Source organism: Pygocentrus nattereri, chromosome 24 (assembly GCF_015220715.1).
Source record: "Pygocentrus nattereri isolate fPygNat1 chromosome 24, fPygNat1.pri, whole genome shotgun sequence".
Classification (NCBI taxonomy): Eukaryota; Metazoa; Chordata; class Actinopteri; order Characiformes; family Serrasalmidae; genus Pygocentrus; species Pygocentrus nattereri.
The window spans coordinates 9,159,118-9,231,160 of NC_051234.1; the positions used below are offsets into that span (position 1 = coordinate 9,159,118).

Consider the following 72,043-nt stretch of genomic DNA (forward strand, 5'->3'; position numbering starts at 1 on the left):
GCTGTGAAAGGTATCATCATCATATAGGTCCCTAAAGGTAGTAATTCCCAATCTATTCCAGGTGCCAAATGTGTGAACTAGTCTAGAGGGAGTAAATAGATGGTTGTTATCTATCGGGCTTAAGGTTGAAGCTGAAAGGAAACTAAACTCTGGGCGGAACTGTATCCAAATCTTAAGCGTGGCTTTAACTAAAAGGGAAGAGAATATTAGTGCTTTCAGAGATGAAGAGTGGCATGATAGCGATTCCAGTACACACCAGTTAACACCTGATGCATTAACCCAGAAACCAATCTTGTGTATGTTGGCTGCGAAGTAGTAAAATAAAAAGTTTGGTAGGGCTAGACCCCCCTGGTCTTTGGGCCTCTGTAGAGTTGGCTTACCAACTCGAGGAATTTTACCACCCCAAACAAAATTTATAATTGCTTTATCAAGGGTCCTAAAAAAAGATTTAGGTAAAAATACCAGAAGACACTGAAACAGGAGCAGGAATTTGGGAAGAATGTTCATTTTGACACTTTGAATTCTACCGGCAAGTCATAGGGGAAGAGGACTCCACCTCTGAAAGTCCTCTTTCATGGATGACATAAGAGGGGAATAATTAGATTCTTGAATGGAGGCCAATGTACGGGCTATATGAATACCAAGGTACCTAAAACCAAAGAAATGCAATATTAACTGTAAGGTGAAAGCTTGTGAACAAACTTGTCAGTTGGTTAGTAGGCTGTTGCTATGGTATCCCAGGTACAATAGTCTCTTAGGTGTTAATAGGCTGTTGCTATGGTATCCCAGGTTTTTGCTTAGGTGCTAGTAGACTGTTGCCATGGTATCCCAGTTGTTTGCTCAGGTGTTAATAGGCTGTCGCCATGGTATCCCAGGTGGCTGCTCAGGTGTTAATAAGCTGTTGCCATGGTATCTGAAATGGTTGCTCAGGTGTTAATAGGCTGTCACCACGGTATCCCAGTTGGTTGCTAAGGCATTACATATTAGCACACTACATTAAAAAAATACACATGCTGGTCTTCTTGGAGAAAAAGGGCCTGTAGAAAATAATCATATTCATATTCAATGCAATCACAATAAAAATTGCCATTTGACATCTTCTCTAAATTGTTCAGCCCTGCTACAGTGTTGGAAAGCTGGGTAAGGCTTCCGTAGCTTGGTAAAACCAACACTTGCACTGTTGCAGTGTAATGACACAGTTAATTCACTTTAGTTATTAAAATGTTTATTTATGGAATATGGCAACTCCCCATTGTCTTCTAATAAGACAGTTTCAAGTTGACAGGTTTCTTGTTTCTGGGAAATGCGCTGAATGTTTTGTCTTTGTTATCAATGGTACAATACAGATCAAACACTGGAGTATTTTCGCTGTTTTAGAATCTTTAGTTTGCACTATGCACTTTTTACACACAAAGAACCTCATGGACCTAGCCTGTAGCACTCACTCACTCACTCACTCACTCACTCACTCACTCACTCACTCACTCACTCATTTCAGACTGTCCACAAGGGGGGTGCTACTGGCACTCTAGTAACTTGACTAAAAACAACCTGAAATGGCTGAGTCTATTAAAGATTGTGGACATATGAGCAGTGCATGCTTCCGGGGACGTTTTTTGGGTCTACATGCTGTGTCCTTGTTTCTTCAATAACACTGGTGGAATATATTTTGGTGGAAATGTATGTGATCTACTAAACCAGTTGCAAGCTGGATTTTTGTCTTTGCAGCTGCGCAAGCAAGTCATTTAAAAAGGTGTTTAAATAGTGTTTCAGTGCATATTTTTCATTGTAGTAGTTGTGCACAATATTGTAATATGAGGAAAACTGCAGATCTGCTGTTTATTTTCACCTCAGCATAGTTGTCTTTGTCACAGTAGGGGGGTCTCACCCCTTCTCTTTTACCCCTCATTGCTTGCTAGCAGCTCAACAAAGACTGTTCACATTATCTTTTAAATCTGATCTGTACGTGACATCAGTCTGAACAGATCAGCTCCTAAACTGACCCGCATGAGCAAAAGAACAGAGCTTCACGCTACTTCACGAGGCTCATCTAGAGGTAAACAATCACAACTGCCAACGAACGACAGTCGCTCCTGGAGGATCAGCCTCATCTTTACCAGCATCACAGGGGCCATCATGAAGCTTCACTGACTGACAGCTGGGCTCATCACTCAGAATGTGTTCGCGCCGTAAAAAGGGCGTGGTTGCTTCTTTGGTTCGTGTCCTTGGATTCTTTAAACTTTGCTTTCAGTCTTTTAACTGTTCTTTGATGCTGCAGCCTCGTTCTCTTATGGCTGCGTTCAGCCATTTCTTTCTAAAGCTCTTCGGACACGGAGGTGTTTTGGAAGAGACTCTTCTAATGTTTAGTACAAAAACATCAGCCTAAAACATCAGTCTCAGCAGCATGAAATTATGATGAATGTCTCATTGCCGCAGATCGGATATGTATTAGATTTCAATGCCACATATGAAAGCGTCTCAAATCGGAATCAAAAATGTCAGATTTAATGTGTTTATCTGCTCACACTGACACACTGACACACATCTGTGTCACATATGAAGAAAAAGATCAGATTTGAGCCACTTTTACCTGCTGTGTGAACAAAGCCACAGAGTCACACGTCACAGGTAGAAAGACAACAGTGTTTTCGTTCATCTGATCACAGAATTATGATTAAAAAATTGATTTTACTTGATTATACTAATTTAAATGATCCAAGGCCGCTAGAAGACCTGCAGAAAGCGTCTGTTTTTGGAAGAGTGAATCCAACACCCCACCCCGAGGGTAATCCCTGACCCCATAATCATAGCAGTGAAGCTGTTCTGTCCAGGCTGATGATGAAACACTACAGTGGGTAGGCTCAGTCCCAGGATAAGTTCCTAGTGGCCAGACTGTACCAGTATTCATACATATGGGCCTTTATAGCCAGATTTCTGATGGATTTCTCTGGAAATCTCTTCCAGGTAGTAAAAATTAATCTCTACAGCCTTTAACAAACCCACCGATGCTTCATTACTGAGAGTGGCTCCATATTAAGTTACACTCGCAGATGGATGGGCCTCCTAAGGGAGATGGTGAATACAAGGCTACACTTTGGGCAGCCCTGCCTCTTTGCAGTGGAAGGAGGAAGATGTCGTCACCATGGACACGGATAGATGCTTTGCTTGCCTAGACATGTTACCATCATTGGTTGCATTGGCCTATCATCACTGGCAAGAACATCATGCAACATCTTGCAAACTCTTAACAAATGATTTCCAATGATTTCCAAGATATTCCAATATTTATGAAACAATTAAAGGCACCAATGTGATTTTAAATTATCGTGAATGAAAATTCATGTTTAATTAGTGATTTATTCTATTTTTACTTCAAAAGTAATCAGTCAGGCAGAACATTATGACCACCTCCTTTTGTTTCTACACTCCACTTACTATATAGGTGCACTTTGTAGTTCTACAGTTACAGACTGTAGTCCATCTGTTTCTCTGATACTTTGTTAGCCCCCTTTTATCCTGTTCTTCAGTGGGCAGGACCCCCATGGACCCTCATAGAGGCACTATTTGGGTGGTAGATCATCATCAGATCTCAGCACTGCCATAACACTGATGTGGTGGCGTTAGTGTGTGTTGCGCTGGTATGAGTGGATCAGACACAGTAGTGCTGCTGGAGCTTTTAAACTCACTGTCCACTCACTGTCCACTCTATTACTCACTCCTAGCTTCTCAGTCCACCTTGTAGATGTAAAGTCAGAGACAACAGCTCATCTGCTGCTTCACAGTTTGTGTTGGTCATCCTCTAGACCTTCATCAGTGGTCACAGGACACTGCCCACAGGACACTGGTTGGTGGACTATTCTCAGTCCAGCAGTGACACTGAGGTGTTTAAAAACTCAAGCAGCACTGCTAAGTTTGATCCACTCAGACCAGCACAACACACACTAACACACCACCACCACGTCAGTGTTACTGCAGTGCTGAGAATGATCCACCACCCAAATAGTACCTGTTTTGTGAGGGTCCATGGGGGTCCTGACCACTGAAGAACAGGGTAAAAGGGGGCTAACAAAGTATCAGTGAAACAGATGGACTACAGTCTGTAACTGTAGAACTACAAAGTGCAGCTATACAGTAAGTGGAGCTGATAAAATGCACAATGAGCATAGAAACAAGGAGGTGCTCATAATGTACTGCCTGATGGGTGTATATATACATACACACACATATATAAATATATACGCTGCTCTATCTGTCAGTCTGATGGATGAGTCTGGTTTTGGCGAATGCCAGGAGAACGTTACCTGCTCCATCTTAACCCATTCATTTTTGGACTTGCTCTTCTCTACAAGCCCTCTGGGGAGACCTCCTCACTAGCGATGCATTTCACAAGCCTATGTGGGTCAAAAGAAAGTGCAACAGGAAAGCCCGTATGATATGAATAGTATCTGTACTGCGGGAAACGTGTAATGTACCATTTTAAAATGCTCAGTATCAATACGTATCGATTTACCAATATTATTTGACAACACTGGTAAGTACTTTAATACTATCAGAGAACTAGTAGAGAGGAGCATTTCAACTTTGCAATGTCTTCAGGGTTTCTTAAGCACTAAACGGCGGTCCCCCTCCCATCGACCCACCACCAATGGGAGGGGCAGTAGTAGGGGTTCGGTGCGTTGTGGATCGGGCAGTGTCCGAAGGCGTGGGCCTTGGCGTTCTGATCCTCGGTTGCTGAAACTGGCTTTTGGAACTTGGAATGTTACCTCACTGGCGGGGAAGGAGCCTGAGTTGGTGCGCGAGGTTGAGAGATACCGGCTAGGTATAGTCGGGCTCACCTCAACACACAGCTTGGGCTCTGGGTCCAATCTCCTTGAGAGGGGCTGGACTTTATTCTTTTCTGGAGTTGCCCATGGTGAGAGGCGGCGGGCAGGTGTGGGCTTTCTCATAGCCCCTCGACTCGGTGCCTGTATGTTGGGGTTTTCTCCGGTGGACGAGAGGGTAGCTTCCCTACACCTTCAGGTTGGGGAACGGGTCCTGACTGTTGTCTGTGCTTATGCACCGAACAGCAGTTCAGAGTACCCAGCCTTCTTAGAGTCCTTGGGAAGGGTGCTTGAAAGTGCTCCTCCTGGAGACTCTATTGTCCTACTGGGGGACTTCAACGCTCACGTGGGCAATGACAGTAAGACCTGGAGGGGTGTGATTGGGAGGAATGGCCTCTCTGATCTGAACCCGAGTGGTGTTCAGTTTTTGGACTTCTGCGCAAACCACAGTTTGTCCATCACGAACACCATGTTTGAACACAAGGATGTCCATAAGTGCACATGGCACCAGGACACCCTAGGCCGCAGTTCAATGATTGACTTTGTAGTCGTGTCATCGGACTTGCGGCCATGTGTTTTGGACACTCGGGTAAAGAGAGGAGCTGAGCTGTCAACTGATCACCACCTGGTGGTGAGTTGGATCAGGTGGTGGGGGAAGATGCCGGTCAGACCAGGCAAGCCCAAACATATAGTGAGGGTTTGCTGGGAACGTCTAGCAGAAGAACCTGTCAGATTGATCTTCAACTCACACCTCCGTCAGAACTTTGACCAGATATCGGGGGAGGTGGGGGACATTGACTCAGAATGGGCCATGTTCCGTTCCTCCATTGCTGAAGCGGCTGACTGTAGCTGTGGCCGTAAGGTAGTTGGTGCCTGTCGGGGCGGTAATCCTCGAACCTGGTGGTGGACACCCCAGGTGAGAGATGCCGTCAAGCTGAAGAAGGAGTCCTACCGGGCATGGTTGGCCTGTGGGACACCAGAGGCAGCTGGCAGGTATCGGCAGGCCAAGCGATCTGCGGCTTCAGTTGTCGCCAAGGCAAAAACCCGTGTATGGGAGGAGTTTGGTGAGGCCTTGGAAAGTGACTTTAAGTCGGCTCCGAAAAGATTCTGGCAAACCGTCAGGCGACTCAGAAGGGGAAAGCAGTGTGCCACTAGCACTGTATATAGTGGAGATGGTGTGCTGCTGACTTCGACTGAAGACGTCATTGGGCGGTGGAAGGAGTACTTTGAGGACCTTCTCAATCCCACCGACACGTTCTCCAGTGAGGAGGCTGAGTCTGGGGACATGGGAATAGGCTTGTCCATTACTGAGGCCGAAGTCGCAAAGGTAGTTAAGAAGCTCCTTGGTGGCAAGGCTCCAGGGGTGGATGAGATCCGCCCTGAGTTCCTCAAGGCTCTGGATGTTGTGGGGCTGTCTTGGCTGACACGCCTTTTCAACATTGCGTGGACATCGGGGGCGGTGCCACTGGATTGGCAGACTGGGGTGGTGGTGCCTCTTTTTAAAAAAGGGGACCGGAGGGTGTGTTCCAACTACAGGGGAATCACACTCCTCAGCCTCCCTGGCAAGGTCTATGCAGGGGTACTGGAGAAGAGAGTCCGGCTTATAGTCGAACCTCGGATCCAGGAGGAACAGTGCGGGTTCCGCCCTGGTCGTGGAACACTGGACCAACTCTTCACCCTCTCCAGGATTCTGGAGGGTTCATGGGAGTTTGCCCAACCAGTCCACATGTGCTTTGTGGATCTGGAGAAGGCATTCGACTGTGTTCCCCGGGGTATTCTGTGGGAGGTGCTTCGGGAGTACGGGGTACATGGCTCTTTGCTACGAGCCATTCAGGCCCTGTACAAACAAAGCAGGAGTTTGGTTCGCATGGCCGGCAGTAAGTCAGACTCGTTCCCAGTGAGAGTTGGACTCCGTCAGGGCTGCCCTTTGTCACCGATTCTATTCATAATTTTTATGGATAGAATTTCTAGGCGCAGTCAAGGGATGGAGGGTGTCCGGTTTGGTGACCTCAGGGTCACATCGCTGCTGTTTGCAGATGATGTGGTCCTATTGGGGACATCAGGCCGCGAACTTCAGCTTTCGCTGGATCGGTTTGCAGCCGAGTGTGAAGCGGCTGGGATGAGAATCAGTACCTCTAAATCCGAGACCATGGTTCTCAGGCGGAAAAGGGTGGAGAGCCCTCTCTGGGTCAGGGATAGGCTCTTGCCTCAAGTGGAGGAGTTCAAGTATCTCGGGGTCTTGTTCACGAGTGATGGTACAAGGGAGCGGGAGATTGACAGGCTGATTGGTGCTGGGTCAGCAGTGATGCGGGCTCTTTACCGGTCTGTTGTGGTAAAGAAAGAGCTGAGCCATAAGGCAAGGCTCTCGATTTACCGGTCGATCTACGTTCCCACCCTCACCTATGGTCATGAGCTTTGGGTAATGACCGAAAGAATAAGATCGCGAATACAAGCGGCCGAAATGAGTTTCCTCCGCAGGGTGTCTGGACTCTCCCTTAGAGATAGGGTGAGAAGTTCAGTCATCCGGGAGGGACTCGGAGTAGAGCCGCTGCTTCTTCACGTCGAGAGGAGCCAGCTGAGGTGGTTCGGGCATCTGGCTAGGACGGCCCGTTCTAGCAGTGAAGCCTCCTGCTGCCCAAAACCTGTTTGCTGTAGAAAAAAAGGAAATATACAGGTCAGTTTTGTTTGCTTTTTTAAGTGAAATACATCCATCTACTTTTCAAAATGAAAGGAAAGTTCTACTAATTGTAGAACTACAATATATATAACCTATATAATAAGTGGAGCTGATAAAATGGACAGTGAGCGTAGAAACAAGGAGGTGGTCAGAATGATATGCCTGATTGGTGTATATATACATACACATGCATATATAAATATATTTCTGATATAGAGTCTATTCATTGCGGACTCGCTCGTGGGCGCCCTCTGCTGTAAGAAGAGGCCAGATTTCTCATAAACCAGCTGTTATAGTATTCTCCGTATGTGAAGTGACGTGAAGTGCCCTTGAGCAAGGCACCTAACCCCCAACTGCTCCCCGGGCACTGTGGACAGGGCTGCCCACCGCTCCTGCCAAGTGTGCTCACTGCCCCCTAGTGTGTGTGTGTCCGCTAGTGTGCATGTGGTGTATGTGGTTAAATTGTGGAGGTGAAATTTAAACTTAATATATGTTTATATTTCAATTTGCTGGTCTACAAAGGTTTGAAGGAATACATGAGTAATGGTAAACTTTTTGTCTTTGTTACATTTGCAAAGTATTGTGTTTCTCTATGCTAAAGGCTTTGATAAGCATGACATAATGAGATCCAATGCACTCACAAGGGCCCTTTTACCAAAAAGGACCTCAGTGAAAGTAGGTCAGGATTGGTCTCCACATGTTATGAAATTTCATCAGGGACCTCCATCAAAGATTGTTCACCGAGTTTTATTCAGATTGACCTTTTGACCTTGGTATAATAAGCTGTAGTCTTTGAAAAAATTCAAAATACCAGAGAAAGAGTGCAATTCATGACATAACATGTAATGACAATGTTATTCAGATCAGTGAACTGAATCAAAGGTCACCTCTAATTTATCTGTAGACTTTGCAATATCACTGTAATAACATTTTTAAAGATTTTGAGTGTTTTTCAGTGCTAAAGCGCCCCCCATGGGCCAATCAGGATCAAAATTTGCAAGCCGCATCACAGTCTCAATTTATAGAAGCCTTTACAATTTTGAGATGATCCGACCAAAGACTGATGAGCTATAGCCATTCAAGCTAGCAATGCCATGGCTGCAATGATTCAGTGCTGGATTGAGACCAAAATGAGCAAAAACTTGAAAATGTGCTGGATAATTATGTACCTAGAGAGGCTAAGGAGTATTTCTTGACCAGCTTTGAGAAGTTACCTTCAAATTCCACGGACTAGTTCGAAAAGTGCTAATTTCAAATAATTAATGACTGAAAAAAAAATGCACTTTTTTGAATACACTTATAATGACAAAATGGTTTGGGACACTGCACTGCATGAGGTCATCTACGTTATTTGACCAAGAATGAAAATCTGTACAAGATTTACTTGATTTTTCCGCAATAGCGCCCCCCAAGGGCCAAATGTTTTGAAACGTCATAGATTGTTAGAAGGCGGGGAGATAGAGATAGCTGTCAAGTATCATAATGATTGGCCAATGGTAAGCCTGTCAAACGGCTGCTGAAAGCTTATTGGCGTGATGTTGAAGTTGATATTGAAGTGTCCTGAGAGATTCAGAGTCTTACTAGTAGATGGTACTAGCAAAGTTTCAACTCGATAGGACGAACGGATGATGAGAAACAGCTATTTAGCCATATTAAGCATTTACAGCGCCCCCTAATGACCTATTCGCACAAAAATTGATAGCCTACCTCAGAGTCTCCTCCGGAATAAGCCTGTCAAGTTAAAATTTTTTTGGCAAAGGATTCTTGAGTTCTAGATTTTTCAATTAAATAAGAATTATTTAGATTTTTCCAGAAGGATTAATTTGCATATGGCAGCGATATTGTTTGTTTACAAAATTGTGTACAAAATTAAAAACGTGCTGGATAATTATTGAGGTTTAGGCTATGCTGAATTTTTTGACACTAAAAAACAAGAGGATCGGGTGAAAATTGTAGGACTAGTTCGCAAAAGTCGCTTTTGCATATTATGCAAATTAGCTCAAAATCTAAGTAGGCGGAGCTTAATGGTCCAAATCACAAAGTTGTTTTGTTGGACCGAAGGAATCAGGAAAAATCGTTGCTTGTCTGTCAAAAATCTGGGGGAGGAGTAAAAGGGCCAAACGCGTTGTCTTGCGCAATAGCGCCACCTATAGGCCGATTGGACTCATGCTCCGCTGAGTAGCGGGAGGGACTACTACCTATTGACCAAGTTTCATGTCTCTAGGACTTACGGTTTGGTCTGGGCGATTCGTTTTATTGGAGAAAAAAGAAGAATAAGAAGAAAAAGAAGAAAAACTCTAACCACAATAACAATAGGGTCCTACGCACTGCGTGCTTGGACCCTAATTACATCCCAAGCCAGTCCATAAGGATCCACCTTTCATGTAAAACAACATAAACATAAGGACCAGCGAAAAACCCCACACAGCGACACGACTGCGATGACCCCACACCACAACCCTGCACCACTCGGCTGAGGTATGCAGTATGTGGGAGAAGCCTGCAGCTGAACTCATTCACGGGATTCCCGCGTTTGCCTGCTCACACTGCCGGACCGCTGTGTATCACGCAGGTTTCACGCAGCGCATCAGCCTCTGATCACGCGTCTCCTCTCTGCCGATTGGCTGGCGGCCCCTCGCACCTTGACTTGTGATTGGTCCACGGTCACCCGTGCTGTGAAATGTCTGAATCAATCTGATAACAACAGAGCGGCTCCATCTCTCCAGTCAGATGTTGTCCAGCCTCAGAAACGTAAACTTATACGCGCTCATTTTCTTTTTTCTATAGGAAACGGCCACATAGCGCTCACTTTGTCAATATTCTGTGATGACTGGTCGTTTTGCCGGTTTGACGACATGAGTAAAGCGCATCGCGTTTCATCCCAGCCAATCGATGTAAGTAGTCTGTCAGCGTTTGCTAATATGGCACACCGTTCATTTTCACGCATTTTTACGCGGGTAATGCGTGATAATTTTCAGCTGCTTGGGCAGGTGGCTTAGTGTTCAAAAAACGTAGTTTGATGCTCGCTAAGATACGCACAGTCGTGTTTCGGCACGAATCCCAGGATGTGGTGAAGCAGCTTGCCAAATGGCAGAACCGTTGGTATTTCTCCCGCCTGTTTTCCGACAAGCGCCGCCTTCCTGCGGTACGATTGGCTAGGAGTTAAGTCCCTCAAGCAGTTCGGCCGTTTTCGAACGCTTCGGGAACCAATCAAAGTGCAGGGAGGGTGTGTCTGTCCGGAATACGGGTGGGGAAAAAAGTCGCTTGTCTGCTGTGTATAAAGTAGGTGAAGGGTCAGGCTCACTGTGAGTGGATTGAGTCAGTGAGTGAAGTTTTTATTATTGCTAGTATTATTAGCGTTAATAGTATCAGAATATACTTAATTGTGCACAGGTTTTGCGTAACGTTAAGTGGAGATTTTTGCTTATTTTTAAAACTAGAATTAATATTAAACTAATGACTTAATAAGCTTTACTTTTAAAGCACTTTTTCTTAACGCATTTGCCTCAGCCCAAAAAAGAACTAGCATTATTTCTCTCCAAAGCATCAGTTTTAGTCTTAATCCATTAGTCTGCTTTGGAGGTGCACATTCATGCAATGTTATGAATAGATGCACATTCATAAAACACAACTAGTAAGTTTCCTACTGTTTTTAATCTGTTGTATTTATTGCACCATGATGCTTATGTAACTTCTGTTGCCATGTTTTCTGACAGAATCTGCCGTGTGAGGCTGTGGAACGAAGCCCAGAACATTTGAGGGATCCATCTGAGACTTCAGGAGACCTGCAGGCTGTAGAAGCTCTTGTTTCCATGAAGAGCAAATGGAAGGATAGAAGTTTTTGGCATAAGGCTCTCCGCCCACTTACGCCATCCTCTGACTCCTGGGAAGAGTCTGTCTGCGCAGGCCCAGCTGATTTCCAGGAGTCTGCTTTGGTGAGTGCCACTGTTGTAAACTTAGAGGAGAGGAAAGCGCTGTTTCGTCTAATTATAGTGGTTCACAGCCATGGTCCTGCAGAGTTTGCCCCACTCTGTCACAATCACTTCATTTTAAACGAAAGTAACGGCATTACTGAGTCAGTAGAGGAATAAATAAACACCAAAACTTGGTGTCTTTGTGCTGCTGTGAGCCTTATAAAGCCAGAGTAGTCAGGTTGGGTTATTTATTTATTTTGTGCACAAGATAGTGACCCTGGTGTCAACCTATGCAAGTAAGAGACCTTGGACTCTTGGGCGAATAGGACTGAATTTTTTACCATTTCTACATAATTCAGCCCTAAAAATCTTTACAAACTCTAAATAGTCATTCAGAATTTATTGGTGTGAAATGGTTCACAGTGGTGGTGATAGGAACCAGGGGTCGCAATGTCTGTTGACTATCCACATCCCTGTCCAATGTCAATTTACTATCTGTTTTCATTTCTTTTATTTACTGTCCAAAACCACCAGTGAACATGTGTCTTTTGAGTGTTATTTGTAATGTTGATGATGGTAAAACACTAGTATATCCACTGTGAATGGATTTGAATAAACTTTTTAGGCCAAAAACCTCTCAAAATTATGATAAAACAATGTCTCAGATATCAGGTGGTGTACACTCAAGCATATCATGTAGTAACTTTATGTGAAGGAGCTTTTAGAGGTGGACGTCTGGTTCCTGTCATCACCTCTGTGAACAATTCTGCCTCGGTAGGTTTCTTTAGAACAGAGTGTTTCACACCAAACCACTCTGAATGACTTTGTTTGCATGTTTATGTATTAATTATCCAAAGAAAAATTGCCTGCCCATAGTCTTCGCCCAGTTGCTTGCAATTACACATTTCCACCAGAGAGGGCTCCAAATCCCCAAACGTGCATAATGCTGCTTTAATTAGCTGTCTAGTTGAAATCAGCTGTGCTAGAGCACAGATACCACCACAGTATGCAGGACAAGGGTCCCCCAGGACCAAGATCGAGAATCACTGGCCTATAACATGTGACAATGGTCAATTTAACTTTGTAATCATTATCTCTTCCCTCTCCAATAGGCACTTCAGTGCATGACCCCACCCTATAGCCCTCCAGCTACTGATCTGGTTCAGAGTGACACACTGGAGGGTTTGGATAACAGCGCTTCACTCTGCTCCCCACAGCAACAGAGTAGGACCATCAGTGTGATTCGGCACACTTCTGACCCACTGCCATGTCCTGCTGGAGAAAAAGACGAACAGGCCTGCACCCTTAACGCCGCACCAAGCCCTTTTAGCCCCACCCAGAGCCACTTGAGTGTCCAGCCTGGCACGGATACAGTGGTAAATCATGATCCTCTGAGCTCGGGTACCCCCACCCTGCCAACTCCCCCAGTAGCTCCGCCCTCTGTAACTCTAACCACCCCTGGTGTTCCTACAGCTAGCATGTCTTCAGTAGCACTATTCCAGATCCTTCCATTCACGCCCTCTGCGAACTCGATGGTCAGCGCCCCACCTGCGCCTACAGCTAATCCACCGAACGTCTGTCCAGGATCAGCAGTTTTAGTGTGCAGTCCTGTAGTGGGCACACAGACTCCCACCGGCCCCATCATGGTGCTGGTGCCTCAGACAGCTCCACTCACACAGCATGTGGTTGTAACCGCCACTGGGTCAAAGTTCACCTCCATTGCCCCTGCACCAGGCCACTTGCCTGCCATGCCAAAGACTGCACCCCAGCCTGAGCCGCCACGAGTTCGCTGTCACGTGTGCACTCACCCCAACTGCGGAAAGACCTACTTCAAAAGCTCGCATCTCAAAGCACACCTGAGGACACACACAGGTGAGAGAAGCCTGGTTTCTCATTCGTTTAATGCCACAGTAAATACGCAATGCAGAAAACTTGTAGCATGGTGCTAACTGCAGATCTACATGTTTACATACCCCCTTCAAAACAAGTAATCTCTTTCTAGACTTGCTTACATGCTTTCTGACACTGACATACGGTTACCTATGTAGATCACTGGTGAGCCATGACTATTAGAGTTAGGCCTTTATTTCTGTCTATAAACGGCAAAAAGTACCTCTGTGATGAAGCAAATTTCTGCTAGTGCACTTGGCAGGAGTGCTCAGTCCTAGTCCTGGAGATCTATTAGAACCAAGAGGCATGTTGGTGCTAAGCTAATGACAGCCGTTCTAGAGTACACATGGACATTAGAGGCTTGTAAATTGTATGGGTAACTTTCTTTATTGTATTACAGTAAAGAGTCCTGGCATAGTTTTTTCATCTGTAACAACTACTTGAAACCTGGTTTGATTACTACTCATATTCAGTGATGATCCACAGAGAAAACAGTCCAGAATGGACAGTTTTCCATTGAATATAGCCCTTTTGTTTCTGAATAAAATTAACAATGGAATAAGAAAATTACTACAATAATTACAGCTTACATACAGTTTACATACAGCAAGATGATTATAACTTAGCCGATTTACCAGATTATAATTACAGGCGGGTTTATTTCACCGCAGGCTTTCTCTGCAGGTACTTTGATCCATGTTTAAAGATTACAGTATGTCGCTGTTGTTGGAAGAAAACCTCCTAATTCCATTTTAGTTGTTTTTCAGTTTTTGACATCATTTGAAAATGCTTGTTACCCTTTACATCGTAAATTTCATGATGAATGGACCACAAGAAACCACCCAAAATGACTTGGTGAAATGTCTGGTTCCATTGACTTACATTAGAAGTAAAGTATGTTTTTTGCTTCTCCTGTAAAGTTAGCATTTTGGAGACACGAGATTTTGTTTCCAACAGCAGCGATATCCTACAAGGTCAGAAACCACATAAGCAAGTCTAATACTCAACAACTCCACAAGACTTGAGGCAAGTGCATGTTCATTTAGGCATATGGTTGGCCCAGTGCTAACTGAACGTGAATGAACTTACATTACTTGTTAGCTATGTTAGCCTCGTAGCTCCAGTGTAACTCCAGACGCTTGACATGTCTTGGCTGATCGACTGCAGGAGCAAAAGGCAATTATTAGATTTTTCACCTCATTTTTCCTTTCACCCATCCACACAGGCGAGAAGCCCTTTACGTGCCAGTGGGACGGCTGTGGGAGGCGTTTTTCTCGCTCAGACGAACTGTCCCGCCACCGACGCTCTCACACAGGCGAGAAGCGCTTCTCCTGTCCCGTGTGCCACAGCCGCTTCATGCGCAGCGACCACCTGTCAAAGCATGCCCGCCGCCATCTAATGACCAGGAGGACTCCGGCCTGGCAGGCGGAAATCAGCCGGCTCCACAGCATCACCACAGGGGGGCGCGTTCTCCTCCCCCTCAGCCCCAAACCAGGGAGCTGAGGGACAGACTCAGAACCATAGAGGGTTCATACAGAACTTTACCGCATGGAAGATGCGAAAGCTGCGAAATTCCCAGCGCTGAAATTTTAACTGCACATATGTGACGTACACAGGGACTTCAGATCAAACGCTATGCCAAATCATTTTCTACCATTTAACTGACTAGTTTTGGATAATTTATGAAATGCAATTTGTGTAGGCAAATTAATCTACATGCTGCTAAGTGTACTTCACGTGCTTTACTGTGACAGTCACAATAAATGTGATCCACAGAGGAAAAGTATAAATAAGTTGCAGTTACACGACCCTGACACTAGGGGGTCTCTCAACACCTTCACTTCATGTGTCCCAGGCCAGATCAGCCCTGGGGAGCTGCGGATTTTGCCCCTTTGCTTAAGCTGACAGTAGGGTGCAGTCATCTGCACTGACTGTTAGAAAGTGATTAAAGACATGACATGTGGATTTGAAGGGCAATTCCACCAAATATTCAAAATTTCTGAATCGTCACTCATTGAGTCTGATGCGAAATGGTTCACTGTAGAGACGTGTACCGGCTCAGAATTCTTTACAGTGGTGGTGAGACAAGGGTCTCAACTGCCAATATAGGCATAATGTAAATATAAGAATTTTATTTTCTATCCCAGATGGCAAGTGAGCCGACATGTCTTCAAAGTTTTTCCATCATGAATGTATTTTTAAAAAGCTGCATATTCAAAACCATTTTGTGTAATAAGTGTCTGTGAAGGAGCTTTTAGAGGTGTTACCTTCATCCAGTTTGTAACACCTGCAAACGGGAATATCACATAAACCACTCTGAATGACGCTGTTTAAGCAATCAGAAATTTAAAAAGATGGTGGAATTCTCCTTTAAGTGTTTGCACTAAAATGTTTGGATTGTTTTAGTAAATACATCATACTCTATAGGTCCTTCTTGGTGAATTCAATAATGCTTAAGGATGTTTTGTGGGAAAAAAGGCAGATCTAAACACTAAGAATATAATATAATGTAATATATTGTATTGTATTGTATGGGAATATGGTTTGCTTCTGTCACTACTTAAACTAGAAGCACTTTTTCCTCATGCTACACTCTAGCCACCACTAATTACTACGTGCCACTTCATCTACCTGTGACATGAAGACAGTGATTCACACCAAGGGCAGCCTGGAGATCATGCTGAAAAATGTCTGTTATTACAGTTGGTCTGAAAGAAAAAGGTAAAATGGGAGTAAACAGCTAGCAGTTTGTGTTCTAATGTAACAGCACATGTGAAATGTGTATAGTGTGTCTAATATTCAACATTCAGTTTGGTTAAATTCATTCTAGTTAAAGCCAGTCTTTTACAATTGGGTTTTAAGAAGTATTTAAACACTGAAGACACTTTATTGCTTGTGGCTACCTGACCAAAGAGTTATTCGCAAATTCTATTTTTCTATTTTGTACAATCTAAGCTGCTTTATTTTTGTTATTGCAGAGTGTTTGTTTACAGCCTTTAAATAATTCTTTGACTTCAGGAGAAATGTTTAACATTATAATACTGTGGTTGTGATCAATAAATTGTACCATAGTGCCACTTCTCACCGGGTTTGCCTTGTTCTGTGAGCATGTGTTAAACGAACATGTGTATACAAAAATAAACTCACTTGAGCAGCGTGACTTCTGGTCTAAACGCATAAATAAGACACCCAGTGCTGCCAACAGTTGCATGTTATGTAACAAAAAACCAACACAAATTCATGAGCACACTCGTTTACTGACAGCGTATTGCCAAACAGGCCACTGGCCAACGTTTTACATATTCGGCCTGCTTCTTTCTGCACAACGGATCTTTAAAAATGACATTTTTCTTTAGGCAGTACAGTTTGGGTCAAACAGGTCACGTCACAGATCCTTCTTTTACAGGGGTTTCAAACGACACCTCATTTAACAGAGCAGCCTCAAACCAACAACACTTTCCCCAAAACATCTTCGTCACTTTCTTCACCATATTTCAAACTGCATCCATCTACAACCCATCAGAAGAGCAGGACAAATCTGAGGAAACAATGTGCTATGACTTCATGCCAAAGCAATTCCAGTACTGCAGTTTACTAATACGATCTGTGTTCAATTAGTCTGAACACCATTTATTGAGAGCCACAGAGGCTATTCTCAAAGCTGCAGCACCATCTGCTGGACACAAAGAAAACAACGTTTGACTTAATGGTTAGACACACAACAGCCACCTAGTAGCTTCGATGTTCATAACAATAATACCACAAATACATGGGTCTTAAAAGGCATGACAACTGATACCGTCATTAGGCTTCATATTCAATAAATAACTATCAAGTCGGATACAAACCTGACTTGCAATTAACGACATGAAATATCACATATATGCAAGTATGTATATACTGTGTTTGTAAAACTGAATTAAATAGACTCTAGCAGGTTTGTAAACAGCAATAAATGACTTCCCCCAAAGACACAGATCCCGTCTTATTTAAGTTACCTGTTTTGTGTTATAACTTATTTATGACAGTAAATGAGTTTGTTTTTGATCCAGTAACGCTGACTCAAAACCGCCCTTCCACTTTGCGTGGTCCCAGCCGAGCACGAAAGAGCCAGAAGATTCTGCAAGACTTTCTTTAGTTTCACCACAGAGGCTGTTGAAGCCCCAGGACAGCCTTGTGCTAAGCTGGAGTGGAAATGGAGGTTTCTGTCAGGTTGGGTTGCTGGACCAGAGAGAAATTCTTCATGGTGGTGTCCAGAGTGATGCCACAATTCTGAATCTCGTACCTGCAAAAGAAAAAAAAAAAGAAGTAAGAAAAGACAATCTCACATTTATTGCAAATTTATTAAGCTTTGATCCCCAATTAAATTAAGTCTGTGTTCACACAGCAAGTAAATGTGGCCCAAATCTGATTTTCTCACCAAATGCAATTTTTTTGTTTGGCTGTTCACATCATCTCTTAAATGTGATCTGTATGTGACAACAGTCTGAACAGATCAGCTCCTAAACTGACCGGCATGAGCCAAAGAACAGAGCTTCACGCTGGTTCACGTGGCTCATCCAGAGGTAAACAATCACAGATGTCAACGAACGCCAGTCGCTCCTGGAGGATCAGCTTCATCTTCATCAGCATCACAGGAGCCATTATAAAGCTTCACTGACTGACAGCTGGGCCCATCACCCAGAAAGCGTTCGAGCCGTAAAAAGGCCATGGTCACTTCTTTGGTTTGCGTCCTCAAATTCTTTAAACTTTGCCTTTAGACTTTCAACTGTTCTTTGATGCTGCAGCCTCGTTCTCCTACGGCCACTTCTTTCTAAATCTCTTCAAACACGGATGTGTTTTGGATAAGTCTCTTCTAAATTTTTTATACAGAAACTGTATAACTCAACTCAAACTGTATCAACTCAAATGTTTGAGTCTCAGCAGAGCTAAATTATGAACAAAGTGGAGTTTGATTAAAGTAGAAGTCATGAATGTCTGTTCAGACTGAGTCACAGTGCTGCAGATAGCACTGCAGATAGTACCGCATATGAAAGCACCTCAAATCAGAATTGAAAATGTCAGATTCAGAGTGTTTTTTGCTGTTCACACTGACATCTGTGTCACATATGAGGAAAATGATCGGATTTGGGCCACTTTTACCTGCAGTGTAAACGTAGCTTAAACGGCCTGTTTTGAGTTCACTGCTTTCTGTGACATCACAAGAAGCAACACATTTATGTCTGTCCACCTTTTCAGCCTACAGCACTTTTATCTGGATGGAACATGGAAAATTGTGTAAATTTGATTTTTGATCAACTATCAACAGCCAAACTATCCCTTTAAGCATTTCAATCCATCCGAGCGACAGTGTCTGTACCAGTCTCCTGCAGAGATGACATAGTGAACGGGCGGTTTGTGTTCATCTGTGTGAGCACCCATCACTCCAAGGCTGTTTGCTCCTGCGTGGCTGAACACCAGCCATTCCCCCACGTTGAGCTCCGGGAGCAGGCAGGACTCTACCACCTGATCCAAGCCGTCACTAGAGGGCCCCCACAGACTGCTGGAGAAAAGTGGCTCATCCGAGGATTTCTCCTAGAGTAACACCGCAACAGAGACCATCATCACTCAGGGGTTTTGGAAGTTTTCTTTACACAGAATAGCATGAGCTTCCTGAGTCTATAAGAAATTCTGGATCTTCATTTCTTTTAAACAAGAATCTGCAGTATTTTTCTTTTTAGACATTTTTTATGTAGTTTCATGTAGTTCTTAAGAACTCTTTTCTTAAGAAGAGCCTGAACACTTTTCTGTTTAGACGTGGGTTTTTTGTATAATTTTGTGTAATTTTTCTTTGTTTTAGAAACTCTGGATCTTTTAAGAAGAATCCTAAGAATTTCACTAGATTTATTTTGTTTTAAAAAATTCTGTATCAGAAGATACCTTGTGTAGAGATGGAGCAGGAACAGGTTCTTCCAGCAGTTTATTTGCAAATGAGCCAAATACACCATCATTCATATAATACAGAAACTCCGGCTCATCATTTCCAGACAGAATGTCTGAGGACCAAAAAACACACACACACAAAGATGGTCATTTTTCAATTAGTCTCAGACTGAAATAGTTCAGGACTGTTGGATTAGAAATAATAGAAGGCAAATAATAAGATAGTTTTAAGTGCTTCTCGGGGTAGCCATGGACAACATACTAATGTATAAAAATACATATCACACATACATACAGATATACCAATCAGGCATAATATGCCCACCTCCTTGTTTCTACGCTCATTTTATCAGCTCCACTTACTGTATAGCTGCACTTTGTAATTCTACAGTTACAGACTGTAGTCCATCTGTTTCTCTGATACTTTGTTAACCCCCTTTTACACCTCAGTGGAATGAAAACAGTCCACCAACCAAAAATATCCAGCCAACAGTGTCCTGTGGCCACTGATGAAGGACTAGAGGATGAGCAGATGAGCTCCCGTCTCTGACTTTACATCTACAAGAGTGGACTGACAAGGTAGGAGTGTCTAATAGAGTGGACAGTGAGTGGACACAGTGTTTAAAAACTCCGGCAGCACTGCTGTGTCTGATCCACTCGCAACAGCACAACACACATTAACACACCACCACCACATCAGTGTTACTGCAGGGCTGAGAATGATCCATCTCCCAAATGGTACCTGCTCTGTGAGCGTCCACAGGGGTCCTGACCACTGAAGAACAGGGTAAAAGGGGGCTAATAAAGTATCAGAGAAACAGATGGACTACAGTCTGTAACAGTAGAACTACAAAGTGCACCTATACAGTAAGTGGAACTGATAAAATGGACAATCAGCGTAGAAACAAGGTCATAATGTTAAGTCCGATCCGTGTATATACAAATACATTTCAAAATGTCAAAACAGGAAGAGTTAAAACAGTAAAAAAAAAAAAAAAAAAAAAAAAAGAAAGAAAGAGGGGAGTTAAAATATAATAGCAGAGCAAAAAAGCAGTTTTATTGGTGCTCACCGTGTGGGTGCTGATTGGCATCCCTAGCCGCCATTTTCTTTGAGATGATGTTCACAGCCAGTGAGAAAGCAGAAGAGACGTAATACACCCCAGGTTCTGCGATAACTGAGACGCCCGTCGATGGAGGAAAGTACACATCCAGCATGGGTTTCAATGCCCTGTTCACCTGCAACAAGAAACAAAAATATTATGCATGGTGTCTTTTTGTCCAGTGCTCATTAGTGAGGTTTCACACACAAGCTCTGACTTCAGGGAACCCTATTTTGCTCCAAAAGGCTTTATGTCCCCTAAAGAACAAAATTCCAGGAGGGCAGCTCTAACTTAAATGGTATTATCAAGTATTTTTTATAACGAAGTACTTATTACCTTTTCTAACTGCGCCTCTGTTCCATCAAAGCCTCCTCCAATATCCAGAACATTCATGACGAAGCCAAGCTCCTCCTACGTTAAACATGATTTATAACACATTTTGTAAATTTAAGAGCCACCGTTTACTTTGAGATGGTGCTCACTATGAAAAAGCAGAAGACACATAGTTCTCATTGCTCCAGGTTCAGCAATGACTATGCAAAACATGAAGTGTCTGACTCACCCCCATATCAAACACACAGCGTGCGTCTGACACAGCGCGAGTGAAGGCCTGGGGCTCAGCACAGCAGCTCGGGATGTGAAACCTGCAACGAGCAAACATTTATATTTTACAGGCTGTTATGTCCGAAGTACGGTGGCTCAGATGATCCAACAAACTCAGAAATGCAGAAAACACTTTCACCAAAATGACAACATTCGAGCTTGAATGTATTTGAGTGAAAAGTAATTCAGGTGTAGTCATTTTGGCTACATTCACATTACAAGCCTTATTGCTCAAATCCAACTGGCGTCCTGAAATGACCCTCATAAGTACATCCTACAGTAACGTGAAGGAAGCACATGCATCATCAGCACAAACTAACGAGCAGAACGAGCTTCGCTGAGATGATAATTAACTCTGATCAGCTTTCAGCTTCATTAATAGAGCGAGAGGAAGAAGAAAAAGGTGAGATGTGCTGCTTTTCAACCATTTACAGGCTTCAACTTCTGTTCGGCGTTGCTGATATGGTAACACTGAACAAATACGTATCCGATGGCTCAGGTCAGATTTGAAAAGATCATATTTGGTGTCCATACAGCCCTGAAAACATGAGTCATATTAGGGCAAAAAAAATCAGATTTGTGCCACTTCACTCTGGTAATATGAACGCAGCTTTTGATACAAGTGTTCTCTGCAATTGCAGCGCATTTCTAAGTTTGCATCGCGTTTTTAATTGTTCTGTGAATCGGATCTTGTCGGCCAACGTACCAAAGGGCAAACACTGGTTACACTGGATTAATGCTGACTGTCCGTTTAAAATGCCCCATCACTTAATTCAGTTCATAACAGGCTTGTGACTCACTTGACTCCAGCCACATGCAGGCTGAGCTCCTTTGCACACTCCAGCAGGTGCCTGCAGTCCTTAAGCGTGCAGCCAAACGGCATGGCAGTCTCCTCTCGCTCACAGCAGCCTCCCGTGGACACCTGCAGCAGCAGCCTAAAGCAAACATAAACAGAACTCTCAGGGCTCTGAGCAAACGTGGTGGTGTTCATCCTCTGGGGCTGCCTCCCAGTCACAGATTAAGCTTAATCCTTGACTAATTTGCAGCACCAATGGTAAATGACCAATGCAAAACTTTCTAGTCTAAACTTAGGCTTAAGCAAGTCTGAGAAAACCAGTATGTGTTTAAAGGATATTTCTTCATAGGTCTTAAAGGGCCCATATCATGGAGAAGCAAGATGTCACAAAGAACACAGCATTTACATACATTCATCTCTTTTGCCTACCGCACTTTTGCCACCGTCCATTCACAATGAAGTTTTAAGGAGCGTATTAGTCCAGAATAAGGCACGATAAACGCAATGATAAACTTAAGGTCAATTTCCCAGACCCAGATTAAGCCTAAGCTTAGACTAAAAGCTATTTCAAATAGTGATTCACCACTGGCACTACAGTTTAGTCCATGTCTGGGAAACCAGCTCCCAGAGTTCAAAGGTCCAGAGCTGACCCAAAGGAAGTTTTAGTCTAACAAGGAAAAAAGGGGCATCTAAATATCACAATTGCATGTGTACTAATTATAATTGCATATTTACAGGCCAAACTGTTTTCAACATTAAGTTTTAAAAATACACTCGAATAGTCAGTCACCCATGGTCTTCCTTAATCTACATTCTGTCATATTTTTCCAAAGGTAATTTAAATTTACCAGCAGTAAGTAAAGTTTCCACTCAAGGCCAGCTGGTATCAAACCCCTGACCTCAAGTCATAAAGTAGCTGTAATGGCTGGGCTGTTCCTGCCTGAATGTTTAACCTCTAAAATCCCTAGACCAGTTCAAGCCAGCACAGTCCAAGTTGTAGCCTTACTTTGCTTTGGGGTAAGAGCGGGCGATCTTCCGCAACTCAGTCTCGCTGTCGCACACCAGGAGCTGAATGCCATGTTTGACAGCATATTTGATGTGAGAGAGCTGCTTACACATTCCACCCAGGATGACGTCCTGAGACGGGACACCAAAGCTCTTCACCAACTCCAGCTCATGCTGGAAATGAAAAACATGACAGAATTAGAGCATATTAACAACAACAGGAGGGATAAAACAAGTATAAATATGACTTGCTGATGCTGATCCTATTTTAGAAGACAACTTCAATCAAAAATCCCTGGATTTGAAAGCTTCATTTAAGTCTAAAATGGGAATACATTAATATTATGTTATTGTACTGTTTTCAACCCAAAGCAACTTAAATGAACCAACGACAGACAGATTAGAAGAACCTGATGTTAAAGCAATACTCATCCTAACAGCTATCTGCTGCACCTGGATTGTTCAGCTCATTACCAGACAATAACTTGTTTTTCTGCACTTTGAAAACAACAGAAAACGCACTGAATCAAAACATTACAGAAGCCAGCTGGCAGTTCCTCCAGCACCTGCCCATCAGTTTCTATTATACGTGTCCTCTGAGTCAATAGATTTTGTGTTTCATTACCGTAATACCTCAGCTGGGATGAGCCCTTGAGACATAAGGTCATCGTGTGCCTACTGGACTACCATTACTCTCAAATAAGATATAGCAAGCTGTGAGCCTACCTTGCTGGAGCAAACAAAGCCAGTTCCCAGCGCAGCCAGAATCTCGATGACTACCGGACTGCCGTTACACTTCACCACGTAAAAGGGTCGAATATGGTCCATATGAGTTTTCCATCGGATTTGCTGCCAAATGATGGCCCCCAGATCAGCCACAAAAAAAGCATTCTTCTGAGCCTAAAGGAAGAATGTATACTCTATGAATATGAATATGCTTTAAGTCATGTGTCAGATAACGGCCCGGGCAGACCTCAGCAGTACAGACGTCAGCATTTTGCCCTATTAAACACACCTGAATCAGCTAATTTAGAAGTTTTAAAAAAGGGAAAAATGGTCATCTCTGCTGTGCTGTGACCTGGAAGGAACCTAGTCTGACAAACCTGCTATAAGTGGAAGATTGGATGCAAATTACATCCCATTTTCAGCTGAACAATCAAACAGAATTCAACTTGGAACAATTACAAATGATCTAAATTTAACTTTTCTGTAAACTGAATTCAAGAATCTATGTAGAAAACATAACAGGTGTTGACAATATATCAGCGGCCAATACTTTATATGACAATAACTGGAAATATTTGCTTACTTTGTTTCTGAACCAAGAGTCTTATAGTCACAGTTGGATTGCCGTTATAGAAATAATAAATTACTGATTATTTGATTCAGTTTCAGGTAAAACAAGGTGTTTATTATTGATCATCACATCCTAGAAATGTCGTCATAAAGCATTCCTAGATAAAACGATTGCTGTTTAATTTTGAGAACTGCTGCGAGGTTGACGCTGAACCGCAGTACTTACAAGGGTTTGGTCACAGATATGTCTGTCAATCACATCTCGGAGAGCCGTGTCTCCGTCCAGCACCTCGACAGAATAGTGCAATTCATCCAGCATCCCCTTCATCCTCATCCAAAAGCTCAAGACAACACAGGCATAAAGCAGGTCACCTATTTAGCAGAGCCCCTCGCAGCTCCTGGGTCCTAGCGATATCCACTGCAAAACAAAGAAAACAAAAGCAAAAACAATTTATTTAAATCTGGACTGTGTACAGTTCTGATATTCTTTAACCTCAAGACAACATAATTAACGTAATTCAATGAGTGCTTTTATTTAAAAATTACATTTCAAGTCAAAATCCTATATCAAAACTATCACAAAACTGTCTCAGGCATCAGGCAATACTTTGGAGCTATTTTTGTGTAATAACTTTCTGTGAAAAAGCTTTCAGAGGCATTAAACTCTTCAGATGCCTAGTTCCAATCCCCACCACTGTGAAAAATTCTGAGTCACTGAGTTTCTCTAGAACTGAATCATTTTTAGAGCACTGACATTAACATACCTTTATGCTGTAAAATACTTGTAGACCAAAAAACATGACCATCTTCTACATGGCTGGTAAGTGAGCCTTCCATTGAAAAGCCATTTGTCATCTGGGCAGGACCACATAGCTAAGCCTTTTCATGTTTTACCTGCTCAAACACACCTTACCTATACCATAAAGGGCTTGATGATTCGCTGATGAGATGAACCAGGCGTGTGAGAGCAGGCAAAACACTAAAATGTGCAGTGATCCAAGGGTGGGCCTGAACACTCCGGCTCTAGAGAAATTGCTGAGTCTTTTCTCTGTGTCAAGTTAGACATGTGCGCTCCCTGTGACCCTGACATCTTCAGCGCCATCGGCAAAGGAAAAGACCGACATAAAGGTGATGAAGTGTTCATTAAAGAGACAGCGTTATAGACTATATATAGCCTATATGCATGTGTGTGTATGTATGTGTGTACAATATATATATATATATATATATATATATATATATATATATATATGTGTGTGTCTGTGTGTGTGTGTGTGTGTGAAATCATGAACTTTATTTTTATACAGTCATTTAAAATAGTTTGGTGTGAAATGCTGAATTGTTCATAGAAACTGAACCGACGTCCGATCTCTAAAATCTCACAGGAGGTTATTACATGAGATGGTTATGAATTCACTGCCTGATGTCTGAGACTTTGTTTTGTGAGTTTTGACTTAAAAAGTATTTTTAAGTCCATTCATGGAAGACCAGTACAAGCAGGGTGCTGTAAGACAGAACAGTATTTGTGCTGTAAACATTGCAACCCCTGGTTCCTGTCACCACTACTGTGAGGAAATGAGTCAGTAATTTTGACCACAGTCCACTGACTCTGAACGACTTTGTTTACATATTAAAAACTGAATTATGCAAAAATTCAGAGAAACTGGTGAAATTCCCCTTCTAGGTGCTTGCAACCTACAGCTGTCTGGCTAGATGTCTCATTTATGGCACGGCACAGATCACATCACAATCACTTAAAAACATTAGAGACAGGCCTACATGTTGGACTTACAGAGTCAGGTCAGAAAACGGACCCCTCTTGTTATCAGCTAGGATCCCAAGGAGGCTCAGCGTTGAAGTCAAACTGCTCACGGTAGACAGACGCTCCTAGGTTGTTCTGATAGTTCACAGCCACCTGAAATTCGACATATTACACATTTATGATCCTCATGGCAGAACACACTACACACTTCAAATCTAACATAGTGCAAATCTCTTGGAATGACGTATTACAATTTACAAATCTGACCGCATAACAACGGACAAAGCTGCAGGACATAATACAACAAACATAATCCAACCACTGTTGACACCATGAATAACCGGCATTAACACAGGTGTGACCCCTCTAGCTAAAACCAACATTAATGTAACCACAACCTGCAAGGGCCGGGCAATATGACAACATATACAGATACTGTGACAAATTATGTTAGAATATAATATCCTTTCTGAACATATTATCTGACAAACTGCATGTCTCATTATAAACAGAGCAAAAGCTTAACCAGTTTTAGTCCAATTTAACTGAATTTAGTGCAACACAGTAAGCCAAATATATATTGTATTCTCAATTTTTAACAGTATTTTTTAAGAAGCAGCATCACTGGTTCTTTTTTCTCTGTTCCACCTGATCAGATGTCCGAAAAAAATAAATATCGTCCTTTTTTTGGACATTGTGTAAGTTTCCTGAAGCACCACAGTATTATGTTTGCCACATCGCCCACCTCCAAGACCAAGCTACAATAAATAAAAGGGGTTAAACTGAGTCTGTTAATGCAAAATAATAGCAATTTATGTTTCACAGAAACACTAATATACCTGTCAGGTAGGTTAACGGTCATTCAAAACAACTTATTCAGCAGTAAGACTGATTCACAGTAATTATGAGTTAGTTCTAAGGGCAAAAAGTACCAGCACGCAGCCCAGATATATGATACAAGGCTGAATGAACCGTTCCACCTTAAATGGTGCAGTTAAAACATTCTGGCGCCTTAATATCGCTGTACCGTTTAAGGTGGAACGGGAAACTCTTAACAAGAAGCTGGCGAATAGGAAGCTAGCTAGGTTAACTTTCATAACGCGGATATGACCTAGTCCGCCAAATTTAGACAGCATGACAGGAAGGCCAATATTTAAACCTAGACCATTTAAAATGATAAATAAATAAGAAGGTAAAGAGAAATTCAGCTAGCATTCGTGCTACCTGTTTATCCGACGCGCTCCTTAAGTTTGTTATAACGAGGTAACGAGGCTCGTGTTACTAAAGCTAGGTTAGCTTAGCTACCTAAATCCAATAAACAGTCTGCAATGACATGTACAGACTAATAGGAACGGTCCCTAGTGAACACTAGTGATTATTTATACTTTTCACAGTTTGTGTTGAATTTGCTTTAAGTTACAAATAAGCAGCAAAACGGCCGACGGTTAACGTTACAACCCACCCTGCTGAGGAAGAGGAGCTCGGTTAGTACAGTTAGCTAATGTAAGGTACTTACACGAGAGAAATTCCCAGAATTTGGGGTAAACCGTCTTTTCTTTTTCGGCGGAATTTTTACAAAGTATTGGGAACCTCGGTGGTAAATATAAAACGACTCCCGACGGCCATATGCCTGAAACAAACGACGAGTGTTCACTGAGCGATGTATTCAGGGCGGAGGAGTTTCAGTTGAATCAGTGAATCAGGGATCCGAATCGAGAAATGAATCTCAGTGAACTGAACGACACGTACCGGATCCTTGAAAAGAATCGTCACGGTTTAACTGCTCGCAGCGACTTTAAAGCGTCGATCACGAGAAATGTCTGTTATTTAAAGCAGCGAAGAGTGGTTCGGGGTTAAATGCTCCGTTTTAGAGAAACTCACGGAGTTAGAACTTTTATCAGAACTGGCGGTGATGGGAACTATACGTATGAAGCTTTGAACGCGTCTAAAAGCATCAAAGGGAAATTCCACCGATATTTCCAAATTTCTGCATAATTCAGCGATTGCGACGTGAACAGAGTAATTCAGACTGGTTTGGTGTGAAATGGCTGATTATAGAGACTCACATTTCTTCACAGTGGTGGTGATAGAAGTCAGGGGTTATCATGACTACAACACAAATAATCATTTTATTCACTATCTAAAAACGCCAGTATCTTCATGCTGTGTTGATGATGGTGAAATATGGAAAATATGAGAAAAAAAATGTTTTTAGTTGCCTCACAACACCCTGGATGTACACCTCCACCATTAACGGATAAAATAAATGGACCAACAAGATGTTTTATCACAAGATCATCGTAGTACAATGCCATTTTCGCCCTTTTATGGAATTACTTTCTCTGAGTGAGCGTTTAGAGGTGGGCGTCTGGTTCCTATCACCACCACTGTGGACAATTCTGACTCGGTAGGTTTCTCTAGACCACAAGACACCTAATTTCACACCAAACCACCCTGAATGTCTTGGATCACATGTTAACCGGTAGAAAATTTGAAAAATTGGTGGAATGCCCCTTTAAGCGTTCCTATCTCCAGCACTGTAAAGAAATCCGAGTCTCTACAATCAACCATTTCACACCAAACCACTCAGAATTGCTCTGTTAATGACAATTCCGTAAAATTTGCTTTATTTTTGTTAATAAACAGGTAAAAGGTGCCTTATTAATCAGGTAAAAAGGTCAGAGCAGATAAGCCCACTGTGTCGTTTGGTTGTTCACTTGACTCATTTTGTTCCACACTCGGCAGCTAAAATGGGGACGGCGAATTACCCACAATGCACTTGAACGTGCATTTGAAATTAACACGTGACCTACAGACACGGCTTCTCAGATCGGTCGGCTCGCGCCCGTGGGGCCAGACAACGCGCAAGTGCAGCAGATTCGAATCATTTCACTGAACTAACAGAATCAGATCCGAATCACTTAAATGAATCATTTAAAAAGAGGCGGGGCTACTTTTTAAAATTGATCTCACGGCTCAAAGACTTTTATTAACTGTAAAAAAAAAAGAATTAATTTTACTTCCCTGGCTGTTCTTTTATTAAATTAATCGCTTCATTTGTTGTTACATGTAAAATATACAGCAACTCAGTTGTGTGCAAAAGTTTGTGCGCCCTGGTCGAATGACATTTTTTTTATTTTGTTTATATTTTAGGTGAAAAAATTAGCAAATATTTTCTGAAGGGAACACATTTGAACACAAAATGATTGTTTATTTGCTGAATTCGATGATATTGGGGATATTTATAACAAAAAAAACATAAAATAAATGGCCTGTGCAAAAGTTACAGCACATTTTTTGCTTTTGATTTCATGTTTTTTCTAGTATATTAAACTACGTTAAAAATAGAAATTGTGCACTATAATTTGCAGGAAAATGTCATAATTTAGTGTTTTCCCTGTAGAAGATATGGTAACTTATTTGTGAATTAGAAAATCAACAAAACATGTAATTTGACCAGGGATGTTCAAACTGTATACAAAAATGTTTAGTAATAATTAAATAATGAGGGAAATTAAGTATAAGTATCAAGACTGGTCTCTAGAGTTGTGAGTTAAGTCTTAAAAAACATATTTTACTTTATGTCCCATATGTGCTTTAGTCAGATCACTGCACTGTAATAAAGGTCTTAATGTGAGTCAGTTTTGTACAGTAGACACTGGTTGATTATCTAATAACAGAACAGTAGTTTCTGAGATTGTCTGATTATCTGCCTGTTTCTCTACTATAGGATGATCAAATAAGCCTCTTTGCTGTTTTGCCAAAATACAGTTTTGGTGTGTGCTGTGCAGCAGCCTACCTGGTGTTGGTCAGCATTCTCCTCTCCTCCATCCTCGTGTCCTGTAGTGCATGGCTGGCTGCACTCTGGCTCTAATATCATTAACTCAGAGTGGACGGTCCGAGCCACTCCAGCAGGTTGTGCATACTGACCACGTTTTGCAAATCCAGCTACTGCAGATAGGAGCTCTCTCACTGAGGGAGGAGTGACGACGGCCCAGCAAAGGGGCTTCTCTGCTGGAAGCACACACACACACACACACACACATGCATGCACACACACACACACACACACACACACATACGAACTGTAGGTTTACGATTCATTTATTCATCTTAATATGTATAATTCAGTAGCTACTATGAATTATTCAGTAACTACTTTGAATTATTCAGTAACCACTATTAATTATTCAGTAGCTACTATGAATTATTCAGTAGCTACTATGAATTATTCAGTAACTACTTTGAATTATTCAGTAACCACTATGAATTATTCAGTAGCTACTATGAATTATTCAGTAACTACTTTGAATTATTCAGTAACCACTATGAATTATTCAGTAACTACTATGAATTATTCAGTAACTACTATGAATTCTTCAGTAACTACTATGAATTATTCAGTAACCACTATAAATTCTTCAGTAACTACTATGAATTATTCAGTATCTTCTATGAATTATTTAGTAAATACTATGAATTATTCAGTAATTACTATGAATTATTCAGTAACTACTATGAATTATTCAGTAATTACTATGAATTATTAAGTAACTACTATGAATTCTTCTGTACCTACTATGAATTATTTAGTAACTACTATAAATTCCTCAGTAACTACTATGAATTATTTAGTATCTACTTTGAATTATTCAGTAACTGGCATGAATTATTCAGTGAATACTATGAATTATTCAGTAACTACTATGAATTATTCAGTGATTACTATGAATTATTCAGCAACTACTATGAATTCTTCTGTAACTACTATGAATTATTTAGTAACTACTATGAATTCTTCAGTAACTACTATGAATTATTCAGTAATTACTATGAATTATTCAGCAACTACTATGAATTCTTCAGTAACTACTATGAATTATTTATTATCTACTTTGAATTATTCAGTAACTGGCATGAATTATTCAGTGAATACTGTGAATTCTTCAGCACCTACTATTCATTTTTAGTAACCACTATGAATTATTCAGTGCACTGTACGAATAATTGAGTATCTAAATAGATGCAATTAAAAGATAATGTATAGGTCTAATGTAAAGTGCGCACTTCAGAAATATTTATCTCTGAAATTTCCATAGGCCTGAAGTGGAGCTGAAATGAGATTTGCACGTGCTTATCTTGCACCGATGCTCTTTTGCAATCTAACCTATGCTGTAGGCCTTATGCATGAAAAAGTGATGCACTGCAATTATTTGATTCAAATGTACATCATTTCCACAAAAATAAAATGTACTCCAACAGCACAATGTTGCCGTTCATTATACTTGCCTTATACAATGATTGTGTTAATGCATTATATTTTATTCATGCAGAGATTGTGTACACGTTTAAAAAAAGCAAACTCTTTTTGTCAAAACTTCTGTAAAATATATACCCTTGCTGAGCACTTTATTAGGAATACCTGTATATCTACTCAGCGGAGGATAGCCAGAGTGGTCCGAGCTGACAGAAAGGATATGGTAACTTAAATGACCACTCTGTACAATTGTTTTAAGCAGGAAAACCTCAGATAGGGCAACACACACATCCAGCCTTGAGGTGGATGGGCTACAACAGCAGAAGACCATGTTGGCTTCAACTTCTGTCAGCCAGGAACAGAAGGCTGAGGCTGCAGTGGGCACAGACTCATCAAAACTGGACAGCTGAAGACTGAAAAACATAGCCTGGTCTGATGAATCTCGATTTGTACTGAGGCAAGATGGTGGAATCATAATTTGGTGCCAACAGCATGAATTCAGGGACCCACCCTGCCTTGTATTGACAGTCCAGGCTGGTGGAGGTGGTGTAATGGTGTGGGGAATGTTTTCTCGGTACATTTTGGGCCCATTAATACTGATCAAACATTGCTTGAACGGACTATTTGACCCTTGTTGCTGACCGCGTGCAACCCTTCATGGCCACAATTTACCTTCTTCTGATGGCTACTTCTAGCATGATAATGCTAGAACCTTTGCAATGTGGCTAAATGGGAGATTTGCAGCATGCAAGTGCACCTCAAAGTGTGCAGAAATTGCATGACATGGTGCCAACATGGACGTGAAGCTTCTTGTGAAATCCTTGTCATGAAGAATTGAGGCTGTTTTGAGCCAGTACTACCCAGTATTAGTATAGTGTTCCTAATAAAGTGCTCACTGAGTGTATGTTCTGTGGAATATGTTGTGCATGTTTGTGTTTTGTTGTAGTAAATTAAGAACACTTTCCAGTCTAATCAGTGACCCAATAGCCGTGGAATGGGGAAGTGTCCACAATGCCTCTGTTTGTTAAAGCAGCTTCAGCGTCGCTTTACACTATTGTCGCCACTCGCCAGTGAAAGTTTCTCCATCCAGAGCACACAAACACTGTTCCGAGTTTTGTGCCTGCTCCCTGCAGACTAAATGAGCGCACGCCTGCTAATCTCACAGAGCATCTACAGGGGCTGCCAGTAAGATGCAGCGTTTGATTACTATTGTTCTGGTTATAATAGTATCTGAGTCTTGGCGTTTGTGGTTGGCAGGACATGTGTTTTACCCACTGCAGGCCACAGCGTCCCACTGCTAGCATTGTGCAAGAGCAGATAGCATCATTATGGCTATTCAAATCATTAAATCCATGTCCTCAGTGCACATCTATTTGGTTAAACCCCTTTTTTACTGTTTATTATATGGATGAGCCTAAGAGTCAGTATTCATTAACTTGGTTATAGTGAAGAATTTAAGTTTTACACATTGAGTTTGGTTCTTTAGTTTTGCACTGGAGCTACAAGGCTAATGTAACTAACAGGTAATAAAAGATTATCAATTAGCATCATACCAACTGCATGCTGGTCATCATACACTTGTCTCTCATTCAGTTCTATCTTAAACACTTGATTATGTGGTTTCTGACACTGTATGGCTCACTGTTATCTATAAACAAGTGCATTAGCATAGCTAAAAACGTGAGGCACATCTATGATCCCAGGGTCCTATGTTTCTTTAACTTTTTATATGATACATACCTCAATATGACATGAAATGGAATCCTCTGAAAGTGTTCCTAGGGTCATGGTTAGGGTTCACCAAAGGTCATACAGGGGACAGTCAGGAGCAAATTTTTCAATATTCACTTGCCCTTGGCAGAAGAGACGTATGTTCCCAGGGCTCTATGTGCCCGATGCTGTGCAACGTGTCAGGTTCCAGTCCTCACAGGCCAAAACACTGCAGACTTCAGCACACTGGCTCATTAAACACACCTGATTCAGCTCATCAGCTAATTTGCAAGGCCTTTATGAACTGAATTCAGAGCGTTAGATGAGGGTAAACGCTAAGCACTTCGGCCAAGAGGGTTCCCCGTATTACATGCCTGCTCTAGCATGACCAGACATTCCCGGTTTCCAGGGACAGTCCCCATTTTTGATGGCCTGTCCCGTCTGGATCTGTCCCCAAAACTGTCCCCAGTTTTTAACTATATTAATTAAAAACACACCGTTGTGCTTGTTTTGGCCAACAGAGGGGGCTGTTATCTACTGGCCACTTCCACAACCTGCTCACCTAGTTTAAAGAATACTGCTGTGTAACACTTGACCAGAAGCTTGCAAGTGTCAAGAGAGTCCACAACATCACCACAAACGTCTTTTCAAGACACAAGGAAACTCAGGGATTGATGTCGGGGGGGAGGGGGGCGGTGTTATGGGTCTCGATTTGTACTACCTGGTGATAGTTAGGCTCTGATTTGTACAGGCATACAATCTACTTGAATGTAGCTACCGTGCGATCTACAAACAGTGCATCATTTTTTATACTATGTCACTTTTCAACCGTCCACATATGATTGTATGGCATATGTTTATATCAGTCGTCTCTTTCTCTCCAGAACTGTAGCTGCCCAGGGGTGTGTTCAGAGTCTGGCTATTGGTCTGTAGCCATGGGTCTTTTTTTCTGTAGCTACAAGTCTCTTTCTTACTGCCAAAATATTTAGTATGAATATGAGTTACGGGCTCATACAAGTACAACCACTGAATCTTTAGTGGTAAACGTACTGCTGCTTCATCCCTGCCTAAGCCGCTAGACTTAGTGACTTCTGAGACCCTTTTTATTTAGCGACTTTATTTTTAAAAAGCGACAAGTGGCAAATCTCACAAGAAATATAAATCTTTTTAGGACAATTGTAATTTATTCCCATGCATGCTACTCAGAGTAACATTAATGTCAATCTCAGTCAGCAGCTCCTCTGGCAGCAGTGTCTTTCTCTCTCTCCTCACACTTACCATGGCTATGTCATAGTACAAAACAAACTAGTCATTTGTTTAGCAGGCAGTGAGGGCTAATGTGGGCAATGGCTGTAACTTACTTGTTCTACAAATTGCAGATGCTGAGAGGACACGACTTGAAAAAAATGCAGTTTGAAGATTTTTTTTTCTTTTAATTCTGGTGGGAAGAGTGTAGAGGAAGGAGAACAGGAAGGCAGGATTGGCTACTGTATGATCTTCTGATGCGACTTACAAAGTTACTTAGTTAGTACCCAATTTTATCAGTCTGCCTTCACCACAGTTCAACAGTACACCAGTTACCATGGTCAAAATACATGAAAAAAACAGGAACTGTCCCCACTTTTTAATTTCATGGACAAAAACTTAATTTTTACCACCAAACTGGAAATGTCCCCAGATATCTGGTCACCTTATATGCGCAGCTCTTTAAATGTCAAAAATCAATAAATTACATTAAGGGAACCTACAAAACAGTTCCTAAGGCCATGGTGAACAACATAGAGTCTTACAGGGAACAAAGACGAGCAGGTTTTTCAGTAGGAGCGCACTTGCCCTCAGCTAGGCTAGCCTCAGTGAGCTAATTAACTAGCTAACTTGTAATTCAAGTTAGCAAACTTTGTAACTCAAACCATTTTTGAGAAGTCAGGCTATAAAATATATAAACTTTTCAAAGAATTGCTTTGTCTAGTTTAACATGGTGCACTGCTCTTCTTTTGTTGTTAGTTAAGTGATACTTTTTTAATCCCACAACCGGGGAAATTCCACCTCCGCATTTAACCCATCCATGAAGTGAAACACCACATACACACTAGTGAATACACACACACTAGGGGGCAGTGAGCACACTTGCCCGGAGCGGTGGGCAGCCCTATCCATGGCGCCCGGAGAGCGATTGAGGGTTAGGTGTCTTGCTCAAGGACACCTCAGTCATGGACACTCAGCACTGGGGATCGAACCGGCAACCTTCTGGTCACAGGGCTGCTGTTGTGTAGTTGTGTAGCTCTTAGCTTGCTAACTAGTAAGTTAGCAAACTGAAGGAACACAAGTTAGCAGAATAAAGCAACAAGTTGAAATGGTATGAGGGGAAATGCTGAAGGCAAGTTGACAGGGGCATGTTAAAAAACAGTACTGAAATGGAGGGCAGATACCATTGAGGATGTGCTTAAAGATCCCATTGTTAGCATGAATGGCAACTTTGGGAATGTTCGGTAATGTTCCATCTGAGTACTTTTAATAGGGGAATCTATTTGGAAGCACAGGTACAAAAACACAATTGTAGCAATTTTTAGGGAATTCTTTACTAAAAAAAGCAAAACAAAAAAACAGCACAGACCAGCAAAACCAGCATATGTTGTGTTTTGGATGCTGGTATGCTAGTTATCTAGCATGACCTTGCTGGGTGACCAGCTTAGCCAGCACCAGACCAGCATAAATCAACATAAACTAGCTTAGTTTAAGGCATGTGTGATAATTTAGTGTAATGCAGTTTTTGTAGCAATGCGAATTGTTAGCTCCTTTAACCTACTTAGCTACCTTAGCCTCCTAGCTTCAGTTAAAGCCAAACATGTTCTCACTGATTGACCATGTTTAAAATAAAGGGGTAAGCTGTGTAAATCAGATTTATCTCTGAACCGTCACCTTAACACACTTACAAAAGGGAGTGATTTGATATGATCAGGCAAAAAGGTGATTGTCTGCTATGTCACTTTGTGACAGAATAAAAGTCCTGGCATCTCTCCTTCCTAGTGAGGGCACACGGTGTGGCAGACGACAGATCATGGCACAGCTGGGATTCAAACATGAAGGATTGCCATCCGTTTTTTGAAACAGTGCTTACGGGTCACTCAGGGGCCTCATGTACCCTCATTATCAGATATGATCAGTGGAGCTCTGAGTGTTTCAGCCCACTGCAATGAACAGAATGCCTTCTTTTAGGCCCCCACTCAAGTCCAAAGTGTGTCTTTCTGGTATTTGTATGGTTGAGGTTTCAAAATCCTGCATTTTTACAAGACATTTGTTGTTAGCACCAACTGTCAGGTCACTCCAAGATCAGCCCACAGAAAGTCATGTATTTCAATAGGTCGAATGCTGCAAAAAGGAAGATGCTGAAAATATTGAAAATATATGAATAGCAATACATTAAAATGTATTAAATATACATATATAAACTACATTATTCTGAAAATATATCACAATGTATTTTATTTAATTATAGAAATAATTTGCCTATGAACATTTAAATAATTTTCAATTAGATTTTTTTATTTAATAACATTTTTTCTCTTTTAATCACGATTTCATCCTCCTTCTCCTTTACTTTGTTACTTTTTACATTTTAATTTGAATTGTCTTTATGTATTTTCTCATTTGCAAAGCACTTTGAATGACCGCAGTGTTTAAAAGGTGCCTAATGTGTTTAAAACTCGCCTTATCTAATGTGTTAATATCTAATTATCTACTTCGCATTTTCGTGGTGTGGACAAGCAATGCGCTTCAAAGGGTCTGGTAATAATAATAATCATCATCATTATCATCATAATAATAAAAAAAACAGTCTTAATAAAAATGAAAAAGTGATAAAAATAATAATCGTAATATGTATCGTCAAACATTATTATAAAAATAAGTGATTTATAATCAAAAATATATAGAAAGAATCTAACTTGCTGAAAAAGCAGATCAAGGTCACTGACATCAGGCTGAAAAATGGACAGTTAGTCTTTAACTAAAAACAATAGAGCTTATCACATGTTCACCTTCATTATCTGCTACTCTTTACCCTCACTGACCTGACCGACCACTCCTGCTGTCCATCAGAGTAGGTGGAGGCATAGAAACAAAACACTGTTGTACCAGCGGAACTTAAGTTTGTTATGCTTCTCTCTGTTTATTCCTAAATCATAGTGGTCAATAAAAATTCATGTGTGAATGATATTGTTTAACCAGTGATGTTCTGATAAAAAATGGTAGGTTAATATGCCCACCCATCTCAGTCACTGAAGAAATAAATGCTTGGCTTTATTTTGTATAGGCTAAAAGAAAAAGATGGATTTCCATATTACATTACAAATATTATGGTTTCCAATGTAGAAAATACATTTCAAAGCCACTTATTGAAGGAAGCCTAATCTGTATGTCACATTTGTATCAGACAATCGATTTACGCAGACAGTGAGCCAATGTGCACTTGCTTCAGCACGCAGAGATTAGACTGTATTGAGGAGGCCTTCAATCTTAGATCTTATTACTTCAGCAATAGAAGACGAAAGGGAGCGTGTTATTGTAAAATAACATCACGGCTGTGATATGGTCCCCATAGATCATCACAGCTGTGATGTTATTGGTGATAAGACACTCCTTGATTGTTCTATTGCTTTTATACAACAGTTAAATAAATAAATTAATAAACTGCAGCTCCTTCAGCCAAATTATAGCTCCTTAACAAGCAGCTTGTTGCTACATCAGAGCAACGGACTCCGCCCACTCGCTGCACAGCCGGCAAGTCGTTCAACTGCTCCTTACACCAAATTCCCAAACTGTCATCACCGCTAAGCAGCTTTTTTGTTTGTTATTGTGTCAGTTTTATCGCTCAGTCTGATTAGTCAAATTCTGAAGATCAGACTACACATTTGGCGAACAGTATTGGGTTCATTTCTGGCTGATTCCAGGTTGTTTAGCTGTTCTTCTGTCACAGCTGCCGACTGAAAAGCTGCTCAGTGGTGATGACAGTTTGGGAATTTGGTGTAGTCTCATCTCCACAGTCTGACCAAATCGACATTCAGTCAAATGTGGGTCTTAAAAGTGCCCATTTTCTGTTTGTGGCAAAGTAAGAAGTAAAAATGTTCAAATGGCTTGAGCGTCTCCTACAGCTGTCAGAGTCTTTGCTTAGCAACGGCGACTCAGCAGAGTGATACAGTGTTTGTGAAAAACCTGCGATGTTATGGTGAAATAGCAGCACCGTTAGAAAGCTTCTCAACCAATCAGCTTGCTTGGCCGGAATGAACTGTTGTGTAAAACTACATAATTAACAGCTTTGAATGATTGAATGATTACTTGATTATTCAGTATCTACTATGGATATTCAGGGTCCACCACAAATGTGTTCTTTCTTAGCTACTGTAGGCTGAGTTGAACACACACACTTTGTGCTGGCAAAATTTCCTTTCGGACTACAACAATATTATCGCAATCTTTGCTTAGAGTCACTACATAATGTTAACTTTCCAGTTTAAACTGCTACTATTGATTAAGAGTGTGTTATTAATCTAAACTCATCTAGCCAGAAACCACAATGACAAATGTGCTACCATGCTAATGTTCTGGGTTGGGATTTATTGGATTACAAGTACTGGGAAAACATATTTAGAATATAGAAATCACACTCGCTTCGAACATTATCACTCAAATAAAAAAAATGGATTCTGTACAAACACTGAAGTGTTACTAAGCTCTGCTAAAGTCTGAGTAGACTGATAAATCAATGTGATGATCAGTTATTAATCTCAGTGTTACTAAGCTCTGCTAAAGTCTGAGTAGACTGATAAATCAATGTGATGATCATTTATTAATCTCAGTGTTACTAAGCTCTGCTAAAGTCTGAGTAGACTGATAAATCAATGTGATCAGTTATTAATCTCAGTGTTACTGAGCTCTGCTAAAGCCTGAGTAGACTGATAAATCAATGTGATCAGTTATTAATCTCAGTGTTACTTAGCTCTGCTAAAGCCTGAGTAGACTGATAAATCAATGTGATGATCAGTTATTAATCTCAGTGTTACTGAGCTCTGCTAAAGCCTGAGTAGACTGATAAATCAATGTGATCAGTTATTAATCTCAGTGTTAATTGAGCTCTGCTAAATCCTGAGTAGACTGATAAATCAATGTGATCAGTTATTAATCTCAGTGTTAATGAGCTCTGCTAAAGCCTGAGTAGACTGATAAATCAATGTGATGATCAGTTATTAATCTCAGTGTTACTGAGCTCTGCTAAAGCCTGAGTAGACTGATAAATCAGTGTGATGATCAGTTATTAATCTCAGTGTTACTGAGCTCTGCTAAAGCCTGAGTACACTAATAAATCAATGTGGTGATCACTTATTAATCTGTGTTATTAATTATTTTACCCTTTTGTTTACAACCAAAATGTAATAACGAAATATGATTATTCTTGCAATGATTTATAAATATATACAAATAAAAATATGGGACACTTTTTCCCCTATAAATTTTACACAGATTTCATCCCTGCATTTGGACCCTTTTGTAAAAGACCACATGGCTAGAAGCCTCCAGATAATTTGAGTTCTAGACCCCAGACTAGACCAAAACACAACACTGTCTGTTTGTTTGTTCTGGCTGCATAGTTTATTTCCACTCATATGTTGAGTAGATTTACAAAAATAAGGAAGTGAAACTAAGGACTTTAACAAAAAGCTGGGGCCACGGCGGACCCCTCGGCGCGGGGCTGGACGTCCCAGGAGACTAAACAGCGTTCCTTATCCCCCCTGCCACCCCAGCCTGCAGGCCGGTGACTGATTAGGACACACGTGCCCAGACTTGGGCAGAGGCCAGCCACGGGGCAGTCCGCCCTGCTGTTTGATGTGAGTGGTCGGCTCCAGCCAGTCCCGGCATTGTATCCCAAACAATGCACCCCAGACCTACTGAACTCCACAGACATATCCCTTTGTGGGTTTTTTCCTAGAACTCAGGGTGGGGGACACTCGCGGACAGGAAGTGGGACTTCAGTCCAAATTTAGAACGCCGTGCCTCCCTCGGACGGGGCGGCTGACTGGGCATTCCTGACGAGACCTCTGGGGAACGGTCAGCACCAAAAACTCAGACAATCACTGAGTTAGATTACTCTAATGCCCTGCTGTCTGGCTGTCCCAGCAAAAACCTCAACAAGCTTCAACTAGTCTAGAACGCCACAGCCAGAGTCTCACAAGAACCAGAAAATTTGACCATATTAGCCCAGTTTTATCAACCCTGCACTGGTTACCAGTTAAATTTCACATTGGTCATAAAATTCTATTACTGACTTATAAAGCTCTAAATGGACTCGCCCCTCAGTACCTGAGTGAACTTCTCTCCCACTATGAACCATCGCACCTACTTAGATCACAAGGTGCTGGCTCACTACTTGTACCTAGAATTAATAAAGCTATATCAGGGGGGAGAGCTTTTTCATACAAAGCCCCCCAGCTCTGGAATAATCTTCCTGTTAATGTTCAGGACTCAGACACAGCCTCAGTCTTTAAGTCTAGGCTAAAAACTTACTTGTATAGTCGAGCCTTTGGTGATTAGTCTTCCCTGTCAGGTCTAGACCTGACAGAGTCTCTGCTGCTCTGTTATACTGTAATCTGTGGTCAGCCACTCTTTACAGAACTGACTCTGTGTTTTTTGTTCCTTTCTCTGCCGAGATGATCAGCTGCCCATCTTGTGCATCTGATGCTGTTGCCTCTTCTGCCTTGATCGGGTGCCTCTGCTCACCAGCCTTCTGGACCGATTTGACCACCACTGAGCTTCTTGCTTTACAATGCTGTGCGATCCTCACCCTCAGATGCTGCTGATGCTGCATAATCATAAATGAATCAGTTAACCACTGCTTTTCTTGTTCCCACTTTGTACTATAATACTTTATACTAATAATGTTTGCTATCCGGTGTCGACCGTAGGAGGATGGGTTCTGAGTCTTGACTTCTGAGACTTCTGAGTCTTGGTTCCTCTCAAGGTTTGTTCCTCTTTAGGAGGTTTTCCTCGCCACCGTTGCCGCTGGCTTGCTCATGGGGGCTTGGACCTGGATTTTCTCTTCTTTTCTAAAACTATCCATCCATCCATCCATCTATTTTCTAAGCCGCTTCTCCGTCAAGGTCACGGGGGGGGGGGGGGGGGTGGGGGGGGGTGGGGGGGGGGTGCTGGAGCCTCTCCCAGCAGTCATCGGCTGGAAGGCAGGATACACCCTGGACAGGTCGCCAGTCCATCGCAGGGCAGACAGACAGACACAGACAGTCACTTCTAATACTAGTAATACTGATTGTTCTGTAAAGCTGCTTTGTGACATCTGTTGTAAAAAGCATTATGTAAATACATTTTCTTGCTACTGTTTTATTAACCCTTTATACACGTCTACTTCAAGTCCTCACTGTAGTAACTACCTGTATTAGTTTCACAATAGCTATTGGATAATTAATAGTATTAAACAATATAGATAATAACTAATAGTAGTAGTTACTGAATAATTCATAGAAAATACTGAATAATTCATTATAGTTACTGAAATATTCATATTAGACAAAGAATTCATATTAGTGATTGAATGCATTGTAAACACAGTATAATACATAGTGGATGCTCATTAATTGATAATAGATGCTGAATAATTAATTGCAAACACTTAATCATTTACAGCAATTATTGAATAATTCATTGTAGTTAATGAATTATTCACAGAAGACAATGAATATTTTATAATGATTATTACATAAACATTGTCAATACTGAATTATTAATAGTAGATGCTGAATATTTCACAGCAGAGACTTATACTATGTATACTAGATGCTGAATAATTTATATAACTTTCTGGGTAGTTGCTGAATAGTGCATTTTTTTTGAGCGTTTAAATAGCATTGCCTGTATTTTAGCTTTTTTGTCTTTTTTTTTTTTTTGCTGCCACAAATATTTCTTATTATACACAATGTAATGTAAGACCTGAAGCAGCAAGAATGAAAAAAAAAGTCTAAACAAGTCTAAACGAAGAACTAAACGTTGATGAGCAGCTGATCAGTAAACAGAAAATGCCTTTGCAGCGGTAATAAGGCCTCCAGGTCAGTAGATGTCGCTTCTCAGCTCAAACCAGCTCACAACAGCAGATCAGCTGACTTGGAATATGACGCGTTATTTTTCCCACCTGTTTTTGCGCATCGTGAACGCGCTCTGGAACTGCGGACTGTCAGTGAATATGAATTGCCAGCCAATCCAGGTGCGGGAAGAGAGACTAGATAACCAATCAGAGCGCAGAATTGCTAATAAGTGGAGACCGTATCGACCAATCCCAGCTCGATGAGGGCGGGACTCCGCCGAAGACGGGTGGGAAACAAATAATCAGCTGACCCTGAGTGTCTCTGGAAACACCAGTGTTGTGTCATTATGAATAAGCCAACCTTATACAGTTAATTCAGCTTTTAAAAATCACAATAACAGCCGTAGATATTTACTGAAATCATTTACTCTGATCTTTGTCTCCCTGTCCGCTCGCTTAAGAGCAGGTAAGTCGTTTTATATGGTCAAGTGGTTTTGTCAGCTAAGCTAAAATAGCCTTGTTGTGTTTTTAAGCCTTACTGCAGTGCTGTTAGCATGTAGCTAAATTGGACTGAGTGAACGACAATATCTTGGCGTTTTTGTGATAACGATAATTTAATATAACAGCACAGCGCTTTACATAAACATATTCAGCTTAAACGCTAACGTTTTTATAGGTATGAAACCTGAAAGACGCTTCCTATTCGAATTTGCCGTTCCACCTTAAGTGGTGCAGCAGTTACATTCTGGCGCCTGAGGCACCAGAATGTAACTCCTGCACCGTTTAAGGTGGAACGGAAAATTCGAATTGGAAGCCAGGTCTGTATTTCTGTGGTTGAAGTGATAATGTTATCAACACAAATCTAACATTTGCGTTCATGTTTGGGTGAATTTCCTACTGTTCATCGTTTAAAATGAATATTTTCTATGATAGTGGATTAAAGGTGTTGTGCTAATTTAATATGTCACATTTGTCAGTTCAGTTCAATTCGGATAAATGAAAGGGAGGTAATTCAGTTGGCACTATTTAAAGAGGAATACTACATATTTTTTGAAACTCTTCCATCATTTAGATGTAAACAAAGCCATTCAGAGTGGTTTCATGTGAAATTGTTCATCATAGAGAAATTTACAGTGTCAGATTTCTTTACAGTGCTGGTGATGGGAACCAGGGGTTGAACACAAATGTGGCCAGATCATTTACTATTACAACCAGTGAACCTACTAGATGATATAGCAGAAATAGAATATTGCGATACTTCAAGAAATCTTTACAATACATGATATGTCACATTATAATAACTTTGTTTTCAGACATCTGATGAGTTGGAACAGAGAAAAAAGAGCCATAAGTGCTACATAAAAAAAAAATACTATCAGTATCTGTGAACGCAATGACTTTATTCAATATTTGGCAAACTATGCTGCGCTAAATTCAGTTAAATAGGACTGAATTTGCTTTCTTTATAATGAAACATGCAGTTGGTCAGTGTCTACAAGCACTGACTGTATCCGTGATCTGTTCAGAAAAGCGTGTTGTATTGTATTGTGACATAAATAATCATGAAAACGATTTTTGTCATATTGTCAAGCCCCAGAACCTGTGCGTCTTCTAAATGTTTATATATGGCGAGGTACATGCCATAGTGTACCACTCCACCATTTAAAAAGATGTGCTATAGACCAAAACATTCTCAAAACTGTCGTAAAAATATCGCTAAACATCAGGCAGGGAATTCATAACCATTTCATGTAGTAACTTCCTGTGAGGGAGCTTTTAGAGGTGGACGTCTGGTTCCTATCACCACCACTGTGAACAATTCTTTCTCTAGAAGGGAGTGCTTCACACCAAACCACTCTGAATGACTCTGTTTTCTTTACCTTTAAATTATGCAGAAATTTTTGAAAATTGGTGGAATTCCCCTTTAAGCTAAGAATGAGATACCTTGCTATGTAAGCTTAGGTGAATGTGTCGTTATCTGGAGAAAGAACAGCCGTGATCAGTTTAATAAAAGTCTAGTCAGTTACTGAATAATCAAATGAAAGACACTCTGCGATTCCACTTTATCCTTTTCTCCACCAAAATAAAACCTTATGTATTCATACTAATCTGATATACTACTAAGCTTTACCTCACATGTGTGTTGGGTAGACGTGTGTGGCACCTCACTACCCGCTGTCCCATTGCTACCCATTGCTACTGATATGCCATCACTAATACTGATTATTATAATAATACTACCTCCTAATACTTAGTTAGAAGTGTCACCTATTTGACAATTTCATTAAATTAATACAATTAGAGAAGATTATATTGATATAGTGTCTTTTTAAAAAGGAGCTATTGGGGCTTAGCTGAGTGTGACTTCAACAGGGAAAAGTATAATCAAAGGAAAATAATGCCTGAAGATAATAATCAATTGTTCAGAGCTCATAAGGTGACATGGTGATTGTTTTTTATAAGGCCTGGCCACAAATTAAAAAATATTTTGATATAAGATGTTAATATATTGAGGCCACAAATTACTATATTTAAGCCACATTTTACTTTACTGAGACCACAAATGTTAATGCCACAATGAACTATATCAAGGCCACAGTTAGTATATTGAGGCCCTTTTTTTTTTTAAATGTCAAGGCCACAAATTACTATATTGAGGCCACAGTTTACTATATTGTGGCCTTGAATTACTATATCGAGGCCACAATTTACTCTGTCTAGGCCAAAATGTAGTATATTGAGGCCACAAATTGCTATGTCAAGGCCACAATTAACTATATCAGGGCTATAATTTACTAAGTCAAGGCCACAGTTTATTAGTGAGGCACAAATGACTATAGTGAGGCCACAATTTACTATATTGAGGCCATAAACTACTATATTGATGCCACAAATTACAATATTGTCACCAGGAATTACTATATTGAGGCCACAGTTTACTATAGTGAGGCCACAATTTACTATATTCTTGCCAGGAATTACTATATTGAGGCCACCAATTACTATATTGATGCCACAAATTATGATATTGTGGCCAGGATTTACTATATTGATGCCACAAATTACTTTTCTGATTTTCCTATATTGATTCATGGCCTCAGCATATTAATTAGTGGTCTTTATTAAAAATATCGACCATGTTACCCTATAGGCTCCGTACAGTAGAGTGATAATAACAGTACATAAAGTCACGCAGTGGCTCAGTAAATGATACTGTACAGTTATATTTGAATGAGTCTGTTGTTTCTCAGTCTTTCCCTGCAGTCATGACGGAGTTCTGGTTGATCTCGGCTCCTGGAGAGAAAACCTGCCAGCAGACGTGGGACAAGCTGATGATGGCCACCACCCGCACCAACAACCTTTCCACTAACAACAAGTTCAACATCCCTGACCTCAAGGTTTGACCTTTAGTGTTACTGCTTTTGAAGTTTGTGCGGTTGATTGAATGATACAGATTTAGGCCACTTAAAACTGAGAGTTACATTTATGTGATATTTTTATTGTGTTTCACTAGCCGTTGTAGACTTATATGATTAATGCGGTTGGGAATAATTTCGTCTGTTTCCTGTCCACAATGAAATCCTGGACTTCTCCCTTTGAGTAAGATCTGAATCCTTTTAGTTCCTCTTAGACGAATTTCAGCTGAACGTGTCTTGTGAGAATTTTACTCTGTGAGTTTGACTCTCAGCGGTTCCTCTTCTCCTACGTAAAGCATAAAGTGACAGTTTGGTGCAAAATAAAATTTACAGTCTAGTTTTTCCTCCGCTACTCTAAATGGAGTAGATCAGTCGAGGCATGTTTGATGTCTGACGTTTGCTTGTTTAGTTGTATGTTGGAGCTACAATGCTAATATTGCTAACAAGTAATGGAATCTCAGAAATTAGCATTGTGCTAACAGTATGCTTAAATCATAACACACTTGCTTTAACTGCATAAATATCTCAAGTAATCTCTCGTAGACTTCTGTGGTTTTTGTTATCTATTAACTAAACTACAGACACAATTCAGTCTTCAAGATGGTGCTACTACTGTTTTTAGCTTTAGCTATTTTGCTACATGTTTATGGATGACGGTGTCAGGTACCATAAAGCAAAGTCTACTTGAGGTCAAGGAATAGTGGGGTGAATCAAAGGTGAAATCAGATGTCTGATCGACAAGTGGCCAACTGTGTACATGTTTGGTTTGCACATTTTGCTTTTTTCATTTAGCGCTGGAGCTACAAGGCTAGACACTAGATGTCAATAGTCACCCAAATCCTTTTCTGTAAATACATCCCCAAAACCTCTCTCAACCCTCTCAAACTACATCCATGTCTTTATTAAGGTCACACAGACTTTTCCATGTGGTTTCGGACACAGCATGACTCACTGTGAGCTATAAGAATGAACGTTTCAACGTATAGCTGAACGCTGCAGGCAGCCCCTTTAACAGGGTGTTGTGGTAAATACCAACTGCCTTGCAGAATCTGACTCTTCTTTATGAGAATGCACATCATGGATGCCACACATTATGGCCATGATTGCTGTTGTTTCTAATTGTAAACCTACACCGATCAGGCAGTACATTATGACCACCTTGTGGTCTACCTTCTACGCTCATTGTCCATTTTATCAGCTCCATTTACTGTATAGCTGCACTTTGTAGTTCTACAGTTACAGACTGTAGTCCATCTGTTTCTCTGATACTTTGTTAGCCCCCTTTTACCCTGTTCAGGTCAGGACCCCCACTGGACCACCACAGAGCAGGTACTATTAGGGTGGTGGATCATTCTCAGCACTGCAGTAACACTGACATGGTGGTGGTGTGTTAGTGTGTGTTATGCAGTTACGAGTGGATCAGACACAGCAGTGCTGCTGGAGTTTTTAAACACTCTGTCCATTCACTGTCCACTCTATTAGACACTCCTACCTTGTTATTCCACCTTATAGATGTAAAGTCAGAGATGGTAGCTCATCTGCTGCTGCACTGTTTGCGCTGGTCATCCTCTAGACCATCATCAGTGGTCACAGGACGCTGCCCACAGGACACTGTTGGCTGGATATTTTTGGTTGGTGGACTATTCTCAGTCCAGCAGTGACATTCAGGTGTTTAAAAACTCCAGCAGCACTGCTGTGTCTGATCCACTCAGACCAGCACAACACTGTGAGGGTCCATGGGGGTCCTGACCACTGAAAAACAGGGTAAAAGGGGGCTAACAAAGTATCAGAGAGACAGATGGACTACAGTCTGTAACTGTAGCACTACAAAGTGCAGCTATACAGTAAGAGGAACTGATAAAATGGACAGTGAGTGTGGAAACAAGGAGTTGTTCATAATGTTGTGGCTGATTGGCCTATAGAACCATTTAAAAAATCATCAGTTTATAAATACAAACGACAGATATTTAAAGTGTAATCTGTAGCATCTATGTGGCTGTATGACATGTGTGTACATAAAGAGGTGTCCAAATCCGGTACAACACCTGGCCACTGCATTCAGCTACATGGTGAAGTATTAATTTTTATAGCTCACAGGAAGTCATATGAAGTCCTAGTGTATCTGTTCACATCCTCTACACACATCTGCACATTTAAATGAGCAATTACTGATTATTTGCTGAATTTAACGTATTGGAGAAAAATAAAACATGAAATGTGGCCTGTGCAAAAGTTACAGCACATTTTATATTTCATGTTTTATTTTTTTGCTTATACGTCAAACTAGAAATAAATAGAAATTGTGAATTAAACTGTGTAGAAGTGTGTTTTCTGTAGAGGATGTGAAACTTATTACCACTCAGAAAATAAACAAAACGTGATTTGACTGGAGGTGTTCAAACTCTGCGTATGAATGTGTTTACAGAAAAGATTTAGGTGACTCTTGTCTTCTAGTGTCTATTAGCAATGCTAGCCCTGTAGCACCAGGGCTAAACTATTGACACTGATCGACATATTCAAGAATAAGTGGAAAAATGTCTGTTTGCATATTTGTTTTTTTTTTTTTTTTTTTTACATATCGATGTTGCTGGAAACAAAACCTCTTATCTCCATTTTTGTCAATTTTGCATTTTTGCAAACTACATTTACGCTAAAGGGGCCATGAAACTATGTCGGGTTTGGCTGTATTATCGATTTTTATAGGTATAATTTGATATGTAATTTAAGGTGAGCATCTAAAATCGTTGTTGTCGTGGCAACCTCATGTATCCAAAAAGTTAACTTTACAGGAGAAGGAAAAAAGTTCTTAAATTTGAGTGGAAGTTAGTATAAGTTTTTTTTCTGAAGCATTTCTATTGCTCTGTTTATCCTGAAAGTATAATTCAGTGTTGTTTTTCCAATTCTGTAAGGGGGGGGTGGAGATACAAGGTTTTATGTAGTATGTCCCTTCACGGTTGACCCTGTTGGCCCCTCTGAAGTGCAGTCCAGCCCTGCGTGCCCTCCAGCTTGTTTACGCCCGACAGGGCGAGAACAGAATTGGCGCCAGCAGAAGCTCTTCGGGCCTCTGGTTTTGCCGCTGACCGTCTGGCTCTTGCACAGCGCTGACCAAACACAGCCTGGCTGCGTTTGCTTTGCTTCGTTACGTCAGGTTTCTGATCAAAGCCTCTGTCTCTCTGTCCTTTCGCAGGTCGGGACATTAGATGTTTTAGTGGGTCTGTCTGACGAGCTGGCCAAGCTGGACTCTTTTGTGGAGAGGTATGGGTTTTTTTTTTTTTTTGCTTTACTCTCCAGGAAAACATCCCAGTGCAAACCAACACTCTGGTCAAATGCCGCTTTGATCTGTCGATCTGTCCAGACCTGCGTTACCCATTTTAGTCTCATTCTGTGAATTCTTCTGTTTGCGAAGATGATGTTATTTGTTAAGACAGGCACATCTTTTTCCTGCTTTACCTTCAAGTGCTGCGGAATCTTGCGTGGCCATGTGATGACCACCAACCCTGGCTAAAATTAACCGTTTAGCAGTTTGGTGACACACCAGCATCTCTTTCCTCAATCATATTTAAATCCTATGACTTATGCCTCGTCCATGACTGCAAGATTCTATTTTTAAGTGTTTGCTAGCTTGAAAGGCTCAGAGGGGTCGTTCAGAAGCACACATGCCATCCAGAACTTTGATTAATGTCTTCTAGAGAATTCCTCAACATTACAGTCATGATTTTCAGGCCCGTTTTCACTCTCAGCATTACAGAGTGTTGGCGGATTTAATTCTGCAACAAATTTAATAGTCCAAATAAAATAGTTCGACACAATTAAATTTAAACAGATTTCCCTCTTACCAGAAAAATTTTTATTTTTAAAAAGTTATTTATTTATTTGTTTTTTTAGTTTTGCACTGGAGCTACAAGGCTAATGTCGCTAACAACTAATGGAAGCTTATGTACATCATGTTAGCATTGTGTATTAATCTCTATTAGACTTGTTTATGTGGTTTCTGACACTGTATTCCACCTATAAAAAGACTTCCAGGTGTTTGCCTACGCTGTTTTTAGCTTCACCTATTTCACCCTTGTTTGTAGATCAGAGCTTGTCGTACTGTGTGAGAAACCAAGTCTGTTAGTCAAAACACATAAGTTTGTTAGATCTTACTTAAAAGAATAGTTCTATAAAAAATCTCATTTACAGTTTCCCACTTACTACAGATGTAGCTTCTTTAAACTTTAGCTTTGAGGCTAACATAGCCAACAAACGCTAGAAGTCACTCAGATCCCACCCACTTAATAAATAAATTAAACAAACAAACCTCTATATATATATATATATATATATATATATATATATATATATATATATATATATGTGTCTTCTGACTGTTAATGATTGTAAAATACTGGAAAAATATGAAAAAAACATGTTTTCTTTTGGGACTGTTTTGCCTCACAAAACCTTGCATGCACGTTTTTCTGTGATGGAACTTTTAGAGGTGGACGTCTGGTTCCTATCACCACCACTGTGAAAAACTCTGACTCCTTTTCTTCAGAACTGAGCATTTCACACTCACTCTGTTTATGTATGTTTAACCATTTAATTATGCAGCAATTTTGAAATCTATGAAATTCTCCATTGTTTTCTAGATGAGTGAGTTTTTTTAATAAAAGCCTTTTATGCTTCTAAGCTGCGGAACTGTCAGCGCAGCTTTGATGCTGGTGATGAAGGGTGGTTGCGAGGATGGTATAGAATGTGACAGAGTGTGTGTTATGTGTGTGATGTGTGTTTGATGTGGTTCACAGTGTGGTGAAGAAGGTGGCGCAGTACATGGCCGACGTTCTGGAGGACAGTCGGGATAAAGTTCAGGAGAACCTGCTGGCTAACGGAGGTGAGCCGAACACAAACACAGAGACTCACACTCATCTCTGGGCTGGAAACCGTGGCTGAATCAATGATTTTAAAAATGAATCTTTTATTGTTGTTGCTCTTCTCAGTGGATCTGATCACATACATCACAAGGTTCCAATGGGACATGGCCAAGTACCCAATCAAGCAGTCTCTGAAGAACATATCTGAAATCATATCTAAGGCAAGTCTCATCAGAAGAATTGTTCGTTAGTAGGCGTGTTCCGATCCAGTCCACAGTCTGCAGCAGTAAGGTTAACCTCTTCTCCAGGGTATATTTTGGTTTTTCCATCTGAATTTTTTTGACCAAATCGTGAGGCAAATTATTCAGTAACTGCATGAAATAAACGTAAATTTTTATTTTATTTATTTATTGTAAAAGCTTCCCTCAAATTAACAGAAAATGTGTTTTATGATCACACATATTACTATATACTTACAGTTTAATGATGAAAGCCCAAAATCTTAGACGCTCTTTGTATTATTTTATAAAAATAATCTTTACAGAGCAGATCACTGAAGAGACGCCATCTGTTTATAGTTTATAGCCCAGATTTGTGGAAAAATGGGTCGACTTTCAGTAGAAAAATTAAATTGTGAGTTCAGCTTCTTTTATTACAAGGGTTTAAAATTACATCACCATCACCAGAAGACAGTTACAGCTCTCATACGACACCCACCTTTTGAATATAGCTTATGAAATATGAAAGTTATGAAGAATACGACGAAGTGCATTTTGGAATCACCGGTGGTTCCAAGGAGTTGAAAAGGTTAAAGTTAAAGCTGCACTATGTAATTCTTTGGTAATCTGAAAGAAGCAGCATTAGTGAATGAGGTGAATATGGTAAGCTTGAGTTGCTGCGAGTCGCCCTGTAAAGCCTGAAATAACCGTTCAAAAATCAAAGAAGTTGTGTCAGAAGTTTTTTCACACCACATTGTACGTCTTTATGTATTAATGTCATACGCACAGACTCAAAAAGAAGGTCCGGCTCGACGTTTAGGCCTCAAATAATCTTAAACTCATTATACACCGTTAGAAATTTTTCCTTCATCGAGGTACAAACAATGTAAATGTTCCCTCAAAGGTAGAACAGTAGTTTTAAGGTCCAGTGTACCATAAATAAGGTTTTCTCAGGTGAAAAGTTCGTAATTTGTACCTTTTCATAACCGAGTGTTTTAAAACAAAAGCCTGGAGACGAGACGGGGTGTGTGGAGTCAGTACAGCTTAGAAAATATCATTTCAATGAATTAAGGTACAGTTATGTTCCCTGACTAAAGATACTGAGATGGACCCTTGAGGGAACCACCCCAGTGACAAGAGTGACAGTTTAGTACCTTTATTACTGAGATGTCTTTACAGTGGTGATGACCATGACTACAACACAAACATCGCCATTTTATTTATTTATTTTTATGTCTATACAAAACCACCAGTGAATCTACACGTCTTCTGAGTTTTTATAGGATATGGAATGCTGATGATGGCAAAATAGTGATAAATCTGAGACTATATTTTAAACATACATTTTAGGCCAAAGCTATCATAAAACAGTGTCTCAGACATCGAAGTGAATTCATAACCATTTCATGTAATGATTTTCTGTCAGGGACCTTTTAGAGGCGGATGTCTGGTTCCTATCACCACCACTGTGAACTTGCATTTAATTATGCAGAAAATTTGAACAATTGGTGCAATGCCCCTTTAACGTAAGGCCGCACCTTTTGATTCTTATGTAAGAGCAGCTGTGCACAAATGCTGAGCAGAGTAAATCTTAACTGCTGCTTTGTCTCCCCCTGCTGTTCACCAGCAAGTAACGCAGATTGATAATGACTTGAAGGCCAGAGCGTCGGCGTACAACAACCTGAAGGGCAACCTGCAGAACTTGGAGAGGAAGAACGCGTGAGTTAAGAGGCTCAGTCAGAGGCTATGTACACTCTTAAAAAAGATGGTTCTTCAAGAGTTCTTTAGTAAAGAAATTGGTTTTATATAGAACGATGAACACAACCATAGTTGAGTGGTTTTCAGACCTGTCTATTTCATATATTGAATCAGCTGTGTTGAAGCAGGATATGACGCTTATTCATGTGAATAATAATAGCTGAGTGTCTGATATGGCCTGATTTGTAAAGTCATAGTCGTAGTTCTTAGTATAAAGCCATGTAGTGCATTAAAGAGCCCATATCCTAGAGTCTATCTGTATTTCAGAATCCCCATTTAAAGTCCATTTATTACGTTTGTGTGTTTTCCACGTTTTTCCTTTCTAACTGACCATTTTCCAACCTCTTTCTATCCCCTAGAATTAAACAGACGGTACCTTTAAGACTGATGTATTTAAATAAGCTCTGTTCTGATTGGCCGCCCTGTGTTGTGTCTCATTCAGAAAGCACTCCAGGCTAAAACACCCCTTTCAATTTCAATGACTAAACTACTGTGGCCTCAGTTGGTGGATATATGTAAATGAGTTGTTTTTTGTGACCTCACAAAAACAAGCTCAGTTTCCATTTACGGATTGTGTGGAACTCCATGAACAGTGCGTCTTAAAACTTTAATAATGTTTACATTACATTACATGTGGGGAAATCCAGTTTTCAGTGATATGTGCCCTTTATGACAGATGCCACAAAGAGAGGCTTTCAAAAATGAATTAACCACAAATAAACAGTGATGTTCTGGCTAAGTTGTAATAATATGCTATACCACTAGAGGGAGCCTGCTGACCCGCAGCCTCGCAGACATTGTGAAGAAAGAAGACTTTGTGCTGGACTCTGAGTACCTCGTTACTCTGCTGGTAGTTGTACCAAAGTAAGTGCAACTCATTTCTATATATTTTGTTTTTTATTTTGGATTTTACTTTTAATTGTCCTCTAACTCAATGTAGTTGAACAGCAATCACCATGTTAAACACACAGTTTGACATTTCTTGATTTTTGTTCTAGAGCTACATGCAAACTGCATGTCTACAATCATCACATGCTAGCGTCCTTTGTTTTGCAGTATATTATAGTGCAGTGTTGGCCTAATCAGTTTGACAGAACTCAATGTTACATCATGTACATTTTCACTTATCAGTTTTCTCTCACTACAGTACCCAGCATGCATTGTGCAAATACATTATACAGACAGTGGGAATTTCTGTGGTGTCAAACAGTCCTTATTAGTTTTTACTGTGTTATTACAGTTAAATGGCTGCAAGAAATTTTGGCAGCCTAGCAGTAACATTAAGTATGAACCAGCTAAAGGGAAAATAAAACAGTAAATAAAAACAGCCTTAAAGTTCCCCCCAAAGCAGTTGTAGATTTTCAGAAGTTCCACCCACCTTCAAAACACATCACTGGAGGGGGGTTTTCCCTAATCTTTAAAATGGTAAATCTCACACTAGAGACAACTGCAGCACTGCTAGAGGAGCAGAATAGACGTGTTTACAGCAGATCTAGCAATGGTGACTTTTTTAAACTTTGGTTGGAGTGTGCCTTTGTCACCTTTAATAGGCTTGATTGTGTGGTTTCTGATACTGTATGACTCACTGTTATCTGTAAACATGCACTAATGTACAGACAAAATCCAGGCTATAAGATGGCTGAGGCCCAATCCCATTTCAGCCCTTGCCCCTGTCACTTAGCCCTTAGCCCTATGTTTTGTGTGTTCAGGTCTAGGGGTAGGGTGTCCTGATTCTTGTTGAAAGAGTGGGGTAGGGCTTTTCTTCATAACAAGCATTAAAATTGCCAGTAGTTTGTCTCGGGAGCTAACTAGCTAACTTTCCCGTTCTACCTTAAATGGTGAGCAGTTACATTCTGGTGCCTCAGGCTTCAGAACTACTGCATCATTTAAGGTGGAACAGGAAAATTCGCTGAAGAAATAGGGGTGGGCGATAATAAATAATTGTCCTAAATAATGATGTCCTAAATGTAACTAAAGCCCAGCAGTGCGGAGCTGAACTTTACCTTCTGTCGTCACTGCAGACTGGCAGGGCTACAGAGCAGCGCTAGTAGCTGTTAAGTTCACTTTTTATTTGAGGGTCCCATTTCAGAGGGAAGGTTTCAACCACTAGCCCTGTAACTCAGTCCCAAGGGGAAAAGTGACACTCGAAAATGAGAAATGGGATTGGGCCTGAGTATTATATCTTTACTATGTGGTGTATCCATTTTTTTTTTGTTTTTACTAAACTTATCTTGGCTGATCAACAGTGTTTGGAGTGACAGTTGAAAATATTCTTTCTTATTTGTCTGAATCGTCACTTTGAGACTAACAGTAGATATCCCACCTCATCAGGACAAGTTATGCAGACTGGCAGAAGACGTACGAGACTCTTGCGGAGATGGTGGTGCCACGATCCACAAAGTAAGCTCAGCACGTCTGATGCCCATCACAGTAGTGTAGATTTGTATATTTACAGTTTGAAGCTGTGACAGGTTGGTGTTATTCTACTTCTTTTTTTTATAACCATAATAATAATAATAATAATAATAATAATAATAATAATAATAATAATGACAGTTAATTTTGAATGTGTGCAGTCGTATGTGTCTATATTAAGTATTTTACCACAGCTCAGCCAATCAAAAAAAACTGCCCATGTCTTTTGAAACTTAAATGACAGCAGGTGATGACCATAATCTTTAAACCTTTAGGGAAAATCAATACAGTTGGATGCAAATGTTTGAACACCCCTGTTAAATGTCAAAGTAAAATAGGTTAATCCATCCTCTACCAAGAAAACACTTATTTTCTGGCTTGAATAGGTTGGAAAATAAAACATATGTTATATTGTGTTTTTGCTGAATATGTTTATATGTGAATATGAGTGTGCATAAGTGTGTTCTCTCTTAAGGATGTGAACTTATTTTCACTAACAAAGTCAAATCCTGCTGAACTAATTGTTTTGTTTCTCCACAGTCTGCTGTTTGAGGACCAGGACAGTGGGCTGTTCAGCGTAACTCTGTTCCGGAAGGCCGTTGACGACTTCAGACACAAAGCCAGAGAGAACAAGTAGGAGTTATTACTGTTGCAGACATAACGTTAGTCAAATATTGGACTCTGTATGTCCGTAACAGATTGTAAGATGAAAACTATTCATTGTGAAATTGCTATTATTGTGAAATGGAAGTGTCTAGGTACAGCAACAGCTTAGCCAAGAAGCAGCAGCCCATGCAAACTCACAGAGCAGGGCTGCTGAATGGTGAAACAGGTAGAGCATAACAACCACTTATCCTCTGTTCTCTGGATTGATGAATCACATTTCCCTATCTGTCAGTCTGATGTTTACCGGAATGCATAATGCCAACAGTAAAGTTTGGTGGAGGAGGGATAATGGGCTGGGGCTGTTTTTCAGGCTCCTTAGTTCCAGTGAAGTGTGATGTTAATGCTACAGCAAACAAGTTTGGTGTGGTGGAACTCCAGTGGCCCTCATAGAGCCCTGACCTCAACCCCACATTCAAGAGATCTGAACTGTGATCTTTTTGAACAGCAGTACTTTTAATAACTTTCCAGTTTTTTGTCACACGGTTTTATAAACTCCTCCTAATCAGACGTGTGTTCACTGCTTGTAGGTTTGTTGTCCGAGACTTCCAGTATAATGAGGAGGAGATGAAGGCTGACAAAGAGGAGATGACGAGGCTCTCCACTGATAAGAAGAAGCAGTTTGTAAGGCCCAGTTTTTATCTATTCATCCTAAACAATGCTATTTTAAAACCTTATATAGCTGAATTAGTTGAGTTAGAGCAGACACAAGTGTGTAGGTCAGTAGGACGTTGAGATGAAAGATTTGTCATCAATAGTGGAGCTAAAAATTCTAGTAACTGATATCAGATGACATCATCTTATTTGCTTAAAAATGAGACACATTTACTCACTTAGATGTGTCAGTTTTAAATGGTCAAATTTGCTAAACTTTAAAAAACAACAACACTAGAAACTCAATAGTATATAGTAGTATAGGTCAAATTAAGAAGTCAAGTGTGCAAGTCAGCACATCGTAGTTAAAACAGAGAACACACTTCTACACATTTAAATGCACCATCACTGTTTATTTGATGAGTGCGCTTGAAATGTAGCCTCCGCAAAAAAGTTATGGTGCATTTAATTTGTACTTTTTTTTTTTTTTTTACCGCCAGTATGTTTGTTAAACTAAATAAATAGTAAATTTAAATAAATAGTAATTATGCTATAACATCTGCAGAAAAGGGCCATATTTAACTTAGTTGCACTTCAACAAAATGTAATTTGACTGGGGGTGTTCAAACTTTTGCAGAAATTGCTTAGAATTCAAGGTAACACTTTACATGAACAATGCTACATAACACTGACAGAACTGTATCATAATCAGACACGTGCTTTCTTCACAGATTTTGTTCAGTGTCATATTACAGTACCTGTGATTGTTATGGCAGATGTCATATTGTTTTATGTCGTGTTGTTTTTTGCTGTGTACTCTAGTTAGTTGTCATGACATTATTGTCATCTCTACTGACAATTAACAGTACCATATGACGCCAGCCTCACTGACATCCTTATAATCCATTAATAATCCGACTAATACCAACCAACCAGAACATCAACTGTATACGTCCATGTAAACACCTCGAGAGGAATAGTCTAGTCTGTTTGATGCCATTTCTATACAGTTCATCGAGGGGGGTAATCCTGTAAATAATCTGTTAAATAGAAGAATAATTACCATGTAAATGCCTGTATGTGATTACATTCCCTATCAGAAAGTTTAAGTCTGTTCTGCATGTGCGTCACGTCATAGTGAAAGTTTATACCATTCAACGTGGTAGAGCAGAAACTGGTCTGCAGAGGAGACAAAGTTTATGCTCTGATCTTTAAAAGACGGCGGTGTCTCAGAACACGACGTCTTCCTCTCGTCCTTCTGTAATAAGTACATGTGAAGTACATTTTCTGAGTCTGACATCATTTTAAAGCAATTAAAAGCACTACTCACTGCTGCTCATCTCACTCTGACTGGACTCAAGTGATGCTCGCTGTTATGGTAACGTCTACACTAAGCAGTTATCTATGCATGCATGTAATTTTGGATCTGATTACTTGTAGTGAGCATGTAAACAGGGATTTTCCATCAGATTGTTCAGTAGAGTGTGACACCTCAGTCTTGATCTATAATCTGAATATATTTATTTGGATGGGCAAAAATTTTTGCATGTAAACACACAGTGTTATATTGCTGGACATAATCTGTCATGACAATTCATGACAGCAGTTATGTCAATGTTATGTAGCAGAATTCAAGACTAATAGTGTTACCTAGTGTTAGCTAAATAACCTTGTAACTTTAAACCGGGCAAATTGGGATTTGGATTTGTGTTGATGCCAGTAAATTAGTGTAACCTCAACCTTGACTGATTATACTGGCCAAATGATACATTGGTCAGACCCTAGTCCTCAGGCTGGGAAGAGGGACTGCTGCTGTAAACCAGTGGTTTTCAACCCCAGTCTTTTGGAGTTTTGGGTATTACTCAACCCACCACACCTGTTCATTATTAAGTTCATCAGGAGCTCGATCAGGTGGGCTGGTGGCAGAGAACACGCTTAACTGTGAAGGACTGGGGGTCTGCACTGCTCTGAACTCTGTGTGCTGTGGGTTTGTTAATTCCTGCCTGCTGTGCCTGTTTTCCTCAGGGTCCTCTAGTGCGATGGCTAAAAGTCAACTTCAGTGAGGCCTTCATTGCTTGGATCCACATTAAGGCTCTGAGGGTGTTTGTGGAGTCTGTATTAAGGTATTAAAGCAATAGTAACAAACATTAAAGATCCCATATCAAGAAAAAACAAATTTATCTCACATTTTTTTTAAATTAGCGAGTTAACATTGTTACAGTTTCAAAACATAGCATCCACACCGTCCATATATGGAAACTAAGCTGAAAAAATAGCCTGATTTGAATGTTTTTGTGATGTCGCCTGCTCAGTCAACAACAGTTTAGCTCTGCCCAGTCATGCTGAAGTCATATGGAGTGTTTCAGCCCAGACTGCTCTTTGAATGAGGTACAATACAGGACAGCCAATCAGCTCTGTTATATTTACATACATCATTCTTAAAGGCACAGTAACAAAAAACTGACTGGTTCATTGTAGGGGATAAAGTGAGGTTGGAAAATTATCATTTGAAAATTAATTAGGACTTTTCTTGGTGGGTAAAACATATAAACTTCATAAGCATAAATCAAAGAAAACAGTAAAATATAAGACAAATGAAGATACAGGCCCTATACAATGTGAACTGATGCGTGTGTTTTGTTTTCACCTGTGCAGGTATGGATTACCTGTTAACTTCCAAGCGATGCTGCTGCAACCCAACAAGAAGAACATGAAGAAGCTAAGGGAAGTGCTGTATGACCTGTATAAGCATCTGGACAGCAGCGCCGCTGCCATCATCGACGTGAGTCTCAGTCTGAAAACTGTGCCTTTCACTGCTCCAAGGACTCTGTTAACCCTACTAGAATCACTAGGAACGTTCCGGAATTTCACAAAAACAAATTTCAATTTATCCACTTTATTTTGCACATGATCACTGGGTTTGGAGATGAAGGCTGAAATGTCCTATTGAGGAGCAGAAGTGTCGTTCATTACTGTTTCAGCCAAGGAAGTCAAGGAATAGTGTTTACTTAAGCATTTTGTCCCGTTAAACATCTCTGAATAGCTCTGAAACTTTCCACATGTGTGTTTTGTAAGGAGGAAATTACATTTAAACACTATAGCAACAGTATTTCTAGACATAGAAGGGTTAATTTTGAAGTGCTGCATGGATGGAATGAAATTTGCTAGACCAGAAAAAAGCTGCACACTCCAGTTTCTTTTCTCCCTCCATCCCTCCTTCCACCCCTTCCTCCACCCCTCCTCCTAATGGTGTATTATTAGAATACATGCAACATAAATACAGTAAAAAGTAACAATAATTTTTTTATATTTTTTTTTTCCCAAAAAGTACTGGAAGTATTATGAACTACTTTGGTTCAGGATTTCACCTGGACGCCCCCAAACATGATATAAATCACAAGGATTCTTTACATCCCATCAGCAGCACATTTGATTTAATATAGTGAAGTATTGACTAGTAAAAGCAGCTGTTGGACGATAATTATCTAAATGGCTAATACTGGGCTTAATAGTCAGTTTTTTTAATTAAATACTTTTCTATTTATTCAAATATAAAGATTTTTATCTATTTATATTTTTCAACAAATAAACACTCACTGACCAGATAAACAGCCATTTTAATCCCTTTTGATTTTACCTTTTGCAGAGTTCTGTTTAATTTTCTCTTTTTTGTGCCTTTTTTTTTTTTTTTACTTTAGCAATCTGCCATGGACATTCCTGGTCTGAACCTGAGCCAGCAGGAGTATTACCCCTATGTTTACTACAAAATCGACTGCAACCTGCTGGACTTCAAATAGTGCAGTACTGCTGGACCATCTGATCCATTTCCTTTTGTTTTTGTCTTTGTGAAAAAGTTTGAGTAGAGATTTCGTTGAATTGTATATTTAAACTCCCTACAATTCTTTGTCTCTCTCTCTCGCTCTCGCTCTCTCGCTCTCTCTCTCTCTCTCTCGCATGCTCATCCCTTTGTTGCTGAGTCAGCGGGGTCCATCCTGCCGTCCCTACCATGTTTACAGGGTTTTTGTTTGTTTGTTTTTTTAAAACGATCAGTGTATTTATGTGTGTGCAAGTGAATGGATTGGGTATATTTAAGTTGCAGTTCCTGCATTTTAAGTCATTCCACTGTTGCTTTGTGCATTGTGGTAGTTACATCTGCTGGTGATATTAATAATAACAGTAATAATAATAACGATAGTTATTTTGTTGTGTGAGGACGCTGGTGTCTTTACCCTTTACTCTGTGTTGACAGTGGTCCACATCAAGGAACGAATGGTATTTACAAAAAAAAGAACCAAAAAACGTGTTATGTACATTTGGTGTTAAAAGAAATATATATATATAAATATATAAATGTGGAAAATATTGTCTGTCGAATCAGAATATATGACAAAATGGTAACTGCTGTTTGTCTTTTTCTGCTGCCCTTTTTTAGTGTTGCAGTTCAAACCACAGCGCCCCCCCCACACTGACCACAATGGCACATTTTTACTGCAAAAAGACCCTTTTTCTAAGTAACAGATATTTAAGAAGAGCATCTGACTTGATCTGAACAGTCAGTCGGCTATTTATAGCCAACAGACTTACTTTAGTCCAGCGGTGGACGAAGTTCACAAATCATGTACTTGAGTTAAAGTAGAGATCCATCCATCCATCCAACCATTTTCTAAGCCGCTTCTCCGTCAGGGTCGCGGGGGGGGTTAAAGTAGAGATACTCAAGGTAAAATATTACTCCAGTAAAAGTAGAAGTTCCTCCCTTTAGACCTCCAGTTCAGTAAAAGTACTAAAGTATTTGCCTTCAAATGTACTTAAGTATCAAAAGTAAAAGTACTAAAAGATTAATTATGGCTCTGATGTCCTGTTATCATTTTTATAACAAGACTGGCTTCATGAACTCATTTCAGGTGAAAGTCCTCCAGTGTCTCTCTTGGTAAACCAGTCTTTTAATAGAACGTCATTAATTAGTGACGCTGACGTATATTAAAATGATCATAAGCACAAAACACTGAAGGTCAACAGTTTCCATCAGGGAAACCGAGTGGCTCTGAAATCACTTTTTACACACAAGCAAAGTTTCAGTTTAAGATTTATTTACAACTTAGTTCCAAGTTTAATACAAACTGGCTTTAAACTCAGGATCACAGATGAGCCCCTTTACTATGTTGATCTGAGGCCTCTGTTCATAAACATAAACCAGCCCAAACTAATTTACTATAAAATGAAATGGTGTTTGTAGAAATTCAGAAAAAAGCTGCGTCAGTCTCGACTGCATATGTGGACATATTTCTATATTGTGCTCTATTTACACAAAGTTAGGTTAGTTCATCATTTATGTTGAACAGACTCTCCCAAAATTTTACGCTGCTGCGCTGACGTTGAACCGTGTGCTGCACCGGGTCGGTATGACCAACAGGTCAAAACAAAGTGACTGCTGTGCCCTGATTGGTGCTCTGACGTTATGTTTTTATACTCACAGAAACCAAAAGGAACGACAGATTTCTCAAAATGTAGTGGAGGAAAAAGTCAGATATTAGACTCTGAAATGTAGTGGAGTGAAAGTAAAAAGTCGCCCAGAATGGAAAAACTTCAGTACAGATACATGAAAAAAAGTACTTAAGTACAGTAACTAATGACATTTATTTAGTCACTGTCCACCACTGATTTAGTCTGTAATGACATTGTACACTTCAAATTTATGATTAAAGGGACTCTCCAGCCAAAATCTAAAAATTAACCTACACTATGTTTATAGTAAACATGCCTACTCTCCTATCACAGCGGTGCTGCGGGAGTCTCTCTGCAGCAGGATCTCTTAGTTTAAAGATGAAGAACCTCCTTCTGATGATGTCTATTGAAGGTGTAAGTAAATTTTAAAGGGCTTTGGGGTGGAGACAAAGGGAGGATATTTGTTTTATTTATGTATTTATTTTGCCATGTGGAAGATGCTAGGGATTTCCCATAGGCTGTGTGATGTATTTGCACAATGCATGCTGGGTATTGTAGTCAGATGTTTAAGAATAACACAAATATTTTCCTCTTTTTTTGAAAGGCTACTGTGGTTCAAATAGATATGGTCTGTCATTTAAACTCATCCCAGCACCTAAAGTGTGTTACCTTACAGTTATTGTTGGACACGGTCGTGTGCAAAAGTTTTGGGGCAAATTTCCCTGTTATTGATTTTCTGAGTGAACACATCCTTTACGGTGAACACACTTCTGCACATTTTGATGCACAGCTACTGTTCATTTGCTGAATTTTACATTACAAAAACATAAAATGTGGCCTGTGCATGTTTTTTTCCTTTTTAAAAATGTGTAAAACACACTAAAGTTTAAGAAAGGCAGTGCATCAACACAGTCTCTGCATTCTGACTGGGGGTGTATAAACATTTGCATACAACAGTATACAGAGTAGGAGATTACATATAAACAGCCCACAGTGAGAGCTAGCTAGGCTAAAGTACAGCCTCCAGATGGGGTCCAATATGCTTTTACAACTAAGACCCCAAAAGTTAACAATAAGAGAACTCCACTATCCCCCATGCCAAGTCATTTTGTCCTTTCAACAAAAATCAATCCATCTTGGGCTCCTTTCTACATGAACATTTTATGTCCATTTATTGAAGTAATGTTTTACCATCTTGGCTGTAACTATGTGCTGATGTACTAGTATAGGATAAACATATAATATAAAGGAAAATGCAGACTTTTACTTTGCTCTGCTTTCAGCTTTAGCTCAGCTATAGCTGCTTTTCTTTGTTGTGCAAATGGAACAGACAACAGGTGGAAATTATTGGCAATTAGCAAGACACACTCAGTAAAGGAGTGGTTCTGCAGGTGGGGACCACAGACCACTTCTCAGTACCTTTCTGCTTTCTGGCTGATGTTTTGGTCACTTTTGAATGTTGGTGGTGTTTTCACACTCGTGGTAGCATGAGACGGACTCTACAACCCATACAAGTGGCTCAGGTAGTGCAGCTCATCCAGGATGGCACATCAATGCGAGCTGTGGCGAGAAGGTTTGCTGTGTCTGTCGGCATAGTGTCCAGAGGCTGGAGGCGCTACCAGGAGACAGGCCAGTACACCAGGAGACGTGGAGGAGGCCGTAGGAGGGCAACAACCCAGCAGCAGGACCACTACCTCCACCTTTGTGGAAGGAGGAACAGGAGGAGCACTGCCAGAGCCCTGCAAAATGACCTCCTGCAGGCCACAAATGTGCATGTGTCTGCACAAACGGTTAGAAACCGACTCCATGAGGATGGTATGAGGGCCCGACGTCCACAGATGGGGGTTGTGCTCACAGCCCAACACCATGCAGGACGCTTGGCATTTGCCAGAGAACACCAGGATTGGCAAATTTGCCACTGGCGCCCTGTGCTCTTCACAGATGAAAGCAGGTTCACACTGAGCACATGTGACAGACATGACAGAGTCTGGAGACGCCGTGGAGAGCGATCTGCTGCCTGCAACATCCTTCAGCATGACCGGTTTGGCAGTGGGTCAGTAATGGTGTGGGGTGGCATTTCTTTGGAGGGCCGCACAGCCCTCCATGTGCTCGCCAGAGGTAGCCTGACTGCCATTAGGTACCGAGATGAGATCCTCAGACCCCTTGTGAGACCATATGCTGGTGCGGTTGGCCCTGGGTTCCTCCTAATGCAGGACAATCCTAGACCTCATGTGGCTGGAGTGTGTCAGCAGTTCCTGCAAGATGAAGGCATTGAAGCTATGGACTGGCCCGCCCGTTCCCCAGACCTGAATCCGATTAAGCACATCTGGGACATCATGTCTCGCTCCATCCACCAACGTCACATTGCACCACAGACTGTCCAGGAGTTGGCGGATGCTTTAGTCCAGGTCTGGGAGGAGATCCCTCAGGAGACCATCCACCACCTCATCAGGAGCATGCCCAGGCATTGTAGGGAGGTCTTACAGGCACGTGGAGGCCACACACAATACTGAGCCTCATTTTGACTTGTTTTAAGGACATTACATCAAAGTTGGATCAGCCTGTAGTGTGTTTTTCCACATTAATTCAAATCCAGGCCTCCATTGGTTAATAAATTTGATTTGATGATTTTTGTGTGGTTTTGTTGTCAGCACATTCACCTTTGTACAGAACAAAGTATTCAATGAGAATATTTCATTCATTCAGATCTAGGATGTGTTATTTGAGTGTTCCCTTTATTTTTTTGAGCAGTGTATAACATATCGCAAATAAGTCAATTTATCTATAAATGATCGATGTTCATCTTAAATCTTTCTCTGCCATTTTGTCAGCTACTAACTGGGCGAGACTGTTGTCTGTGTTGCTGTGGTGACCAGCAGTCTGTGCTGATCTTCAGGGTTAAAGGGTGAATTAGCAGTTCTACATTAACTCCAGCGTTTAAGACCATTTATTGTTAGACTGTGTTGAACGATCAGCAGAGCTTTATTTTACTGTAAAGGAAGATTATTTTAATTTTACCTACAGATCTGATTCTGCTGTGGAGCCACAACAGGACGGTAATAGAGCTGCATGTTGACCCCCCTGACCATGTACATTCCTAACTGCTCATTTTTGGAGGTTTTTATGGACAGATTTATCACAAACATGCTATAGAAGGCATGTGACAAACAGTTCAATTTAATCATACTAATATTTGTTTCACACAGCATCTTCACACTAATCATATGTTTTACATATGTCAGCTGGAAAGCTCGTAGAACTGCATTTGATGGTGTTGACTCTTTAGCAAACTAGACCCTCGGCCTGTTGCACTTAACCCACCTATAAGGTAATCTGCAACATTTTCAACTGAGCTGCTCATAAATCGTAAAGAGCTGGAAACCAATATTCCTCAAACATACACCGATCAGGCATAACATCATGACCACCTCCTTGTTTCTGCGCTCACTGTTCATTTTCTCAGCTCCACTTACTGTATAGCTGCACTTTGTAGTTATATATAACTCTGCAGTTACAGACTGTAGTCCATCTGTTTCACTGATACTTTGTCAGCCCCCTTTTACCCTGTTCTTCAGTGGTCAGGACCCCCATGGATCCTCACAGAGCAGGTACTATTTGGGTGGTGGATCGTTCTCAGCGCTGCAGTAACACTGGTGTGGTGGTGGTGTGTTAGTGTGTGTTGTGCTGCTCTGAGTGGATCAGACACAGCAGTGCTGCTGGAGTTTTTAAAAACTGTGTCCACTGGACGGCAGCACTGTTTTGACTGGTGCGTTAGGTTGTGCCCCACTCTCTTCTACACTCTTAAAAAAGGTGGTTCTTCAAGGGTTCTTTAGCAAAGGGAATGATTCTCTTTAGAAGAACCTTTTTTGGTGCTGTGTAGAACCATATACAACATTCTCCATCAAGAACCATCTCACCATGCAAAGAATAATGTAAGCATGCAAATGGTTCTAAAAAGAACCATTGGCCTTACTAAAGAGCCCTTGAAGAACCACATTTTTTTTTAAGAGCACCAATGCAGGAATGACCTCATATTCTCAACTGCTACTTCATTTTTCCCATATGTATCAACAACAGCCAAAGCAACAATTCAAACATATTGCATTATTTTATTACCATCATCAGTATATGTACAGATTCTGAAAACAAAACTAATCACAGGTACAGATCATGGGCACGAGCACAGCAGACGTACATGCACTTCGCAGTCACTATTTATTTATAGGAGTGTCCTACCTCACGGCTCCATCTTTGCCCTTTTTCTTTACGCAGAGGCCGTTCAGCGATGCACACACTCAGGTCACTGATTATTTGGCAGCTCCAGTGGTGCAGGCTCCTGTGTGCTTCATGGAGGCAGATGTTCTGGAGTACTGTTCAAAAGTTTGGAATCACTGTTTTCAAATGGAATTCAATGGGGCGCACAAACTTTTGCACACAACGTTAATTAGTATGAAGCCGTCAATAAAAATGTAGAAATGCGAAAGGCGTCCAGAATGAACAGCTAGAGGTGATTCTACAGCTGGTCAAGAAAGCTCTAGAACATTGAGAATGGAGTTATAATGAAACACACAGGGATGCACCGATATGGGAGTCGTGGGCCGATGCTGATATCCAATGTTTTTAGACGCATATCTGCTGATATCAGCACATAAATGTTTATGAAATGTAGAAATCGGGACTAAAACTAGCTGGATTAGTATCAGGGAGAGATATGTTTGTTTATTTATTGTATTTTTTGTTTATTGTGAAGTAACAAACGCAGTAAAATGAATAAAATGTACGTTTTAATGCAGTAACTCGGTGTCAAATCCAAACATCTCTCTGACAGTATTTTATAAACAATTATTTTTCCATAATATGATTCCAATATCATCATGCATCCCTAAAAATGTATATTAATATTATTGTTAGTGTTAATATTAATTTTAATATCCAGAATTCATATTTCAAAACTGGATCTCCCTTTAAGCAGACAAAACACAGGTAAAACAGATAATCACTAAAGGTGCAACCATGCATCAAGACATTGTGATGCAAAAATGAAATAATGCATTCTGGAGAATAGACATTCTATTAATTATGACATTGAATGCAACTGGATTGTTTAAGCACCAAAGTTCGCAAATCACCAGCACCAGTCAATCATTCAGCCTATCCAAATTATTGTGAGAATATTCAGTCGCGAGAATATCATTACACTTCTAATAATTACAGTACATTTGATGATTTTCTTGCTTTTTCACAGAAATATTGAATAAAATGTGTAAAAATATATTTTGGTGAACAGTCTGGAACATTTAAATCCGCACTGTGGAGTGGATTTTGTAGATTAAATAAGTAAGTGATTCCAAACTTGTGAACGCTGGCGTACTCAGGAGTTCAGGTGTTTCAGAGACACTGAGTTATGCAGAACCAATGTAGCCACTGCTAACAGCTTTATGGATCAGAAAGGCAAAGAAATGGTTTTAAGGCAAAGAAATGGTTTTAAAGTGTGGAACATCGAGAAAAGAAATACAAATTCTGCTTTTTTAAAAAGAAACATCTCAATCCACGAGGGTTAACATGGTGGGATTCCTCAGCAAGACAACTGAAAAGAGAAGCAGCTTGATAAAAGCATGCTAATGTGGCTAATAGGGCATTTCAAAGAAACATTTCAGTCAGATATCCCTCGGTTCCTTTAGCTGGCTCCAGTAGTCTATCTGTGCTCCTTCTGTGGAGTAAACAAATAAGAACTAGCCTTCAGTTAGCACCGTCTCATTTGCATAATGCGAATTGGCAGATATTTGTGCTCGTTCATTGTTAGAAACATTAGCATTTTTGAGTCGACTACGCTAGTGAAGGCCGAAGTAGCATATCGCCGTTGTCAGATCAAAATCTCCAAAATGTTAAAACAGACTTTATTTTTAATGGAAGTCAATGGAACCAGAATTTATTCCAAGTCATTTTGGGCCATTTCTTTTGGTCCATTCATCATGAAATTTACACAGAATATATGTCAAAAACTGAAAAAAAAAAAAAACGACAAAAATGGACATACGAGGTTTCCTTCTGACAGCTGTGATGCGTTGTTGACAGCAATTTTTCTAAATTTCTGCATAATTAAACGGTAAAGATGTAAACAGAGTCGTTCAGAGTGGTTTGGTGTGACACTCTGTGAAACTCTGTTGTAGAGAAACTAACCAAATCACAACCGTTCACAGCGGTGATGATAGCAACCAGACGTCTACCTCTAAAAGCTCCCTCCAATTTTTAAGGAAAAACAGACAAGAAGCATCGTGTAGGTTCACTGGTGGTTTTGGATAGTGAATAAAATGTCTATATTTGTGTTGCGGTCATGGCGACCCCTGGTTCCTATCACCACCGCTGTAAACCATATCACACCGAACCAACTCTGAATCACTCTGTTTATACATCTAAAACACTGAATTATGCCGCATTTCTTTTTTAAAATTGATGGTATTCCCTTTTAAATTATCCTGCTTACTGAGAAACTGCTATGTGGAAGAGCCCCATGTAGGTGGAATAGGACTGTGAAATGCAGACAGGGGATGGCAACAAGGCAACTTTACAACATTTTGAGTCCGTAATTACTCCGTTCGTATAAAATTAAATACAGTTTTGATACACATTCTGTACATCTGCAACAAAACCAAACAGATATGTACAAGTCTAAACCAGGACTTCCGTCACGTTACAGCATGTTGCACTGGGCAGCCTAATATAGCATAACCATCACAATACATTCTCCAACACTGATGCTCCTGTTGGATGCTAAACGTAGTTTTACTCAAATTGTAACTCGGTGATGGTTCACAGGCTGCGCTGATATATATACAAGCTATATTACAATCAGCAAACTACAGGGGAAGGTATGGAAGAGGTTAGAACAGAGGACGATTCCCTTCATGACTACGCAACACAGCAGTCGCCTTCAGAACAAAATGCTCTTTTTAAATTATATATAGTTATAATTCAGTGAAAAAGTACACAATGTACCCCTCTTACACCTAATGCACTCAACAGGCTGAGACATGTGCTTTCTGAAGTTTACTTCTTTAGCTTTAGCACTGGAGCTGCGAGGCTAACGTAGCTAACAAGCTGAAAAGCGTATTAGCAACAGTTAGCGTGGTGCAGTTAGCATAACCAAACCACCTCAAAGTGTGTTGAGTATTACAGTATCTCTCATAGACCTGACTGTGTGGTTTCTGACACTGTACGGCAGACTGTTGTCTATAAACACGATAGCTATGTAACAAAGTAGGTTAGCATAGCTAACAGTAGCAGCAGCCTGAATTTTGCCCGTACTTTGGGCCACAAAACTAAAAAAGCAAACATGTCCTGGCTGATCGACTTCATTCGAAGCAAGAGGGGAAACTGTCGGGTTTTTCATGTTAGCCAGCATAGCCAGAATAAGTTGTGCGTCATTTTGTAATCGCATTTCAAGAAACTTGGGGTCTAACTGTTTTTTTCTGTGAGATACATGAGCTATGGGATAAACGAACGGTGGGATAAATGACCTGGGCTAACCAAAATGCTTCCAATTCGGTTTTGTCCTACACACATTGTGTCCCTGGATCCTCTAAATTATGAAACTGAAATATGAAGAATGCCGCATGCTATAAGCAAGCTAACAGCCCTGCATGCTCAAATGATGTTGCATAAAAACAGAGAAGCTATAAAGGAGGAGAGAGCTCACCGGCTGGAAAATATTTGGAAAGGCTTGCAAGGCAAGAAGGAGCGCAGTAACAGAACGACCCAAAAAAGATATTTTGTGCATTATTTGAGCCAAACACTACAAAGTATCGATGATATTTTTGTGATATTTTACAAGTGATTTCAAATGTTTTTAAAGCGGTAATTTGGCCATCGATTTTGAGTTTTGAGGTCTCTCTCCCCGTTCAAAGAGTGACTGCAAATAACTGCCTGGTGATGCTGCCAAACGTGGCTGCCGACTCTGGAAATCTGACCTCATTTACCATATCACTGGTAAGCGTTTAGTTTGATCCCCAACCACGTGTGTCCTCCATGACTATCTTCCTCACAGACACACAAGCCAAGTGACATACTGCAATGCGAAGAGTTTCAGCTGTACTGGGAGGGTCTTTGGTCAAACTTGGAGGGGTTTCAGTTATAGTTGGAGGGTCTTCGGTTGTACTGAGAGGAGTTTCGATTGGACTAGGAGGGGGTTTGGTTGTATTGGGAGGTGTTTTGGCTGTAGTGGGAGGGGTTTCAGTTCGTACTGGGAGGAGCTTTGGTTATACTGTAAGAAATTGCAGTTGTACTGTGAGGGGCTTTGGTTGTACAGGGAGGGGTTTCAGGTGTACTGGGAGGGGTTGTGGTTGTACTGACGAGGGATTTTGGTTGTACTGGGAGGAGTTCTGGTTGTACTGGGAGGAGTTTTGGTTTGTTGAATGTGTCTTGGGGAGACGGATGTGTTTACGCTGCTGTAACATGCGCCTCAAATGCATCTCAGTCCGTCTCCCAAAGTGGTTTGAGTGATCAGATTTGTATCTGTCTTAAATGTTTTGGGTGTGTTCCCATCTGCACTTTCATATGACCTCATCCAGATATTATCCTGATACTCAAGACGCCTGAAACAGCAAACCTAACTACCACGTTGGACAGAGCGTGGGCTACTTTGGATGAGGTTGCCAGATGTTCATGATCAACGCGCTGACTGTTTCGTCCACAACTGTCGCTGACGTGTCACATCTGGTGTGATTTCAGTGTTACCTTGAATGTAGCATAAGGCATATTTTGGCTCCTTAATGACCTTATAATTCAGAGGTTCCTGCGACTTTTGGAGAAAAAATGTCCGTACGGCAAAACGTATCAGCAGCAATTTATCAAAAACACCATTCATGTTCCCCATAGAGAAAACCAGCTTAGACCTGCGCTACCTTATATGGGCGTGACGCCAACTACAGAATGATGACACAATTTTTTAAGCAAATCATGCCAAACTGGCCTCCAACACTCAGTCTAGGTGTTCATTTCATGCTGCTAGTCAAGGGATAAGACAGAAAGCAGCTGTCCACTGCTTTATCACAACCAGCGGTCCTCCCTTCACTTCATCCGCTCGGTGATGGCTGCAAAAATACACATTCCTACTGTTATTACTGATAGAAACAAGCTTCAAGAGAGTGCGCTAAAGAAGTCTGGGGAACAACTATGGCTTACACAAGAACGCCTCTCAAATCGTGAGAGAATATGATTGTTATATTCTTATTTTAAGAAAACGTGTGTCTCTACAGGAGCTACAAATACATACAGAATCAAATTAACACTCAATTCAATTCACCCTACAGTAGCCAGGGGTATCCACGCTAACAATAAAGGCAGACTCCGGCGTTTTCAACCTAATCTCTATCTGCCACAGCTGTATCATGTAGACTTGTGAATGTGTTCTTTAGTAAAGGAATTGGGTCTATACCGAACCAGAAACACTCAATGAAGCCTTAGCATGATTTACGGCTTCTTTGCATGGTGAAATGATACCTTCCGATTGATGGAGAATGTGCTGTGGATGGTTCTATATAGAACCTTTCTGAAAAGGGTTCTACGTTGTACCAAAAAGGGATCTTCTGTTGTTATGATGTCAGACTTTTAACAGAAGAACCCTTTTTGGTGCACTTTACCATACTAAGAAGCCATGAATCACGCAGAAGCTTCACTGAGTGTTCATGGTTCTATATAGAACAAATTTCTGTACTAAAGAACCCTTGGAGAACCATCGTTCTGACAGTGATTATTGCAGATAATAACTTTTACATGCTTCCCCACACGTAGAAAAGAAATGCAAAACCGTTGACTCTTATATAGACACTTATACTAGAAGTCTATGGGCAGCTGCTGAATTATGTCAGTAAACATAGGAGGAGGAGTCTGGCCTCCTCCTATTTCCCCCGTTATATCAAAAACAGGAGTGCAAAACAGCAGAAGGTGCCCATGGCCGTGTCCTCAATGAATGGGAGTAAATGGAGCGAAACGGCTAAAAAAACGAAAAGTTAAAACAGGGAGCGCCCTCTAGTGTTTGAGTAACCCGAAGACATTACAGAGCGGGAATTCTCCTCTCTACAAGCTCTCTGCCTTTTCTTTATTCTTTACTTTTCATTCGTAAGTTTATCTGTATAATTAATTCATTCAGAAATGGGTCTAGCTCTCAGGAGAGAAATGAGAGCAGAGCTTTCAAAGGCCTTGCTTGACCACCATGGTCAACAGAAAGCGTCAATGGGTTTTTGCTCAGGGAAGCACGTCAAAATTATTATCTATGGGTGATTAACAGCACAATATAGCTGCAGCAAATACAGTTTAGGTTGAAAAGCGCTGGAATATTCTTTTAAGAAACCAAACTAACACACTTAATGGGCCCACCATCCTTGTATTTTATCCACATACTATGTTTGTATGGTTCACATCTTTAAGTCTGACATATGTAAATGAGTGCTGTCCTGATTGGCTGTCCTGCATTGCGCTTTATTCAAAATGCAGACCAGGTCTACAACACTCTCAATCCTTTCAGGTGCGAACAGGCGAGGCTAAACTACTGTAGCCTGAATAGACGGGTATATGTGTGTTGTGACATCACAAAAACCATTTAAAGCAGACGGTTTTTGCAGGTCAGTTTAAACTCTGCGGAGTGAGCAGTACTTTTTATACTACATTAAATGATTTTATTTAGAAATAAGACATTTTTACACGATATGGGCCCTTTAATTCCCATTCCAACTCACTGTAGCTATTAAAACAAGGAAGAATCTATTGCATGTTTACGCTTTTGTTGAGTGCTTTGGGGACAAATACATTGTCATCATCTTCAAACTCCTCATCATGCCTTCCTAACTGGCTTC

The 72,043-nt window shown here is 40.7% G+C and overlaps 3 protein-coding genes across 5 annotated transcripts; 2 read left to right on the plus strand and 1 right to left on the minus strand.

The window, feature by feature from the left end:
- The first annotated feature begins 10,014 nt into the window (after positions 1 to 10,014).
- klf10 (Kruppel-like factor 10) lies at positions 10,015 to 16,461 on the plus strand. The gene is made up of 4 exons (XM_017695800.2): positions 10,015 to 10,391; positions 11,214 to 11,432; positions 12,524 to 13,283; positions 14,527 to 16,461. Exons 1-4 carry the CDS (start codon positions 10,353 to 10,355, stop codon positions 14,802 to 14,804), a joined length of 1,296 nt encoding a protein of 431 aa, XP_017551289.1. The 5' UTR covers positions 10,015 to 10,352; the 3' UTR covers positions 14,805 to 16,461.
- A 77-nt stretch (positions 16,462 to 16,538) lies between these two features.
- On the minus strand, positions 16,539 to 29,704 carry azin1a (antizyme inhibitor 1a). Of its 2 annotated transcripts, none has more exons than XM_017695799.2 (12): positions 29,585 to 29,704; positions 25,816 to 25,938; positions 24,250 to 24,441; positions 23,454 to 23,627; positions 22,729 to 22,901; positions 21,727 to 21,861; positions 20,886 to 20,967; positions 20,660 to 20,734; positions 20,294 to 20,459; positions 19,221 to 19,336; positions 18,661 to 18,875; positions 16,539 to 17,586 (listed from the first exon to the last, which is right to left on the minus strand). In XM_017695799.2, exons 3-12 carry the CDS (start codon positions 24,355 to 24,357, stop codon positions 17,481 to 17,483), a joined length of 1,350 nt encoding a protein of 449 aa, XP_017551288.1. In that variant the 5' UTR covers positions 24,358 to 24,441; positions 25,816 to 25,938; positions 29,585 to 29,704; the 3' UTR covers positions 16,539 to 17,480. The 2 variants fall into 2 exon arrangements, with proteins under 2 accessions (XP_017551288.1, XP_017551287.1); XM_017695798.2 differs by lacking the exon at positions 29,585 to 29,704 and adding an exon at positions 27,302 to 27,481.
- Positions 29,705 to 42,118: 12,414 nt separating this feature from the next.
- Positions 42,119 to 60,149, plus strand: atp6v1c1a (ATPase H+ transporting V1 subunit C1a). 2 transcript variants are annotated; one of them, XM_017695801.2, is made up of 13 exons: positions 42,119 to 42,300; positions 45,086 to 45,232; positions 48,438 to 48,505; positions 50,038 to 50,123; positions 50,230 to 50,324; positions 51,949 to 52,040; positions 52,845 to 52,943; positions 54,411 to 54,479; positions 55,035 to 55,127; positions 55,688 to 55,781; positions 57,777 to 57,874; positions 58,407 to 58,533; positions 59,450 to 59,548. In XM_017695801.2, exons 2-13 carry the CDS (start codon positions 45,101 to 45,103, stop codon positions 59,546 to 59,548), a joined length of 1,152 nt encoding a protein of 383 aa, XP_017551290.1. In that variant the 5' UTR covers positions 42,119 to 42,300; positions 45,086 to 45,100. The 2 variants fall into 2 exon arrangements, with proteins under 2 accessions (XP_017551290.1, XP_037389725.1); XM_037533828.1 differs by lacking the exon at positions 42,119 to 42,300 and having other exon boundaries at positions 45,101 to 45,232; positions 59,450 to 60,149.
- Positions 60,150 to 72,043: the final 11,894 nt, after the last annotated feature.

What these genes read in the sequence shown, in the direction of transcription:
- klf10 (XM_017695800.2), top strand. Translation starts at nt 10,353, where the DNA reads ATGAGTAAAGCGCATCGCGTTTCATCCCAGCCAATCGAT. An exon ending in TTTCATCCCAGCCAATCGAT is followed by an intron (nt 10,392 to 11,213) that starts GTAAGTAGTCTG and finishes GTTTTCTGACAG; the next exon opens with AATCTGCCGTGTGAGGCTGT. An exon ending in ATTTCCAGGAGTCTGCTTTG is followed by an intron (nt 11,433 to 12,523) that starts GTGAGTGCCACT and finishes CCTCTCCAATAG; the next exon opens with GCACTTCAGTGCATGACCCC.
- atp6v1c1a (XM_017695801.2), top strand. Translation starts at nt 45,101, where the DNA reads ATGACGGAGTTCTGGTTGATCTCGGCTCCTGGAGAGAAAACCTGCCAG. An exon ending in TCAACATCCCTGACCTCAAG is followed by an intron (nt 45,233 to 48,437) that starts GTTTGACCTTTA and finishes GTCCTTTCGCAG; the next exon opens with GTCGGGACATTAGATGTTTT. An exon ending in CACAAAGCCAGAGAGAACAA is followed by an intron (nt 55,128 to 55,687) that starts GTAGGAGTTATT and finishes CACTGCTTGTAG; the next exon opens with GTTTGTTGTCCGAGACTTCC.
- azin1a (XM_017695799.2), bottom strand. Translation starts at nt 24,357, where the DNA reads ATGAGGATGAAGGGGATGCTGGATGAATTGCACTATTCTGTCGAGGTG. An exon ending in GCTGTGTGTTTGATATGGGG is followed by an intron (nt 20,735 to 20,885) that starts GTGAGTCAGACA and finishes TGTTTAACGTAG; the next exon opens with GAGGAGCTTGGCTTCGTCAT. An exon ending in CTGCTCCATCTCTACACAAG is followed by an intron (nt 18,876 to 19,220) that starts GTATCTTCTGAT and finishes GTGTTACTCTAG; the next exon opens with GAGAAATCCTCGGATGAGCC.